This window comes from Antechinus flavipes, chromosome 1 (assembly GCF_016432865.1).
Source record: "Antechinus flavipes isolate AdamAnt ecotype Samford, QLD, Australia chromosome 1, AdamAnt_v2, whole genome shotgun sequence".
In the NCBI taxonomy this organism is placed as follows: domain Eukaryota; kingdom Metazoa; phylum Chordata; class Mammalia; order Dasyuromorphia; family Dasyuridae; genus Antechinus; species Antechinus flavipes.
The window spans coordinates 430,526,408-430,587,380 of record NC_067398.1 but is presented as its reverse complement, the minus strand read 5'-3'; the positions used below and the strand labels follow the sequence as shown (position 1 = coordinate 430,587,380).

Genomic DNA, 60,973 nt, shown 5'->3' with positions numbered 1-60,973 from the left:
CATGTAATTCCCTTTCCCAATAAACTTCAATAGCCCCCTATTATATCTAAGAGTTCATATAAACATTTCTGCTTTGTATTTAAAGTACCTCATAAGCTGATCGTTACTTACCTGTATAGGTTCATTTTCTATTCCTTCCATTCACGCATTATACAATCTAGTCAAACTAGTCTTCTTACTTTTCCTTAAACATGGCACTGTATTTCCCATTCCCGAGACTTTGTCCTAGTTGACTCCCAACTCTGGAATGTACTTCCTCTTCATCTCTGACTCCAAAAGTCCCTAATCTCCTCCAAGATTGAGTTCAAGCACCATTTTCTATATGAGACTTTTCAGGACCTTCCCTGCCTAAATAACAATTTGTATTCTCCCACCAAAATTGTCTTATATTTATTTTGTAAATAATTATTTTTATATAGATTTCTCCCCTCATAGAACCTAAGTTTTTTAAGGACAGAGAATCTATCCTTAATACATAGCATAATACCTGGCATACAATGGGTGTTTAATAAGTGATTTTTGGTTGATTAATTGCCCTGGCAGTTTGAATTCATTTAAATTGACTGAGTACTATTATAATATCATTTTAGTTAAACTATGGTTTAGTTTAGTATATTAGTGTAGGATGTCCAAGAATCTTCTAAAGTTTGCAGAAGAAATTTTGATGGTTTGCAGTAATATTAGAGCTGAAAACAGGAAGGAAAAGAAAGCTGATCACCAAACTAACTATGTTTTTGAAGGAATAAGAGACAAAGATTGTATATACACTGTATAAAGATGTAAATATAGCAGCTTGTCAAAGACCAGATGGCTAAAAATAGCCTGGGTCAGAACCAAAAGGGTTTCTTCAGAGGCAAAAGAGTGGGAAGTGTCCCAAACTCATAGCAAAAAAAAATTGGCTCAGTAAAACTATGCAGTGATCATAGGATCCTGTAAACTGGAAAAAGCCTCAATTTCCTTGTACTAGTTATTATTTCTCCTTCTATCTTCCACTAAAGGATAGATGTTTACAATTGTAACACCTTCTGCCCATTATTTTTGCCTCCTGAGTAGGAAACAGTTGCTCCTGGATAGTTCTAGACAAATAGCTTTTCTGTCTTGAGCTTCAATTTCCTCTAATTTTTATTTTTTCCCCTACCTTTTTAAATTTGATTTTTTTCCTACTTCTTAGAAGAAAAAACCTCAAAAAAATAAAACTGAATAGTCCCTTCTAAGATATGTTACTGTTGTACTATTTGTTTCAAGTAACTATCACTTCATTATTTACTCCTCAAAAGGATTTTTTAAAAAATAAATATTCATACATTCTAGAATTTTCCCTCCTGGCACTTTTCTTACAAAGACATGATATTATTTGGCATTCATTCTTGGTTATGGACTTCTACTCTTACATTTTCTTAGTATATTAGTATATTCTAACCCAATATACTGACTATCCTGCCCTGTGTAAATCACTTAGCTCAATCCCCATCTTTATCAAATGGGAGCAGTAATAGACCCTACCTCCCAGTGTTATTATGAGTATAAAATAAAATTTTAAAAGTGTTTCAAAATTTTAAAGTGGTTATATAAAGGCAAACTCTTTAGATTATGATGATGGGAGTGATAATAGAATTTTAAAATTTGAAGTTATTTGAGAGTTCTTTGTGCATTTGCTTCGGTTTTAGCTATCTTTAGATATTTCTTCCCTTCTTGGAACCACTAAAATTTTTATAGTTGTTAGAATTATATTTTTAGATTTTAAAGCCTCATGTCTTTGGAGGGGTCTAACAATCTATCAAACAATCTTATTATAGGTGCAGAGAATAAACTGGGCCTCTGTTAAGTCATGAAAAAAACAAACATAAAAGTGAAATGGTCCTAAATCTCAAGAATTCTTGCTTACATTCTAAAAAGAGAGGCAACATGTACATATACAAGTACATGCAAGATATGAATAGAATAAATGCAATATAATTTTGGAAAGAAAATACTAGACAGCTAGATGGCACAGTGGACAGAGCGCCAGCCCCGAAGTCAGGAGGATCTGAGTTCAAATCTTGCCTTAGACACTTAACACTTCCTAACTGTGTGACCCTGAACAAATTACTTAACCTTAATTGCCTCAGAAAAAAAAATGCTATCAGCTTGACAGGGGTCTAGGGATAATAAAAATATCATGTAGAAGGTTCATTTGAACTCAATATTGAAGGAAATTGGGGATTTTACGAAATAAAGTGAGGAGGCAAAGGAGTTAGGCATTGGGGATAGTCAGTGCAATGTCCAGAGACAGCCATAATATCATTCCAAATTTTTAATTAATTTTTGAAATCTGTTTGAAATCTGTTTTCCCAAAGTTTCAAGTATATGTCTTATTGTGCCTGCTTATATCTATTCTTGGATAACATAAATTCTGGTATGCTATCTAAGAGAATTGTGTAAACTAAAATAACTCCATCTTATAAAACTGAGTCTATTTTGATCCCCAAGCTTTATTTTCCTTTAAATTCCACTTCCTTGCTAATCAATCATAGGAACTGAATGAAATATCATTTCACATCTGGGAAAGTCCATTTGTTTGCTCTCCTCCTTTCTAATTTCCAAAACTCACTCATCCTCCTGTTAACTTGGAAAGTTCCTCATCTTTCCTCCAATTATAAATCAGATTGCCTAATCTTGTATCCTGGTTTATATTCTGTTAATTGTTTTATTTTAATGCCTAAAAATCTGGCTTCTCCTGCATTTGGGGTCTTGTGTCAAACTGAGAAGACTTGGTCCTGATAGGTTATATATTGGCATGCATTGTTTAATAATTGATAAGTTTAGAACCTCAAACCATTATATCCTCAGTTACTTCAGATTTCACCTATCACATTAATTTTTTCAAGATTCTCATTGTTTCTTTTATTCAACTAATTTATAAAAATTACGAATTTTAGAGTATATATAATCCATACCTGAAAAGAATACATTCTGTAACATATCCAGAAAGTGAGCTCATCTAGCCTTTTCTTAAAGACTTCCAGGGATGGTTTTCTTTGAGAAACAATGCAAAACTTAATTTAAAAGTTTTTTATCACTAGCTAGGCTTAAATTGGAAATTAAAAGATTTCTGAGGAAGTCAGCCCTTCATCCCAATCATCTTAAAGAATATCATATTAAAAATATACTACTTGATTTATTTCCAAAGATGATTCAGAAAAAGAGAAAAGACTCTATATATTCTAAAATGATCTTTGTGGTGACAAAGAATTAGAAAATGCAGAGATGCCCATAAAATGGGGAATGGCTGAAGAACTTGTGGTCTATGATTGTGATGAAATAATGTGCTTAGAAATGATGAGCTCAATGATCTTAGAAAAACATGGAAAGACTTGCATTAAATAATGAAGAATAAAATGAGCAGAACCAAGAGAAAAATGGTATATAGTATAAGCAATATTATTTTAAGAATAACTTTGAGCATATGAGTCATTTTGTCTAGTATAAATACCTAAATTAACTACAAAGGACATATGAAGAAAGGTACTAAAGCATCCAGAGAAAGAACTGATAAATATAAATATGTAAAGAATAAATGTGTATATACAAAAATAAACATATACATATGTATATGTGTCTGTGTCTAATGGTAGCCATGGTGGGGAGGGGGGGAGGAACGGACATGTACATGATAGTTTTTTTTGTATATTTGAAAGGAATAGCAAATTGTGTATAATAGATTTGCTGTTTCCTATAAAAAATTTTTATTGTACTATGTTATGGAAATGCTTTTTTAATTCCATAAGTTGAAAATAAAATGTTGAAATAAATAAAAAAACAATATCTTTGTATTTCTTGGCTTCCACATTCAGTCTTGACAACCACCTTTTCCAGCCTATATAAAAAAAACCAATTCATTTCTGTTTCTGCCCAAATTGGGGACCCACTCCCATTCCACTACTTTCTTAGAATTTCACTCTTTCTTCTAGTGCAAATTCTTCTATATTATCCATCCAATAGCTGCAGACTTCTTGGAATGCTCTGGTATATTAAGTGTTGGTTTGCTACACTTCTCATCTCCTTCTATATACAGTTGTATTTCCCCAGCTAAGCTCATTCCTCTTTATTCTTTGATATTGCCCTAGTTTCTTTATCTTTGAAAAAGAAAATTTTTAATGCTTTGAATTTTGGTTATCTAGGAATGAGTTATCATTCCTTACATTGATTCAATGGAATTATCCAGTTTTTTATGGATATGAAAGGATCTCCAGTGATCTACCAAAAAGACATATTCTACTGGCTTCTCTTTTTGGAGAAAAGATCCAGAAGAGTTCAGAAAAACATATAACATTTTTAAAAAACTTGATTCTGATGCTTGTTATCAGTCTTCAGCAAGTCTTACTTAGTTCCACTGTCTTCATTGGTAAAATGAGAGTGTTACACTAGACAATATCTATGATTCTCTGAAATCCTAGACTTCTTATAGCCATGCTATTTTCCTTCTTCTAGGGTTCTATTTGACTTCTGCTCTCAGTTGATTTATCTCCTTTACCATGTCATAAAGAGGCTGATCTAAAGCTCTTCACCAGCATTGGCTATTAAATGGACTCTGCATACTGAAACTTGCTAACCTCATGCAACTCTGACAGAGATGTAAATGCTTAGGCACACATCCAGCACAAACAACTATGACTATTACTTACCCTCTTCTATGGATCTACTGCCTCACTTGTCCCACTGTGTTAATAGTTAAAATATCAAATTCACTTTCTATATTATCCAATCTGTATATTGTCATATACTTGGTTATTTAGCCAAGACTGAGTTTATTGTTTCCAACTCTCTGGCTCCCTCCAGAGAATTATTAGACATGTAATTTTAAATGATCCTTTATCTGCCTTCATTGTTGCTTTCAACATCTAATTTCATCCCTTTGTGTAGTCAGTTTCTCCTTCCCTTTCAAAAAAAGAAATCAATTCTTATAAAACAGATCAATTGGTCTCCTGCAAGTATTAAATTGTTTCTCAGTCATGTTCTATATTCATGACTCCATTTGGGGTTTTCTTGTCAAAAATACTGGAGTGATTGGCTACTTCCTTCTCTAGGTTCATTTTACAGATGAAGAAACTGAAACAGACTGGGTTAAATGACTTGCTTAGGGTCACACAGCTAATAAATATCTGAGGCAAATCTGAACTCAGGGACATGAATATTCCTAGTTCTCAACCTAGTGCTTGCTCTACTTCTACATCACCTAGATGCCCTGTATACTTTCTACTCTTTAAGTTGATTTCACCTTTTTTCCAAAACCATCATTATATTTTGTAAGGTCCAAAAAATCAATTCTTATTATTCAGCACCATTTATGTAAACATGTACATTATGTAAAATGTAAATTTAGTTTAAATTTAAAACTTTAAATTTACTTAAAACATTTTCCTCACTTTCGTCATGAAATAAGTCCATGGTTTTTAATTGAAGAACACTAGTATATGTGCTCAGATGATTCATGAAATTTTTCAACATGACCTTTAGAAAAGCAAGTAAATCCCTGCTCTCCATCATGATGGTGATCTCATCTAATTAATAAGTGAAATTATAAAAAAAAAAAAAAAAGAATTTAGTGTATATGTAGCAAGGACAAATAAGATTACTTAGGGGGGAAATCCCCAAATATAGCTCATTTCATATAAGATTCTTTAATTTTTCCTATGCTACATCCTCCATGCTTGAAAGTCCCAATTATTGTATGAATGTTGAGCAATTTTTTTCTTTTTGATAGATGTTTAACTTTCAAGTGTCTCAGCTATGTTTGAGTTTTTGTTTCTATTAGAGATAGGCAGAAAATAAATTAAAACCAAATCATTTATCTACCTTTATTTTGAAGAAAATTAGTAGCTTCTGTTGAAGTGGAAAAGCACCCCAAATGGGACTATGAGAAACATAATCTTGAATCTTTGTAGTTAGAAGTTTATTACTAGTTCTGCATGAACTAGTAATGCAGATGGTATTTTTATATCCCCAGATGTGGTGTCCTGAAAAACCTAAGATCTTGACAACTTGATAAACTTAAAGAAATACTGTCTTATTACTATCTGGGAATGACACCCTTAGAGTGATAACTTTTCCCTCCTATTTAGAATAGAAATTCCTTTTGTTATAACAAATGTACAAGAAACATTTCAATGTCTCTCTCTTCTTTCTATAAATATGTGGCCCTGAGACCACTCATTACTGATCCCTCCTGTCTTGGTATTGGGGGATCAGTCCTGGCTAGTAATAAATGCTCTTAAAACTTCATTATTTTGGCTGCCCTGTGTTTTCTCTAGCCTGGGTACTTCACTGTAAATTTGGTCAAGTGAAGCATCCCAAATGAAAAATAGTGTTGCATTGTAAAGTAGTTGACATTAATGTGACAGATAATAATTAATATACTTCTGATAGTGTCTATGCTAAAGGTTTACCTGTTACAAATCACTGGATCAATAACTTACATGTACAGAATTCTTTAAAGTGTTTGTTAGATTGATTGCATAAGATTTTGACATGGAAGAGACCTTTCAGATCATCTTATCCCATCCTCTTGTTCCACAGATTTAAAAAAAAAAAACTGAGATAGTGTATTATTTTTCTTATAATCTTTGTTCTATTTATCCCTTCTTTTATTTCAATAATTTATCTTTAAAGCAATACTTGCTTTTTCATTTTTATTCAACTTTTCTTTCTTAATGGGTCCATTTTTTCCCAAAGAAGAAAGGTAAATTTGAAAAGTTTAAAATTTCACCAAGGATTAAATACTCTAAGAAAAGGAGGCATATTATACTGGTGCTGAGAGTACTTAGAAGGGGAAATTTTGTAAAACTGTCCTATTTCCTTTAGTCCCTCAGATTTGGATAAAAGTATGTGAATGCATGAAATTAACATTTTAGAAACCATTTTTATTGACACTAATTTACCAAAAAAATGTACATGTAAGAAGGAAGCAGAATTGCAGGAACACTTGATGAGACTTTGATTGATTCCTTTATTGAAGAAACAATCTAGGAAATAGAACAGAATTAGAACAGATATTAGAATTTATCTAATCTAGTCCTTTAATCTTTTAGATAAGTAAACTAGTAGGTGCTTAATAAATGTATGTCACCTTCAGAAAGTTTAAGTATCATACAAGTAACAAGTGATCCAGCCAGGATTTAAATCCTGCTCCTCTGATCACTTTACACTTCGACAACTATATTGTATGAAGATGTATTCTGATGGAAGTGGATTTCTTTGACAAAGACTCAGTTTCAATTGATAAATGATGGACAGAAGCAGCTACACCCAAAGAAAGAACACTGGGAAATGAAAAAAATAAATAAATAAATAAATAAATAAATCCTGCTCCTCTGATTTTAAATCTTTTGCTCTTTCATCATAACATTCTGTAAATGAAATGACAAGTTATCTTTATCTCCTCTATGCTTTCATGAATATGAAAGAGAATTAATTCCTTAGGATCGTTCCAAATCCTACAAGAAAGATTCATATCTATGACACTATTTCAACTTGCTCCTGGAACATCACCATGACCACTATGTGGTCATTCTGGTTTTGAACAGTACGTATTGATGACTATTCAAACAAAGAACAAAGGAGGATTGATTAATACTAATAAGTTAGATAAGGAAGTCACACATGAGAAACTGCAGGATTCGGGAACCCTCATGTCTTCCATTCTTTGCTGAATTTAAAAGTTTGTATTATTAAACAGTGTTTTACTATTGTTACTTGTCTGAAAACACCTTATGTTGTTCCAACACTACTTTAAAGAGTATATAAACCCTGGCTTTCAGATCAATAAATGGACTTCTATGTTGGCGCTCCCAGCTGTCCCATGTCATATACTTTCTCCTGAGAGGCCACTGAGCTGGTCTCACTAGTAGAATAAATACTTTTTTATCTTCTAAACTGTAACTACTATTCAATTGAATGCAGTGAAATAATTTGATAATGTGCCAAGAGTCGGGGTCCAATCATTCAAATTGATTTTTATTTTATTATGCTGAAAAGTGGGCAGACAAGGGCTATTTGTAAATCACACCACCATCTTTGTTGCTGAGGCCATTCCCAGTGTAGGTTGAGTATCCTGCTTGAGGAAAGAATAGTTAACAATAAAGTTAAAGGTTCATTGTTCTGGACCAGTATGGCTCATAGTTTTGGTTCAGTATTGGAGTAAAATAAAGCACTTGTTTAACAGTTAACAAAAGATTAATTTAGTCATAGCAGGAAAAGAATATTCAACAAGAATCTAACTTAAAGAATCAATTGACAGCCTGGAATGAGTTTCGCATCATGATGTACTAGAAGCTGATTCAACAGAGTGAAGCTCCCTTAAATTGTCAGTCACAATTTTCTAATCAAGCATTACAGAGGGCACCTGGAGTTCCTAATGGTAGTGTGGAGAAATTAAAGACTAACTTCAACTATTCTTACAAGGACCAGTTCTGTTGGCTGTTTTTCCAATCCTAGTACTTACCAACTTATCACCCTAAGTAATCACTCTCTCACCAGCTGGAACCTGAAGGATAAGTTTGGTTTTCTCATTTATTTTAGTTTATTTTCTATTATAAGAAAAGGCCAGCTTCTATTCTATAAAAGTTAAATGTTTTAAGAAATCATATTAATTTAATTGATTAGAGAATAGAACTCTAATTTTTATTGTGAATTTTTATTTTGAAATTTTTTCTTCTTTTTGTCCCTTTCCATATAACAGCACATTTCTAGTCCTATTTTCTCAAAGCCTTCATTGCCAAAATGGAATGGTGACCATGGGGTTTTTTACAAATATGTCCTCTCTGATTTAAAGGCAGGAGAAATTTGGGGTCATTATGAAGATCATGATACTTGTTATCTGCTGTTTCTACATAAATCCATTAAGTATCAAACATATGCTAAGTGTATACTACCTGCCAAGCTCTGTTTTAGGTACTGAGAATACAAATTTTAAAATGAAACACTCTTTCTTCAAGAAACTCTCATTCTATTAGAGAGGAAGTTATATGCATATATACCCAATCATATACAAAAACAAAAGTTAATTTGTGAGGAAGTGACAAACACAAGGAGCTTAGGGATAGTTTGAATTGAGATTTAAAGGAAAATAGGTCTTGGAAGAATAAGAGGTAAATAAGAAATTTCATATATAAGAGATAGACTATGGAAAGGTACAAAGATGAAAGATGGAATATTGTGTGGGGGAAAAGGAAAGAATTCAAGATTAACTGAATTATAAAGTATATTTAAATACTTAGAAAATACATCTTAGCAACTGCATATACCAGAGAATATACTGAAATAGGGAGAGATTTGAGTCAAGAAGACCTATTAGAAGGCTATTGTAATAGTGCAGATAAAAGAGAAAGAAGGCCCAAACTTGGTGACTCTTTGAAGAAAAAGCAACTAAACTAATTTGGGTCACAATATTTCAAAATGCAAATGATTTAGACTTATAATCAAGAATTACTTATCCTGCAAAGCTGAATATAATCCCGTAATGGGAGGAAACTAACCTTTATTGAACCAGGACTTTGAAACACTTTAGATGAAAAAAGACTGGAGCTGAGTAGGAATTCTGAAATGCAAACACAAGAGTCAAGAGAAACCTAAACAGGTAAATTTATTCAAGTGATTGTAAGACATTCAAAGATGATATAGTATTAACATTCTACTGGAGAAGAAAAAGTAAGTGTTCTTTAAGAACCTTAAAAGCTTCAAATAAAGCAAAGAACCCAGGGACAGACTTTCTATTGTGAAGATTTATAAAGCCCCTTCAGTGTAAGTCTTAGATCAACTACAACTACTGTACTCATTCAGTTACAGAAGAGAGGATGCACAAGTATTTAATATGCTATATTATACTATATATAGGTCCTATAAGCCTAATTTAATAATATGAGTGATTTATATTAATCACTGACTTATTCTACAATAGCATTCTTAGCTATTCTCTCCTTTTCTATCCCAAAACTCAGAACTGTACTCTGTCAGAAATTTTGTACTTTTAAAATGGTAATAAACTTACCTAATCATTACAAAATCTTTGTCTTTCCTAGAAATAGGAAAAAGAATTAATATTGTTCTACTTGGAAAATCATTTCAATATGAAGCAGAGAGTCAATTAAATTAGATGAAGGCCCAATGTACTCTGGAGTACAGAGCACTTAAAGTCTTTTTAAAAAGACTTTTTTCAGATTTCAATGAAAGGGGAGAATTTACAAAAATCTGTATTTTAATAGGGACATATGGAAGAAGAAAAGTCAGGAGAAAGAAGGGTTGTTGGCAATAATTAAAAAGACAGGACAATTTTTCTTGGGGAATCTGGAGGCATCTGTGAATGGAATAAGGGATTTAATATTGGCAAGAGGCAAAGAAATTTTAAAAAAGGAACAGCATATCAAGTACATATATTTATATATCTCTACACACACACACACACACACACACAGATATTTATGGCAGCCTTTTTTTTTGCAGTAGTAAAGAATTGGAAACTGAGGGGGCAGCTAGGTAGTGTAGTGGAAAGACACCAGCCCTGAAGTCAGGAGGACCTGAGTCCAATCAGGCCTCAGACACTTAACACTTCCTAGCTGTATGACCTTGGCCAAGTCACTTAATCCCAATTGCCTCAGCAAAAAAAAAAAAAAAAAGGAAATTGAAAGGGTACTGTCAATTTGATAATGTCATGGTATATAAATGTGATAGAATGCTATTTTGCTATAAGAAATGATGAAATGCACAATTTCAGAGAAACTCAGGATGATTTCTATGAACTGATTTAGAACAATGTGAGAAAATGAGAAGATCAGTCTATATGATAATAACAATATTTAAAAACAGCTCCAAAGGAGTTCAGAATTGCGATCAGCACATCTGTAAACTCTTATTAATATAGTGACCAAAAATAATTTCTGAGGATTCATAATAAAACATACTAAGCACCTCTAGATAGAGAGGTGATAGCCTTGGATTGAAACTTTGGGGATTTTTTGGACATAAGCAATGTAGAATTTTGTTTTGAATGATGATACAAATTTGTGATGGGTTTTCAGTTCTGTTTTATTTTTTCAATAGTGGGAGAGACAAAGAAGGTTAAAAGAGAGAAGGTAGATTTTTGTTGACTAAAAAAATAAAATTTAAAGAAAAAAATTAGGAAAAGTCTTTCTAGGGCACAGAACACAGAAAGTCATTAATATATAATAAAAAGAAGTTAAAACTTGAATTTGAAAGATGCTTATCTTCTCTTCATAGATAGTCAGCTGGTCAGCCGGGCAGCTGAATTAGCCCACCTACTCATTCAGCAAAAATATAAAACATTTAACCTTCTTAAAATCCTCTAAAATCCTAATACATAAAGAAATTATTTTTCTTTTGTGTTGTGTTTGAAAGAAATTACACCAAGAGCTAAGGAATGAGTTATGAAATATACTGATATGGGTCAGCATTTCTATGAACCCCATCATCAAAAGCTATGGTAAATATTTGAGTGCCTATTTAGTAATCTTGATTTTGTATCATAACTGTTATTTTATAAGTACAAAATTGTGCTGGATATTTAAACATGAAAAAAAAATGTGTATGTCTAATTAAGAAATAACCTGTCTCCACCTCTGTCCTGGCTATCCTGGCATAACATTTAGTCTCTAAAGTTCAATTAGAGCCACCCTCTATCACAGACTAAACATACAGGACTTTCTCTGATTTCCGGGGATGGGTCCTGCTGAGTGAGAGGCCACTCTCTGGGAGTGGTAACCGAGAGTAGGGTGTCTCTTTTGGACAAGTATGTTGTGCACACCTTAAGGTGAAGAGGCAGCTTCCCAAATAGCATTAAGATGTGTTTATAATGCTAATTTTGTCTTATGGTTCCTGGCCATAGCTGGTATACACAATATGTTAAGAGCCGGTAAGGGCTATATAAACCATGTAATCCAACTCTCATTTTACCAATAAGGAAAATGTGGTTTGGAAATTGTCCAAAGCTATTTATCATGAAAAATTGGATATGAATGACAAAGACAATAAATTTATGGGAAGATTTTTGTTTGTATTGAATTAAGATGTACTTCTCTGCTAAACAAAAGAGATGTATTTTTAAAAATATGAACTCTTTAAATACTTGATAGTATCATGTCCTGCTAAATATTCTCTTTTCCAAATTAGAAAGGTCTTTCACCATTCTGATTTTCCATCTATGAATGTTTTCTAGTTTATTAAAGGCCTTCTATAAATGGAGTGCTCAGAACATAAGACAATGTACCTGATGTGTTCTGACCACGATAGAGTGCAGAACTTTCAGCTCCCTCATGCTGGACCTTCTGCCTCTTTTAATCTAGCATAAAATTCCATTAGTTTTTTTTTTTTTTTTGCTATAATATCATACAACACTAATAGACAACATTCTGGAGTACTGGAAGACCTGGTAGATAGAATTGCTGTAGTACTGAAAGTAATTTGAAAGATCATGTACACTAATCAGAACTATGCACATTTATTACAAGAGTTATATTTTCTCTTTTTTTCTTCTATGGTTAGGGATATGGAAAGAAGGTAAAGTGAAGAGAGAAAAATAAATATCAGTGAATTAGAATTATAGAAAATAGAAGTAATACAAGAATAGAAATTTGCAGATCTTACTGTTTTCAAAACAGGGAAAGAGGAAAAAAATGTGCAAACTAGTGCCAGTGGATTTGATTTTGATTCTTATGAAAATTCTAAAATGGATCTTGAAAGGCATGGCCAGTGAGCATCCAGGTTTAAAAAATAGGCCATTCATTTTCCTCTGTACCTACTTCTATGAAAATCTGTCATTTATACCAGATCAAATAGAGATCAAGAAGTATAATGAGAAATTATAACAAGAACTACTACAGAAATTCTACCAGTAGTCCATATGATATAAGAGGATCTTTCAAAAAATCCAGCATCAGTTCAACAAAGACTGAAGCCTATTAGCCTGCATATTTCTCTGTCTCTATCTCTGTCTCTCTCTCTACATATACATATATATGCACATATATATATTTGTTTATTTATATCTGTGTATCTCTGTTTCTGTGTGTCTCTGTCCCTCTATTTCTCTGTGTCTCTGACTCTCACACAAAGTGAACTAAGCTCATGAAAAAGGTTCTGGGTAGTTCTAAATTTACAACAAAGCCCAGAAAAGCCAGAAAAACAACTGTCTGACAATGAATAGCTCTCTCTCTCTCTCTCTCTCTCTTTCTCTCTCTCTCTTTGTGTGTGTGTGTCTATCTGTTTCTCTATCTGTCTCTCTCTCAGTAAGTGAACTAAACTTATTGAAAAAGGTTCTACATTCATAATAAAGCCCCCCCCTCGGGGGGTGGGGGGGGAACTATCTGGCAACAAGCAGGATGGGTGTAGCTCAAACTGGGAATTCCAATGCTCCAGAGTCCTTACTATTCTTTCTTTAAGTATTATAGAGAACTCTGAAGATCTTAAAAAATCAGGGGTTTTTAATTCCTGGAAGGAGGAGGTCAGCCTAGGAACCCAGTGACCAAGGATAAAAATAAGTATCTTAAACCATCTCATGCAACAGAAATCTCAACTTGACCTACAACAAAATCCTAATTCAAGAATTAAAGTTAGGGTTGAACAAACAAAAATATTCAGCAATATCAAATATTATTATGGATCTAGAAACTGTCAAAAAGAAATTATACCTCTAAAAGAAGTACATGCAGAAAGTCAAAGATTTTCCAGCTAATTAATCAACAAGTATTTATTAAGCCTTGTCCTGGGACCTATTATTGGACAACCAATGAGAGTCAGGGTAGTTTCGTTTAAAGCATGGTCCTTATGAAAGAAATCCTGTCAGTAAACTCCAAGATATTTTTGGAAGGTTCAACATTCCCCCCCAAAGAAAGTTTTTAAGAGGTAAAGATATAATACTCTATGTGGACAGAGGGAAGAAAAGGAAGAAGAGGAAAGAAGGAAGGAAAGAAGGAAAGAAGGAAGGAAGGAAGGAAGGAAGGAAGGAAGGAAGGAAGGAAGGAAGGAAGGAAGGAAGGAAGGAAGGAAGGAAAAAAGGAAGGAAGGAAGGAAAGAAGGAAGGAAGGAAGGAAGAAGGAAGGAAGAAAGGAAGAAAGGAAGGAAAGAGAGAAAGAAAGAAAGAGAGAAAGATTAGATTGTTTCTTCTGTGTATAGAGAAACAATAAATGTGTAGGACTCTACTAGATTATCACTGTGTGAACAATCTTCTAATTTCTGTAGAAAATACAAAATAATGATGAAAAGAAGGGTCTTGTTCTCATAGAGTTGATAATCTAATGGGAAAAAGGAAACCACAGATATGAAAACATTATTAAAAGAAACATAAAGCTTAGACCCAATCACTTATAGGCAGATAGAAACTGTTGCCACCTAACATGTTTCTGGTGATTGAAGCAATGAGAACTAGGTGAAATTGGAACTTTGGACTTGTGAATCTAGTTTCCCTTACCTCAGATCTCCAGAGAGAGAGAGAGAGAGAGAGAGAGAGAGAGAGAGAGAGAGAGAGAGAGAGAGAGAGAGAGAGAGACGGAGAGACAGAGAGAGAGAGAGGAGAGAGAGAGAGAGGGAGAGAGAGAGAGAGAGAGAGAGAGAGAGAGAGAGAGAGAGAGAGAGAAAGAGAGAGAGAGAGAGAGAGAGAGAGAGAGAGAGAGAGAGAGATAGCACAGAGGATTATAGCCCCAGTGAGTTGGGGGAAACTTATCCTTTTTTTAAAATGAAAGTTTATATAATGGTAAGTGTTTAAATGGAACTGGGGCATTATCACTGGGCCTGTAAAAAGTGGGCAATATAATCAGGGGAAATTTGAACCAATGGAAAAAAGAGAAGGCCCCATCCCAACCCCTTCAGGGTTCTGGAGAAGAGGGGAGTGTTACACAGCTGGCCCTCAGGAGAAGAATGAAACAATATCTTATGGTATACAATAAAATATGTAACAAATGTAAATGAATAATTATGTTACATAACAAAATTGAGAAGGCAGAGATCATTTTCAGTTCAGGAAGTCAAGGAAGGTTTCATGAAGGAAGTGTCATTGTATTTGTCCATAAAGGAAGAGGATTTTAACAGATACAAATATATAGGAATTGTATTTCTGACATATAGTTCAGCTTTTGTAAGTTCCTGGAGGTAGAAAAGAGAGGACAAGAACAAGAATCAAATCAGTTTGACCAGAACAAAATATGTCAAAGGGTATGATTGAACATGGATAGGAAGACTGTCCATAGTATGTTGATTATATTCTATAAGTAATATGGGCCACTAAAGGTTTTTTTAATTTTTTTTTTTACTATGAGAGTATCATTCTTCATGAGATTATAGGATTTGTGAATCAAAGGGACCTCAGAAATCATTTGGTTAAGGAGCAGAGGAATATGTTGACTCTCTAAATTCCATTCAGATAATAAATACTATAGCTGGGATTATAGCCTAGATCAATCCTATGATTTTAATTCTACTGCCACATCACATGGACTAACACTTGCTTATTAGAGAGATTATTTTAGCTATATTTGAGAAATTATTTAGAGCCAAAATTAGAAAGTTACTTTTTAAAATCCAGAGAAATAATGAGGACCTAGAAAGAACAAATATTAGAAAAATTATGGTGGGAAAATCAAGAGGATTTGGTTGGGGAGGAGAAAGAGAAAAGAAAAAGATAATGGTGGCAAGGAAAAGGAAAGACACAAAGCTAGCTCTGAAGCTTCCTTATTAGATAATGAACAACTGTGATGACAACAGGAATAAAGAAGATGAAAAAAAGATAGATTTTGGGAATGAAAGTTATAAGTTTGATTATTGTACATGTTCCATAAAAGGTCTTGAAAGACATCCTGGAGGAGATTCAAAAAGAAAATCAATAATCATAGGAGCATGTTGTATCTGTATGAATTTAGATTCATACAGGATGTTAGAGGATATCTAATTCAGTCCTCTAATTTAATAAATAAGGAAATGAAGTAATGACTAGGATCATTAAAAATATTTAAGATAGAACTTGAACTGAGGTCTTCTTAACTCTTAGTTTATACTCGATGGACATGGCCTTTCAGTGATGCATACTTGGAATTGGGAGAGAGATTAGTACTGGGCATATAGGATTGGGAGTTGTCTTCATAAAAATAATAATTGAAATATATATATATATATATATTGAAATATTCCCTGCCAAGGGAAGCAATATAGTAAGAGGAAAAAAAAAAGATGACCAAGAACAATGCTTTTAGGAACATCCACAAATAGGGAATGAACAAAACCCATCTACCAAAGTGTTTAAAGTTGAGTTGAGAGAAGTAGAAAGCTAGAACTTACTAATCTTAAAACTATCAAGTTTCTTTAAACTCAACAGAGGTCATGAATAAATAGTATTAATGCCACAGGCCTCAATTCAATCCAAGAAATACTGGGGCAGGGCCAACCCCAAGAAAAATTTGTGAAATAAAAAATGTTTGCCTTAAATATTCCTTCAATTTTTCTTTCAAAACTTCTTGCCCTTTTGGGCACCCATTCTCAATCCCCTGGTGCCTTCATACTTCTACTTGGCTAACCAGAGAACGCAAGATTGGGACCACCAGGATCACAGAAATACAAAGTTGGAAGGGATGTCCAGTCACCAAGTGCTCTTGCCATTGGATAAAAATTTACCTCTAAGACAAACTTTATATGTAGTCTTCTAACCTCTTCTAGACAGCATCTAGCAATTGAGAAGCCTACAACCTCTTAAAACAATCCATCTATTTTTGGACAATTTAAGGAAATAATTTTTTTTAAAGATTTCTTTTCCATAAACTGGAATTATGCCTCTCCAAAGGCACTTAGACATATTATTTCTCATTTGAATTTCTATGGCCAGCAAGAATAAATTTCATTCTTCTTAATGGTAATAATTATCAGCATATATACACCTCATCAAAATTTGCAGTGCACGCTTTCCAAAATAGGTGCTATTACCATCACCAGATGAGTAGACTCTGGTCTAGAGAAGCTGTTTAAGTGAGCTACCCATGGTCACACAACTAGTCTTAGGCTGGATTTGAACTCAGGCCCTTCTGATTATAGGTCTAACACTGTCCACTACTCTACCTAGCTCTCTCTTCCACATAACCAATATAGAACTATTTGAAGACAGTTGTAATGTGTCTATCCAGCATCCCACACCCCTAAATCTTCTCTCCTACAGGCTAGTATTCCTGATCCCTCTTCTAAATTCATTCAATTTTTCATTTCTTATTTAAAATGTAGTACCCAGATCTGAATGGAACACTCCAGATTTGACCTGACATAGACTGAATATGAGAAAACTATCTGTATCCCTTTTGTTTAATACCACTCTTCTCTTTACAAAGAAGGATTAAATGCTTCATTTGTATAACTTGACACAATAATTTAAAAAATATTTATCATAACTTTTTCTATATCAATGTATTTTATAATCCTAGAAGATACTAACATTTTACTTTTAAAATTTGTATCCTACTAGATTGAATATGAATTAATGTATTGCATTTATTGACACAGATTAGTCCTTCTAATGTAGTTAATGATCACATTAGCTTTTGAGACTGCTATGTCATGTAATTCAAAGTAAATATTCTCCAATGTATATTGAGAGGGTGAGGTTTTTTTTTTTAACCCAAGTATAAAACTTTGGGTAGCAAGATGGGGCAATGAATGGAGCACTAGATCTGTAGTCAGAAAGACTCATCTTCCTGAATTTAAATCTGACTTTAGATAATTACTAGCTATGTGACTTATGCAAGTCACCTAGCCCTGTTTGCCTCAGTTTCCTCATGTGTAAAATGAGCTCAAAAAGGAAAAGACAGCATCTTTGCCAAGAAAATTCCCCAAGGGGTTACAGAGTTACTCGTGTCTGAAAAAAAATGATTGAAATCAAACTTTACCTTTATCTTCATTCAATTTCACTATATTGTAGTCAACACTTCTCTCTATATAGTAATGCTTTCTTTAAAAAAATGTCTTTGTAATTTGAAATATTCACTGTCCTACTTAGCTTCATATCAGTTGAAAATTTGACAAACAAGTCATCTATGACTTTACCCAAATCAATAAAAAACATTGGATAGTGAAGGAGCAGGAAGAAATTGCTTCAGCAATTCACTACAGCATATTGATATTGACCCATTAATGACTATTCTTTTGGGGTCTAGTCATTCAGCTAATTCCAAATCTGCCTAATTTTATTGTCTGAACCATGTCCATGCATCTCATCCACAAGAAAAGCACTAAAGACTTTGGTGAAAGTTTCTCTTTGCTTTGCAATATTGTAGTATATTATGTCTAGCAGCTTCCCCTGATCCACTCTATCAAGAAAAGAACTGATATTAGTCTAGCCTAACTCATTCTTATTAAAATTATACTATCTTTAATGATCCCTAATTCCTACAACCTTTAACAATCAGAAGACATGCCATGGGGATAAGGGAATGATTTAGCAGGGGTTTTCATATAAGTAACTATTGCTGACTTTGTGACACAAATTCATAACACCTTTTTTGAGGTATCATATTTCTCAGACTTTAGGAAATGCAGCAACATCATTTTGCCCACAGGAATTACCAGAAACAGTGCACCCATTGTCACTGGGGGGAAAAGATCCTGGGATACTTGGACCACATGACTAACTCCTTGATCATAAACTGCCCTCCCTCTCACTTTCCTTTTCCTAATACTATAAGGTTGTAAAAGCTGTTAAGTTATTAAGAAGACTTATCTGACATGCCAACAGTAAAGTCCCTCTAATTTATGCCCCCAAAGGAAAAAAGTTGGTGCTTTCCTCAGAAACATTGATTGAAGATGCTTTATTGCTTTCTTCACAAATCTCCTCCTTATGCTAATGGGATTTAAAACCCTTTATTTATTTGTAAGTTCCTTGAGTTCACCAATTGCCTGGTTGACAGTAGCACAATAACTTTTTACATTATAAATGTTTTTTCAAAGATTTATTGCATTTGATGAGTATGACTTGGCACTGAACAATGCATTCACTGATTTTCCTACAGTGAGAGAGGGATTGTCTACTAATCAATCAAGGGTCTTGCTTTATTGAGTTTCAATGGTTGTTGATTAATCAGAAAATAACAACCCCCATTAATGTTAACTCTTCCAAGCGATCTTAAAATACATAGCTCCTTAAAGGACATTTTGGAATTCTGGAATGTGCATGGCTGATGTTTGAGAATGAAAAGATGATAGTATCTTTTAACACCTCTCAAATAATAAAATATTATATATGTTTACTTCCACTATAGGGATAACTTTTTTCTATAACTATTTCTAATAGTTTTGTGTATCTGTGATTTCTTTGTTTTTTTCTTACCAATAACTGTTGTAACAACTGTCATTTGAGTCATATCTGATTCTTTGTGGTTCCATTTGGGCAAAGATACTAGAGTGGTTTGTCATTTTATTCTCTAGATTAATTTTACAGATGAGGAAACTGGGAAATATAGGGTAAAGTTCCCCAAAGTCACACAGTAAATGTTGGATTTGAACTCAGATCTTCCTAAATTTAGGCTCAAGGCTCTATCCCCTATAGCACCTCGCAGCCACAACAATCATGATTTATGAGGTAAAAACTTGATATAATAGTACATTACATTTAGTTAGAAATAAAATCAAATCTCTTTCTACTAATCTTAAATTAGTTTTTGTACAGATGTCTAATTTAAATGAATCTCTGGCTATTATCGTTAATTTAAAAACAACTACAAAAGTCCATCAATTCTCAATTTTTAAAACTTATTCGATAAACATACCCAATTTTCTTTTAAAATGTTATAATATGCAGATGGATTGTTATCCATGACTGATATAATTAAACCAGATTATGTTTTCTTATCAGAAGAACATGGAGGAAAGTCTTTACTTAAGTGATCTCAAAAATGTCCTTTACCCTAAACTGTTTGGGTTATTTTCTCAATTACAACCATTATTTTTTTTTCAATGACTTGAACAAAAATAGTGCATTTATAACATTTGAAGATAATAGAAATCTTTAAGAGATAGTTTATGTGTTCAATGTAAAAAGTCTTGACAAGTTAGAATATTAGGCCATATTAAAAAAATTAAATTTACAGGGATAGAGGTCGAGTCTTTTACTTGGGTTTAAAAATTACCTAAATGAGTATAAGATTAGAGAAACATGGCTAATTTGTTTTAAAATGTTCTGTGGATTTTAGTAAAGTTTGAATATGCTATGAATCAAAAATGTGATAATACATACAAAAATAAACTAAAACAATCTTAGACTCTTTTGAGGAGAATCATTTCCTAATGACAAAGATGAAAGTTCTGGAATACTCTGCACTGGTCAGTTATATCTACGATACTGTGTTTAGTTCTGGGCACCTCATGTTAAAAAGGATATTAATGAACTGGTAATCATATATCATGGGATGATAAGAATTTTGAACAATCATGAGTTAAAGCTATGTAAGAACTATTTGTAAGGACTAGAAATATTTAATTTGGAGAAGAAAAATTATGTCTAGGACATGATAGCTCCCTTTAAGTATCTGAAAGGCTACTGCCTTGTGGGAGACAGTTTAATTTGCTTAGAATACAAATGAGCACATATGAATTCAAGGTGAGAGTGCTAATAAAGTCAAGTAAATGTGCTAATAAAGTCAAGTAAAAGTATAATTAGCTGCCTCAGAAGAAAATTGGCTTCACCTCACCTATAATTCTTTAAGTAAAAGCTGGTTAGGTACTTGGTAGGGATCAGTACAAAACAATTCTGGATCAAGTTCCAGTTGGATTAGATAGCTTTGGGGGCCCCTTCCCAGTGGGACATTTATGATTCTATGAAAATTCAGAAAGCAAGTTTATTCAATGAAATAGGTACCCTTTCACCCAGTCAAGAGAATCCATTGATTCTTTATTCTGGCAAATGAAACAAAATCTTATGAACGAGAGAATATCTCAAATAAGACATTTTGAAAATATCAATTAGTAATATACCAAATGAAACAAGAGAAATAATAAGATTTAATTAATGAACATGAGTTCTAGGGGAAAAAAAAGAAAACAAAAGAATATATACAACTTTAGTCTTCCACATGTTTTACCTAGTAGAAAGAGACAGATAGCCATCACCTTAAATTTATTTACGTATTGGGATTTCATTTTGTTCTTATTTAAAAAAGAAAAAAGGTAGAATTTTGTAAATTCCAATTTATACTTTAGAACTATGAACTAGAGTAGCTATGTCAAAGAGAATTCTGGCATAATCTCAGATTAACAAAATAAAAGTTGTCCTTTAGACTTATTTAAAATCATATGTATTGGCTTCCTAGAATATGATCAAATTAAAATGCCTGTGATATCTGAAAAGTTTAGGAAAATAACTAAAGTAATGTAGCTTCTCCTTTACTGTCTAGAAATTTACTTTGAACATTCCTATTTTGTCATTATACATAATTCGAGAAACTAGAGGGAAGCTGTGCTTGGAGGTAAGGAAAATGGTAGCCATTGGGCTATCAATGAAATGGATGGGTCAGAAAGTGGATTGGGCAGTAGTGAATTAGTGAGTTTGTGTGCTTGCCAATCATTTTTAAATTAAGTAATGAAGCCAATATTGGGAGAAAAGTAATATAAGGGAAACACCAGGCCCTTCCATTTGATTATAATTCTATCCACTTATGGTTGTTCACTCATGAAATTGACAATTTAAGCAGGAAGTCTTCATAACTACACACACACACACACACACACACACACACACACACACACACACACAATCTCCTAGATTTCAAGGGCATAAGACTTTGCCAGCAAATAAAATGATATCATTCTTTCTGATGATAAACAGGAATGGATGATCAGCCCTAAATAGAGCAGAATCTGGGAGCTGTTTTTCCACAATAGCTTCTCCCGTGGCAGATGCTGCCTCAGTGCCATCTTCAGTAATGTCTATGTAGGATTTGTGCAACATTTTTGACAAATATAAACGACCTCCTGAGGCAATTCCAGAAAGATCTGCTTTTGATTCATCAAAGGCATATGTCATTCCCAGAGTTTTTAAGTATCTCTTGATTTGATAAGTTTGTTCAATCCTGATGCGAGGGATAAATACTTCCACAGACTGTAACTTCATTCTTTTGGGACTGGTCCAGTTCATTAAATTCTGATATGTCAGTTTATTTTCAACCTGGGAAAAGTTAATAGACCATTTAAATTAGATAGTGTATAATACAATCAATTTTAAGACATATTAACCACTGTGATTTAGAAAACTCACAAGTATTTCTAGACTATTAGAATTCAGGACAGAAAAAAAAAAAAAAGACTGGCCATTTTCAAGAAAGTTGGTGACCTATGAGACAGAAACTGGTATGTAAAATCTCAAAGAATCTAAGCAATTCATATGAAGAACTGAATACTAGATTTGAAGTCAGGAAGATTGGTTTAAATCCTGTCTCTGATATTTAATGACTATATCTTTCATGTTTTTGGATAATTCACTTGGCTTCTCTGAGACTTAATTTCCTCATCAGTAAAATGAGTATACTAATACCTGCCATGACTATATCACGAAGATGCTTGAGAAGTTCAAAAGAGTAAAAGTTTTTTTAATAGACTTTAAAGCTTATAAAATGTCAGTTATTATTGTCATTATTGCTATTAACCAAAATAAAAGAAAATGGACATCTTACACTAAGGATCTCTCACCATGAAATGACGAGTTACTTTGGACTCTTGAAGTTTATTCTAATGAAACATAAGTCCTCTCCATTCCTATCAAGGAATAAGTAGTCTCAGTCTAGTCAGCTGTATACTGGCTTCATTCAGCATAGAGAAGTTTATCACCAAGTTGACTCACAAGTTGATTAAATTTCTTTTTTTTTGTCCAATCCCTATAAGCATTTATTACTATGAGCCTCCTTCTTTCCTTTCTTTTCTTTCACAAATTGGAGTTAAGTGACCTGCCCAGGGTCACACAGCTAGGAAGTGTTAAGTGTCTAAGGCCAAATTTGAACTCAGGTCCTCCTAACTTCAGGGCTGGTGCTCTATTCACTGAGCTACTTAGCTTCCCCAGAAGTAAAATTCTCAAAAAACATAACAGCTAGCATTTATATAGTACTTTAAGGTTGGCAAAGCGCTTAAGTCTGTTATCTCATTCAAATCTCACAACCTTGTCAGGCAGGTGCTATCATTAGCATGTTTTTTTTAGAGATAAGAAAATGGAACAAAGAGTTTAAGGGACTTTCCCATAGTAAGTTTCTGATTAAGGATCTATTTGACAACTCCACGTTCAGTACTCTTACCTATTGCACCACTTAACTACAATCTACTCAGGTACCACCTACACTACAAAATCATAGATCCTCAACAGACTGACATATCCATGTGTAATAATATTTCTGCAAAGCTCTTCATACTTCAGATGACTTTCACAAATGATATTGTATTTAATACTCTCAATAACTCTGTAGATGTTTCAAAGAAGGAAAAAAATTAGGAGGAAATAATATAAGAACATTTTATAAATAGTGTGTCTAGAAGAGGAGGAAAGGGAAAGTATGTGAGTAAAAGAGTCTCCCCATTCTCCTGCTCCAGAAATTTAATTAGCATTACTAACTGACACAGTAATTTTACTTCTTCTTCTTCTTGTCCTGTTCCAATCATAAAAATATAGCCCAAATCTGGGAAGAGGAGGAGAAACAAAAGGCTAGGATAATATTAAAATAAAAGCTATCATTTTCAGATAATTGAAAGATACTTATAGTTTATGGCAGAGATAGAGGAGAGAAGATGTCTGTGTGAATTTTCCTTATACATTTTAATTAAATATTGCTTACATACATTTCTTCTAATTTTTTTGTTTCTTAATGGAATTTTATAGTCCTTGTATTTTATTATATTTAAGTCAAAGAAGTCATATTTATGTCACCACATGAAGTCTACATTTTAATAATAACTTGTTAAGGCCTTTAAGTCATGTCTGACTGTTTGTGACCCCATTTAGGGTTTTTGTGACAAAGATACTGAAGTAATTTGCCATTTTCTTTTCTTGCCGATTTTACACATGAGGAAACTGAGGGACACTGGGTTAGGTGACTTGCCCAGGACCATACACTTAGTAAGTTTCTTGGACCAGATTTGAATTTAGGAAGGTGAGTTTTCTTAACTTTAGGTCTTATGCTCTATAAGGAAATTTGAAGTCAGGGGGAACCTAAAGACTTTTAACATTCTGTATGTGTGGTAAATCATTTAATCCCCAAATACCTCACCTAAAAAAAAATAATGTATCTTATATTTGTATAGAATTGTAAGATATATAATTTTTCTCACATTTGGATGAGCTAAATATCTGTATTTTACATATGAAGATAGAGGCTCCAGAAGAGCATTGTGTCCAAGGCTATGTAGCTTGTACACAACAAAAATAAGGCTCAAAACACAGTTCAAATCTGTTCTTCTTTCCATTATTCTCTTTGGCTTTTGAATTCTTATGTGAATTATGCATTTTGTGAAGAATCCACCACAATTCTGATAGGTAGTATGGAACAGTTGAAAATATATTGATTCTGGTCAGTGGTTCTGGCTTCAAATCATACCTCTGATACCTGCTACCTTTGGAACACTAGTCAAGTCCACTTGACCACAGTATCTGAGCTGTCAATTCTTCATTTACATAATAATAGACTTGGTTATAGTGGCAAGGAACTGGAAAATTAGTGGATGCCCATCAGTTGGGGAATGACTGGATATATGTTACATGAGTTTTGAGGAATATTATTGTACTATAAAAAACAATCAGCAGGATATTTTCAGAGAGGCCTGGAGAGACTTACATGAACTGATGCTAAGTGAAATGAGTAGAACCAAAAAAACATTGTACACAGCACCAAAAAGATTATATGATGATCAACTATAATAGATGTGATTAAGGCCAATTCCAATAGACTTGTGATGGAGAGAGCCACCTGCATCCAGAGAGAGGACTATGGGGACTAAGTGTGGATCACAACATAGTATTTTTACCTCTTTTGTTGTTGTTTGCTCGCTTGTTTTTCTTTATCACTTTTCCCCCTTTTTGACCTGATTTTTCTTGTGCAGTATGAGAAATGTGGAAATATGTTTAAAAGAGTTGCACATGTTTAACCTATATAGAATTGCTTGCTGTCTAGGGTAGGGAGTTGGGGAAAGGAAGGGAGAAAAATTTGGATAAGATTTTGCAAGGGTGAATGTTGAAAGTTATCTTTGTATATTTTTTGAAACTAAAAAGCTATTATCAAAATTTTAAAAAAATAATAGACTTGAACTGGTAGGCCTCTGAAAGTCCTTCCAATTTCAGATGTATGATCCTACAAGAATTCTACCTCAGATGCTCTCCATTTCTATAACTTCTGTTACACTTAATCACTCAAATAATCTGGGCTCAGTTTCGGAATTGGACAAATCAGCCTCTTGAGTCCCTTTTCATTTTGGGTCTGTGATTCTATGATTCTAGGTTTGATTTTCTCATCATTTGACATATTTTAGAGTCACCTCTTCTTCATGAATTTATGCTTTTCAGGGATGCAAAATAATCTTAACATCAGGTTTGAGACTAATATTTTATTTAATCATTTAAGTTACTTCTGACTTGTTATGACCTCATTTGGGGTTTTCTTGGAAAAAATACCAAAACTTTTTGCAATTTATTTCTTCAGCTCATTTTACAGATGAGAAAACTGAGGCAAACAGGGTTAAGTGACTTGCCAGGGTCATACAATTATTAAGTGTCTGAGGCCAAATTTGAACTTAGTTCTTTCTGAATTCAAATTTAATGCTTTATCCAATCTGCCACCTAGCTGCTCTTAATGTTAGGTCCTATAAAATAATATTAATAAAGAAATCATATTTTAATATTAAATAAATCTGATACCATTAATGGTATTAAATCATTTGATGAATTCAAAACTAAAGGAAAATATTTTTCTGAACTATCTCCTATTCTGGTTTAGCTGCAGTAGTTTCTGGCTCCACAAATGCAAAAAAAATGAAATTTGGCTAAATAATATATAAAGTAAAAATTTATATATATATATACATATATATGGAATTTTCAAAGTATATTATTGAACTTGTCATAATAGTGACAAAATATCTCAAATATTTTCCATTCCTCCTTAGTTAAGAACTAGAATAGAAAAAGTAATTAATTTGGAGCCAGAAGATAGAGCAGAGCTGGGTTCAAGCACCAGCTTTGCTACTTACTAGCTGCATAGATACTGACAACTTTCTAAATCTTTTTTCTACTTGTATAGAAAAGAAAAAAATACTTGCATTGTATTATTATGGAAAAATCACTTTTCAAATTGAAAACCACTATAAAAATGTGAACTACTCTTAGTATGACCACAGATTTAGCAATTTCACCTTTACTTATATTTTTTTATTCTGCTTGGAATAAGAAATGGAACTGGGTAAAAAATGAGACATTTACCAAAACAGGAATTTTTGCATAGATAGTACCTACATTCCAATATTTGAAAGTCAGAGATCTAAATAGGAAGCATACTATGGAAAAGCAATTCTCAAAGTAACCTGTAAATCACTGGGGGTCCCTTCAAGTCCACAAATTCAAAAGTTTTTGCAACAATGCTAAGATGCTATACATTTTAATTTGTTAAATATCAATAGCCCTAACCACAAAAACAAAAGTTTGTGGAGGTTTTTTGGAGTCCTCACTGTTGTTCAAGAATATAAACTGGACAGAAAATGAATGTAGCATATTGCTAAAGAGTCAAAGACTTTGGATTCAAATCCTGCCTCTGATACTCCCCATGCCACCTCAAACAAGTCACTCAACATTCCTGGAACACAATTTCTTCATCTTTCAAAGGAAGAGATTGGACTCAATTTCCTCTGAGTTCCCTTCCAACTTTAGACATATGCAATTGTTTCTAAATGAAAACAATACATTGTATCCCCAAAGAAGACATTAGTCATTGATTTTCCTTGTATGTTTCACATTCAGTATAGCTTACCTCTGATAGACTATTTTCAGGTAGTAGTATGTACATGCTTATTCCACCAACATATTTGAGCTGAAGGACCTGCATATCTGGGTCATTAATGATAGTCATGTTAAACTTGCGTTCTTGATGCATGAGATTAACTGTTTTCCCAGGGCACTGTAAAAAAAAAAAAAAATTCCTTCTCATTCTTATTCTCAGCATAGTATATAGCTAGTACTATTCCAAAACATTTGCTTAGTTTGTGATCCTTACAGTACTTCTGAAATAATTTTATTTCCTTTATTTCATAGTAATTTTATCATATTGTGTCACTATTTATGTGACTCATTTCAATTTGACAAGCATTTATTAAATGTCTATGTGCACCAAGGACTGTGATAGGTGCAGTAGACATACAAAAATAAAAATGAAATTATCCCAACTGTTTCAACATCAAGACATTTGTGTTCTACTTGGAAGAAAAAACATGTGGACAATTAAACCAATACAAATATGTGTGTATGTGTATATATGAGGCAATAAACAGAATATTATGTACAGGGAACAAAGATAAACAGGCAGTTTGTCTGGATGCCAAGTATGGTAGAAATACTATAAACTTGATATGTAAAGATAGACTAGAATACTAACTATGAAATGATTGGATTTAGCAATTAAGAGATTGTTGGTGATCTTGGAAAGGACAATTTCACTCAATGGGTAGGATTGGAAGCCACATTTTAAGGAGTTGAGAACTGAGTTGGAAATAAAGAAATAAAAGAAAGGAATGAAGATAAATGTTTTTCCCCTAGACATTTGATTATGAAAAAGAAGAAAGACATATGAATAAAGTTTGAGGGGATGATAGAGTTAAAAGAGGGTTGTTTTGTTTTTATTTAAGAATGGGGGAGGGTTGTACATGCTTGGAGACAGCAAAAAAGAACAGAGAAAACAAGAAGCAATACGAAAGACAGAGATAGAGACAAATAATCAGAAAGAGAGACAAAGAGAGAAGGAGGGTGAGGAGGAAGAAGAGGAGGCGAAAAGGAAAAAAAAAAGAAAAGGTAGGATGAGGAGAAGAAATGAGAGGAGATGAAAAGTAGAGGAGTTGTCCTAGTCAAGAAGAGACAGTTCTTCCTCCAACATTGGAACAAAAGAGCAGGGAATGGTTAATGATATAGAAAGAGCTTGAAATATACACAAGGAAAGTCATTTCTGGGCAGTAGACAGAGAGCTAGCTTCTGAAACAGGAATATCTGCCTGGATTCATATCCTTCTAATACAAATTGTGTGACTCTGGGAAAGACTCTTAACTTCTTAGTACTCCAGGGAAGTCTTTTAAAATATAAGTTATAGATTTAGTACCTCATTACATCTATAGAAAGGAACTCTTTTATTAGGAGTTCTCCATGTCAATTTAATCAAAGTATAATCCTCTGGTCAGACTAGAAAGAACCATTTCCTCCAAAGTCTGAAATATCTATTCTCTGTTCCTAAAATTACACACTTGTTGTCAACTTGTCCTTTTAAGTGCTAACTTTTAGAATAAGTAACAATTTACACATGGTCATGTAATATCAAGCCCATTCCAAGTTATCTAAATCAAGCACAGATAAATTGTTTTTCCTGAGATTCCATACCTATTTTTTCTCTGTAAATCATGCTCTCTGTATACTGGTTTCTCCTCATTCCACCCAGATAATTAATATTCCTGAAGCTGTAACAAGTCTATGCAGTAGATACAAATACATTATCTTAGGGAGATTTCAATGTGAATTGTATTCAGAAGTTAATGAAGAAACAGAAACAAGAATATTTTTAAAAATTCAGAAATTAGTTTTCATTGATATTTTATTCTAATAGGTAGTACATATGTTTCTTAAAAGTTCTAATTTGAAAAAGTGAAGAGATAGTAACCTGGTCTTTTCGTAAGAAAAAATTAAAATGAGACTTCCCTTTTCTGCTTAATTTTCATCAGTTCTAATGATATTCATTGTATTTGAGATATTAGGAATCCCAGAAGAGACCCTAGGTAAATAGTTTTCATTTGGATGCTTTGTGGGTAACTGCCCAAAATCATTTGTTCTGGATTGGCCACTGTATCAGGCTCTGGGAAGAACTGCCTAAAACATTAACAACTGTAAATAATACATGATAATTGGCATATCCCATGAGATCTCTTTGAAATAGAGAAAGGTGTGATGGGATATGAAGTTCTGCTGATCTGAACAGAATCCTTTGACTTCTTTCCTTGAGGAGATATGCACCATGACAATAGAGTATGAGGAAGATGTTTTGATAGAAAAACTTTAGCCCACAAAGTGAATGATGGTGAATCAAGAGATTGGTTGAGAAACTAGTCACTGAGATGAGTTACTACAGGAAATTAGTTACTGAGAAACTGGGTATTGACACAGTTACCATGGAGCTACTGCTAGAGCTCCGTGTTGTAGAGCCCTTTTTGCTTTTCAGTGGAAAAGATGGGATAGCCAAAAATACCAACAAGATGCTGCATGACTTATGATAAATTCTTGATGGAAAAGTAGCTATCTTCCTTCTCTCCTTATAGCTACCTGAGATAGTAGGAATTTATTACAAAGTTTTCCTGTCCTATAAACTTGGTTCATGCTTCCTGACTTAAGTACTATCCTAGGTAATTCAGATAAAAATATGATTGATCTTAATTGTGCCTGATTTTATGATCCATTATTTGTTAAGGGATAGGTAGAGTAATAAAGACAAAAAGAGAGAAGATATACATTTGTCTATGTGAAAAGAAAGATAAAATGAGTCCTTTTCCTCCACTCTACCTCCTGAATGGAGACTTCTGAGACAATTGAGGGAGAATTATATTTGACAACAATTTTTTAAAATTGTATTTTATATAAATGTTCCAAAGTAAGACAAGAGTTAAATCCAGGCATCTCCCAACCCTTAGATGAAAAGTGAATTAATTGGCATTGCTATCTACTGTCGTTCTACTATAGAATCTAAAATACTGCTAGGAAAACAGTAATGATTTCTTCCTATTAAATTTTCTTTTTGTGAACTTAGACAATAACAAGTAAAAATTATTGTGTTGCACTATTTTTTTCAAACACGGGCAGGGACAGAAAATTATCTCTGCAGAGGTAGAGGTCAAGATGATGCCTATTACTCTGCTCAATGGGAGGAGTAAGCAAATTAATTCATTTCACTTCTCTTTCCAATATGAAAAAGTCTATTCTCATCCATATTCCAAAAGTGAGGGTCAGCTAAAGGGAACATTGTTGCACATTATATAAGTTCAATTAGAGAAGAGATTTTATTTTAAATCTAAATTCAAACGTCTTTCCTCCCAGAGCCTGATACAGTGGCCAATCCAGAATAAATGATCAATAAATATTTGGGGTCTTAATTTTTGCATTATTTTTAAGCTTAATATTTCCCAATGAAAAAAAATTCTCATTCCCTTCCTGTAATAATAATCTAGTTGAATCTTTTTCAACTTTGACCAAACCTCCAAATCCTCATAGACACCAAACTACAATGGAAAAATCTTTTCTATTTATACATGTTAAATATCCCATTGTCAAACATAGTACAAGAAACATGCCTAATTATATACAAAGGAGAGGATTTATTAATACGAACTGTACATATTTAGAAGTTTAGAAGCCTTTTTGTTCTTCTTTGAATGGTAAAATAACTATACTTCTTACTATATTCACAATTAGAAATTTTTATTTTAAAAATCAGTGTTTCCTATCAATTCATTAGTTCCTTTAGTAAAGAGGTAAAACTGTGAATAGCAAAAGATACTTGTATATAATAATAAATGATAGGCTTCCAAGTAGTATAAAAATCCCCAAATCAAAAATGGACATTTTCAATTTGCTCCCATATTTGAATTTCTTTTAAATATAATTAAATTCCTGGAAGAACTATAGTTTTCATGATTTGCTGCACAGAATATAAGTTCAATTAGAAAAAGCATATTTTTTATCTGTTTAAATATTTCTCCTCCTAAACTCCCAAAACCTTGTATAATGATCAATCCAGATTGCATGATCAGTAAATATTTGAGGTGTTTGTTTTTAAATTTAATATTTTTCAATGAAAATAAAAGCTATTTTACTTCCTTCTCATCATTTGTCTTTGTCAAATGAATGAACATTATAAGATAGAAAGTTATATAATCTGACATTAAAAACATATGGCTTCCTGATTTTGCTAATACAGAGAAAATGTGAGTTTTCAGTAATTGTCAGAACACAATAATGGTATAATTACAACTTTTCAATAAGGATAAATAACCAAAGGCATCATACATGTAACAAAAATTCACATACCTTGGAGGACTTGAACCGGCAAGTTAAGGTTTCACTTTTAGTGAATGCCCCATCCCATTTCCCTTTGAAGTACACAGCATTCAGTAGCACCATTACTGCCGATGAACTAATGCTACCCACTGGACAGATATCCTTGATTTTGCCTTTTGAAAAATATTGAGGAAAAAATAGATATATTGCTTTAATAAGATAATAATACTCAGGATTTTTCAATAAGATATTATAGCTTTTCAGTAAGATTCCCTCATCCCATCTTAGTGCTGTTCATAATCATTACAATATCTGGAATTTCAGATACCATTTTGGTTCCACTCAGTTGAAAAAAATTATGAGGAAAAATTTCCTAGGTTATTAGGAGCCTTCTAAAATCTTCACAATCTTAAATTCTAAATTAAATAGTTTAATGCAATGAGTAAACATATAGTTGTCTATCACTATAGAGATATTTTATAAATCTGATCTGTTTTGAATTTCAGAACCACTTTATGAAGTAGGGAGAAAAATTATTATTATACTCATTTGTCATAGGCTGACCATGCCTGAAAGATACTTGATTGAAGGGTGGAATAGGGCAGGGTTGAGTCCCAAACCAGGCATTAGTTCCTACCAGGTCCCTATTAGGAATTAATCAATAGAAGAAATATTGTAGGAAGAAAGGAAAGATGCAAGAAATAGTGTTCATTAGTTTCAGATTCATGGATAAACAGTAGTAAAAGAGAACAAATGTACCACAAAGAGATTGTATATCTAACATGCATTAATAAGGCTACTGCTATATACAGAATACTGTGCCTGGACTGAAGAAAATGAGATCAAGAAGACAACTTTCTTAACCCATAAGGATCTTGAAAAATCTTTTTCCAAATGTCTATGTTAAATTCACATATTTATCAAGATACATACCAAATTACTAATATCTGTATGAATAGAAGAGAAAAGCAATAAATCAGAATTGAGAATTTAGGCTACACTAAATCTGAGAAAGTACAGGGTACTTTGAATGACCCTGGGTGATTCCTTGAAATAAAAATCGATCTTTTTAATATCAATCATCTTCTAGTGATGTTTGTGCTATGAGTCATGGAATACAGCCCTTTCCAAAATTATAGCTATGAATCATCCAAAGGGAAATGGAGAAGTAAACACTGGATCCAATTCATTACCAAAAAAGAATTTCACTGAAGTGTGGAATCATCAAAGAGATATATGATAAGGAAAAAGATACAGGTTGATCATATAGTGAGAGCAAGTAATAGCTGCTAGAGAGCTCATATGTTCCACTAATACCCACTAAATATCAAGATATTTAGAGGAGGCTCTCTATTATGTTAGTGACCTTCCTATGGCATTTTTACTGCAGTACATGAACAAGAATCACAGAGAATGAAAAAGCATAGATAGGTTCATATCTACATTACTAAAGAGAGTACCCATATGAGTGAGATCATAGATCCATCAAACCACAGAAATACATTGTGAGGTACTGAAAATCTAATACCCTTTTATTTAACTATGAACTCTTGACTTTAGCTAACTGTGAAAAGACAACCAAGTTGTCTTCTCCTAGGAGAAGAACAAGTTTATATTCTGTCTCTCCTTCTATATTTCTTATTTTTGTGGTTAGAGTATATTTAAGCTATACCATGGCTGATGACCAAAGTCCAGATAATGTCCAGAAGAGGTAAGAAAATTAATTCATTTCACTTCTCTTTCCAAGGTCAATTTTATATTTGTATCTTTACAAATTTATTTTCAAAAATACATGCAATATTTCTTATGGCAGTTTCAGCCACAGAAATACACTTACTTTACTAAGGACCCAAAATTAAACTGAAATACCTTTTTTGAAAAGAATAAATAGCTTTGAAAATGGAAGAAGAAAAGGATAATGTCTAATTAGTCTTCTCTTCCAAATAAATTGAAAATGTTTGACATAAAGACAAAATCTGCCAGAGAAAGTAAGATATCTTTTTTGAAATATTTTCTTTGAGGTATCTCTGTCAAGGCTAATGGTTGATGCAAGATTAAGGCTCTTTTCAAAAAGAGGTTATTATTGTTATTGTTGTTTGTATTTTGTTCTTGAAGAGAACCATGCCATCAAGGAAATGATGCCATGCCATAAAAGTGAATTGAATTGAAGTGATGGGAAAACTGTGCAAAGTCATTTGTTTTACTTTCTCTTCCAGTGGCCAGATAGATGATTAGGAGATACTCGTTCAGAAGGAGATATGGACAAACAGACAGCTTTAAAAGTAGAAAGTTAAATTTATGATGTACTTATATGTTAGTGCACCCTATCATCCTTTTTCATTGTTTTCTCCATCAGACTGTGTCTTCCTTGAAATAGAGAATGTCTAGATTTCTTTTGTATCTCCTGTACTTAGCATAGTGTGTAGCACCTAAGTGGTTAATAATAATGCTTATTGACTGACTAAAAGGGAGCTGTACATAGTCAAATTTGCAATTTCATATATAATTATCTTTCACTATTTTAATTTATATGGAAATGCTTTAGGGAGGATATTTGTTAAATGCAAAATTTTTAAAATGTGAAGTTTTTTTTTTTAAGTTTAAAAAAAAGAAAGTGATTTTAGCCAAAGCTGTTTTATGAGCACAGTTTCTCAGTTGATCAGTTGATATATAGGCTCATTTTTCTAAGAAATCAAGTTTATATGCTCAAACACAAATTAATCCCAGGTTCTTCCATGGGTTAAGTAAGCCACAATGTCAAAGTGGTTAGAGTGCTGAAATTGGAGTCAGGAGCACCAATCTGCATGTACCTGTTTTGATATTTATCAATTACGTGACCCTCAGCAAGTCACAATCTCTTGGAGTTTTATGCAACTCTCTTTTTAAAAATCTTCTTTTAAAACTGTCATTAAAATGGCAATCACTTTCTCTCCTGAGGACTCTTTCCCACATCAGACATATTAAGTAGGTAGAAAAGGAAGTGACAAAAGAATGTACCCTTGGTAGAAGTAGTAATAATAACCATAGTCAGGTTGTATATCTTCTCCTAGTTCCATTCCATATTCTCTCTCTATTCTCATGCTTTAAAAGGAGCCCTATAGAAGTCAGATGAACTTTAATGTTTCCAGTCATCAGGGTTTTGAGAATACCTCTAGCTCATATTCAACAGCCCATGATCTGGAGGAAGTGAAGGATATGGAGAATGGGAGTAATTCTAGAGCTGAAGTTTGGCCAAAGATGAAGGGTACAGGATAATGAAGAGAGATTCCAAAGCAGAAAACAATGTACAATTAAAATAGTTAACTAGAGTTGAAATGGGAAAAGAAAGAAAATCAAATGAAGTTAGAATAAGTCTAAATGAAGAAATAACTGGCTGTAGAAGGTATTGAAGGTTTCAACAAGAGAAAAGAATAGGTTTAGGAGGAGTAATACAAAGGAAGAGATAGAATATAGGAAGTTTAGGTCTGATAGAGCAATGGTGGACTCCCCAATTAAGGAAATAGAATCTTTATGGGTAATAGTGATATTTGGTTTGTAACTGGAGAGTTAGTCACTTTATATTATTACTTTCTGGCTAAGGTATAGATGAGTGGTGATGACATTCACATATTGACCTTATTCTAAAGCATACTGAAGGTATAGCTAGTCAGTTAAAAAGCATTTATAAATAACTACTATGTGAAAGACACTGTCCTAAGCCCTGGGGAAACAAAGAAAGGCATGTAAAATAATTCAGAGATGCTAAATGATAGCATTAATCACTATAGATAAAGAGGAGATTTCTCTTCTTGGTTTATTTCAGATTTTAATAATACACATATAACTCTGGCAAGTATTGTATTTTTAAAAAAGTTTTACACTTACCATTTGTTTGATCCTCCATCCATTGGTTAATCTCATCCCTGGTTTTTTCTACATCAGCTGTAAAGTCTACACGCTGTATTTTGGCATTATATAAGCTTCCAGCACATTTTAAAAAATTCTAAAATAAAAATATATTAACAAAACAATCACCACCTATATATAATAGTATAAACACAAGCATAGGTGTTCATAAACAGTTGTGCCTAGCACCACTTGATGAAAGAAAGTGGTATTTTGTCTCACTTTATATTTGTATTTTTAAGCAAAATTTAATTGCAGTTTTCTCTAAATAGCTAAGTTTTAATTTCTTTAGTTTGATGAAAAAAATTGAATGTCCTTTATCACTGAGTATTTAATACCTTCACCTTTAAAAATAAAAAGAGATCTTTTGAAGTATCCCCAGCAAAAATGTGTCATTTACCGTGATACAATAAAGCATAGGAATTAAATATTTTTTTAAAAAAACTATTTTAAGACGAATCTATCTTTCCTTTGTCCTCTCTATTTTATTGGAGAAAACAAAATAAATACATTTCTAAACCTAAAAGCAAAATTTGCTATTGTGAATGATCTACAATGGCAATATATATATTTAAGGAAGAATCAGATTGCTGTGGTGGGGCAAGGCTTGGTCTTGAAGTCAGGAAAACCTGAGTTCAAATCCTTCCTCTGACATATGCTAACTATGCGAATGGGGCAATTCACTTAACCTCTCTGCTAAGACTGTAAGTCCCAGAACAATTGTAGATCAGCTCTGGCAACAGGAGTTCACAGAGGTTGTTATTGTTGTTTGCCCTTTATTTCTGAAAAGGACCATGGGAGGTGATCAGGGAGATGGTGCCATAACATGCAAGTGAATTGGATTTAAGTGAGGGAGGACTGTGCAAGGTCACCTGTCTCCGTGTCTTACCTATATCAAGGAGAATATTCAAGCAATGGCTCAATATTGTCTATGAGATAAAATATAAGCTCCTCTGTTTAACTTTTAAAATCCTTTACAACTTAACTTTTGAGTTTTTGTTTTTTGTTTTGTTTTGTTTTTATATATTATTCCCCCACCACATTCTGGGATCCAGCTCAAGTGACCTTCTCTATGTTTCTTACATACAACACTACACTAATAGATGCTTTATAAGTATTTGATAGTGCATAGCTTTTAGTTTAGATTGATTTTCCAGGGCAATCCCAATTAATAAAAGTAAATATACTTTTAACAAAGTTTTGCCAAAGGAATGTCACTTGTCAGTTTATGTGGGCTGATCTGGGGATTAGAAAATCTGGTCCCTCCACCTATTGGCACAGGAAAAAGAAACTGTGCTGTTACATGATTTCTGGAGATCACCCGATTAAAGAATACTATATCCCAGGCCTAGATCCTCAGACTTGCAGCATTGGAAGTGCTTGATTCAAAGAGGAAAAGATAGTAGAATTTTCTAAAAGTGCCTTTACCATGTTGCCTATTCTAGAAAAGGTGTTTACTATTTAACAAGTTCAGTTATCATACAATTCTGGGTACTGATTTTGTTATGTGCATTTTTGCTCAATGAAATAGCAGATAATTTTATTCTGTCCTGTTGGATCTAGCTATATTTAAAATATATATATATATTTTAGTAAAAAAAATAATAAGTAATATTAAGGTTTCTTCAAACCACATTCCCAGGATTCTTTCAGAAACAGGTGTTGATATTTGTACTGCTAAGTCTCCCGCCTCATGTTGGTCTATTATCAGATCTTGAGATGATTGACTGTGGCAAATTACTATTTTCATAACCAAGTAAGTTTTTTTAAACCTAAATCATTACCTCCCATGGCCTCAGGAAAGGTGTGTCTCTTAGACAATAAACTTAGACTTAATCCAAGTGGTTGTTGAAAGGAAGCTTGAAGTTGGCACCTTATTATTATTAGAAGGGTGTGAAGTCTAAGTGTCTTATCTACCTCCCCCAACTCATTTCTCCATCAGTCATCAACCCAAACCTGAGAGGAAAAACTGTGCTTATGGAGAAAATAGTAAAGCCTTCACCACAGACAAAAATCCTCTTTTAAAACTGTCATTTAAATGGCAGTCACTTTCTTTCCTGAGGAATTTTCCCACATCAGACATAATAGGTAGATAGACAAGGAAGTGACAAAAGAATATACCGTTGGTAGAAGTAGTAATGAGAGCCATAGTCAGGTTGTATATCTCCTCCTGGTTATATTCCATATTCTCTCTCTATCCCACTATATTTTTGGCACCCCATGCATGCTTAACATACACTTTCCTCACCTCTTATCTCAGATACTTTTAAAGCAAAGCTCAGTCATCACATGTTAAACAAAACTTTTCCTACTCATTCTTCATGTTTCTGATTTTTTTCCCTCTTGAAGTTCCTTATTTATACACTCATATATAATTTAATACTCCTTACCTGTGTACATGGTGCACCCATCCTACACCCCCAAATGGAATGTAAATTCCTTGAAATCAGGAACTGTTTTTCTTTTTTGTTTTTTAACCATGCCTGAAAATCCATCATTAGTATTCCTTTAGAGCACACTAAATTATCTTTGCCCTTCCACATGACTCAGGTGCCTTGCCATATTAATTGCTTAATAAAGGCATGTTGAATTGAATAAATCTGCAAGGCTCCTTTGTTTTGCATGGATAGAATTTTCAGAGAATCAGACAAAGACTAAACAAAAAGCAAAATAAGAACAACAGTTCATTTTAAAGTCAGATTTAATAATTTGAGTATTTTCCATATCACTGTTGTGCTCCAAAGATATGAACAATTAATTTGGTCAATTAAAAAAGACTATTTTTTTAAAAATGAGTAGATTGAGTAGGTACTACATTTGTTAAGAAGTTTGGGAGCAAAGTGTGGTCTATTTTCTGTCCTTGGTTATTAATTATGTCTGTTCATTGTGATTTTTTAAAATTTATTCAACTTCTTATTTCAATGGCTTATATTTGGGTCTGTAACTTGGGGCAGAGTGGTAGGAAGTGGTTTCTGAAATTCCTTCATAGGCCTCTTTTAGGAAAAGCAAAAGAAATGGATTAAAGGAAGTGATGCTGGGCCAGAGTACAGAACCTTGAGTGCCAAAAGCAGTAATAGTAGTAAATAGTTGGGTGGATTAAAGAGGGTAGAGAGGAAGCAGGCATTTATTAAACACTTAGGATGTACCAGATATAGGCAGCTAGGTGGTACAATGGATAGAGTGCCAGGCCTGGAGTCAAGAAAATCTTAACTCAAACCCAGACTTACTTGTTATATGTCCTTGGGCAGTTGACTTAAATTTGTTTGCCTCAATTTCCTCATCTGTAAAATGAGGTAGAGAATGGAATGGAAAACCCCTCTAGTATCTTTGCCAAGAAAATCCGAAAATGGTATCAATAAGAGACAATTGAACAAAACACATGCTAAACATCCTACAAATATATCTCATTTAATTCTCATAATAGTCCTGGGAAATGTGTTGTTATTATTATATCCATTTTATAGTGGAGGAAACTGAGGCTGACCAAGATTAAGTGACATGGACAGGATCATACAGCTAGAAAGTGTCTGAGACTAGATTTGATTTCAGATTTTTCTGACTCCAGTCCCAGTGCTTTAGGAGATAGGAAAATAAAGATCAAGAAAGGATAGAATTTTGGAGGTATCTGAAAAATGAACCAGAGAATTTGAAAATGAATTTTAAGGTTCCACAAAGCTTAGTAAACTATAATTGCTGTTTTTAGATATTAACTATTAACTCATTTTTAGCTTTCAAAGAAATACATGTTATTAAAAGGCTTGTATTATTTGTACCCATTCTATTCCATTCTGTTCTGGGTATCATAGCAAGCCAATGTTTCCTTGTCAGAGGATATACAAACCTTAAGGATGTGGATTAACAATCCTTGAGTTAATCAAGTCTTCAGCTGTGTTGATGGAAAGACCAACTCTGAAAACCATACCTGAAGTCCATCTTTCAGTATTTTTTTAGACTACACTGTTACATTTACCCATTTGGCTTAGAGAGCTAGTAAAATTCTGAAAATTGTTCACTAAATCAGAACTTCTTAAAACTTTTTCCACTCATGACTTCTGATTACCTGAGTAATTTTTACATGACCCCAATCTGGAATTTGAGCTGAGGTGTTTCTGGCAGCATTCATGCATTCAGAGTGCTAAGTGTGCACATTGTGTGTTTAGAAGCAAGACTATAGTGAAGTTCCAGGATGCAACATGGACAAGCACTGCAGACACATCAGTTGCATTATGCATTTTGTTTTGAATTAAATTTTGGTCATTATGTTCAGAAACCATTTATTTTTGCCAAGTTTTTTGTGACTTCCACAATTAGCTAGGTGATGAGATTGCATCCCACAGTTTAAGAAGCTTTGTACTAAATAATAGCAAATCACTTCTATTCAAGGTATCTCGAACATCTTAGATAATTTTAAGCCTTAAAATCTTAAATGTTAATGTACTATTCAAGGTATTCTAAAAGTCTTAGTGTGGGTTAAAGTCTTGATAGCTGTTAAAGTTTATAAAGTAATTTTTTTTCACAAGCTCATGAGATATGTAATATATGTTACTTTTTTCATTTCCTAGATGAAAAAAGAGAAACTCAGAAAAGTTAAATGACATATCCAGGTTCATGACATATCCAGGTCCATACAACTCAAACCTACGTTTTCTGTCTTCAAAGAGCTAGGTAATACATGTAGGATTTTTTCCCATTTTATTGATAGGAAATAACAGATTCAGAGCAGCTAAGTAACTTGCCAATGATCCTAAAGCTCAAAACTACTTCTCATGACTTAATCTCAAGTGCTCTTTACATATAAACTTGCTAGAATTAATTATGAAGTGCCTGAATTATCACACAACCTGTTAGGCAAAATGATAATAAAAATTATCTGTTGAAATGAGAACAGCTCAGCTTACCTCTTGAAAATCAAATATCTTTTCCGCAAACAGACCATTGGCTATTTTGAGTTGATAATCATTGCTTGATGTGTTTATTTCTGAGAGAAGTGTTTTCATCTGGGATTGGAGTCCCTGGGTATTGTCAGATTGTCATTAAAAAGATAAAGACAAATAGTTAATTCATTCCTGCAATTGGAAGATATGTGTATGTAAATAAGTACATAAGATACTACTAAAGGGTGGAAACACTTTCATGGAATTATTAGATAATACCACTTTATATGTGTGTGTGTGTGTGTATATATATATATACATATATATATATATATATATATACATACATATATATATAAAATCATTAAGCAATAAATATTGAATTTAAAATGAATATAGTTTAAGTTGTAATCAGTGGTGTGGATCCAATTACTGTTTTCTAATTTACAGATCCTAAATCACTGAAATAGTTTTATTCTTCCTTTACTATGAAGAACTGACATGTGTTTGTTTATCATTTTGCATAATCTTATTTGATCTTCACTTGTGACAAGTTGGTGATTTTCAAACTTTATTTGAAAGATTAAAAAAAAAAAACCCAACCCTGAGTGAGTTTTCATCATTTAGCTTAGAGAGATGAGAAACAAATAAAAAATTCCCCCTAGCCATATAGAACTACAATTTCTGGTCAGGAGAAGAGGAAGAGAAAGTAGATTTCTTTCAATTTAGTCACTCATTACATAACATTCTTTATTTCTTCTGGTGGGAAATTTTAAATGCCCTATAAATATTTACCCCAGAATTCGAAGATCCTTGGTCCGTGTGAAAATGAAGAACCTGCAATTGGAGACACAAAGATTGAAATGGTACATCTTTAAAAGAAGCTAATAATGCTTTTGTGAGTGATACATATAACCGCAGACAGCCAAAAGGCTTTTTTAAACCAAAAATAAACCCCCCCTTTTCCAATTAAACGGTGTAGTGGAATCATAAGATTGTTAGAGTCAAAAGTTCTTCCTAAGGTTAATAGCATCTTGGGGTTCATTTAGCTTTTAGTTATATATTTTTCAAAGGCATTTTTTGGGAGAAGGCCAGGTAAAGCAGAGACAGACATTGCGAATTTTTTCTGCTACCATCCATTTTATTAGCAGGATTTAAAAAGTATGTATGGGCATTGTTCTTTGGTACCACATCAGGGCTGTTTTTATCACCAATCCTCCCTTAAATTATATCTTTCTGTCAACATCATTTCTTCATGTGTAATACAATGGACTTGGATTAGTTGGCTTCTGAGAAACTTTTTAGCACTAATCTTCAGTTCTGTGACCTATGATTCTATGTGATTCTATAACCTGTATTTTATTGACATCACCAGAGAAAGAACAGTCCTAGACAAGCCCGAAATAATGTACTAACAATTGGCATCAGTTATTTAGCATTTCAAAACTTCACTGGGCAGGCTCAGTCAGGATAAGGCATTCATTTTTGCACCCTTAGCAAAGTTTGAAATATATACCTTCATGCATTTGACCGGAGTATTATACTTCTATGCATTATTGTCAGCCAGAGACATCAAGCTTTCATAGTAACACATATGAACTGATTCACTACAAATTTAATTTACTTCAGTCTCAGCTTCCTCATCTTTAAAATGGGAAAGCTGAGACTGACGTAAATTAAATGGTTTTCCCTTCTGGTAAATGTCTCAGGTAGGATTTAAACTTGGTTCTAGGACTAACACTAGAAAAGTCATCTTTACTAAAAAAAAAAATACAAACTTTACTCTAAAGTTCTCAGGTATTGTTGCTAGGAAGGATAGTTTTTAGAAGTTAAGAGAGCTAGATCTGTGAAACTTCAATTCTATCATCTTTATTTTAAGACATTATCGGTTCAAGGTTTAAGATCTAAGACTTCAATATCCAGACATATGGGAGAAATCTGTGTAAAGTCAGAGAAATTTCACACAAAGTATAAAGTCATCTCAACATTCAATAGAGCTCTGAAATCAGACAACATTTTGATTTTTTAGATGATAAACTTCTAAAGGAGGGATGGCCCTCTCATTCTGAGCCTGACTTAATGCTATCTGTATGTGTGTGCCTGTGAAGTAAATAAAAACTCTCAGGTTTATGAGAATGACAGGAGAATAAAATAGGTTAGAATTTTTCTGGAATACATCATGATATGAGTAGCACCTGTACTATTCATCATATAAAAATCTTCTGATATTTCTTTAAGCAAGGATTTTATTGGTTTTAAGATGAGCCACATATTCTTCTGCCTTCTTGACCTTACTTTTCATAGTCCTTGAATAAAGGAAGAAATCCTGAGATTCTATAAGATTCTATGAAATTTCTTCTGTTTTCCTCTTTACTTTACATTGAGCATTTTAAAAGGAGTCCTTTCCCAACACAAGACTATTAGGCTATGGTTCTATAGGAAAAGATGACATCACTCCCTCTGCAGTGAGCTAATTTCCAATTAAATAGTTGCTTGGGCATAGGATTTGGGACCAAAAAAACTCCAAAACAACAACAAACAAACAAACAAACCAGAGTTCTGATAAGCTGAAAAAGATCATGTCTGAAGGTAGAAATGTTGATCTATATATACCTATATATACCTTATCAATTTGCTTTGCACAGTCACCTCTGGAACCCATCCGCACCAAGGACAGAGCAATGAAGAGACTTAGAGGAGAAAAGAAGACATTGCCAGTTCCTTGATTTGTATTCATCTCTTTGAACAGATCGAAGCAAAATTCTGCATTTGCTGCAGCAAGGGAGACCATTGTGAAACTGAACACAGCCTAAAAGAGGAAAAAAGTGAAATTAATAATGTGTAAATTAGCTCATTAACATTTTCTGTGTATTTCTCTGAGTCTTAATTTCCTCACAAGCAAAATGGTTTAGCAAAAACTGTTATTTATTTCACAGTTACCTAAATATATATAACATATATAATAAAATCCACATATTTTACATATATACATATATGTATATATGTGTATATATATCACTCTGCAAAGCTTAAAGTACCATATAAATGTCCACTATTATTATTACTCCTATTAAAATAAGAAAGCAACGAAGCAGTGCTATAATAAGAATAAGAGATTGGTTGAGCATGCTGACACTCAGCTATAATAACTGCTACTGAGGAAGCAGAGACAGGCAGATTTCTTGAGTTCCAGAGTTCTGAGCTGCAATGGACTGTGTTGAACAGGTGCCCATGATAAGTTCAGCATTAATATGATGAGTTCCCAGATCTGGACAACCATTAGATGTCAAAGGAAGAGTGAGTAGATCAGAAGCAGAGCATTTCAAAACTCTTATCTCAGTCAGGAGTAGGATTGGACTCATGAAGAAGCTCTTCAATTCCAACCTAGGCTAGATAGGGAGACCCAGTCTTTTAAAAAAAAATTAAGTAAAATAGATGCACACTCTGAGAGCTACATGAACATCCATTAAAAGCCTAAAGAAAAATCTTTAGTTAAGAAGGTAGAGCCTCCAAGTGGGATTGACAAAAAATATGCAGATGGGTTAGGACCTATACTAATAGGCAAAGTACCTATAAGTTATGATGATTATCATCATCCTCATCATCAATCAATCACCACCTTTGCTAGCCACATTTATATAGCCACATTTCCTAATATGATCTACTTTTAGCCTTTTAAACAACCCTGGGACTTAGGTATTATTATCATTCCCATTTTATAAGAGGAAACTGATACATTACTGTCCAGAGGTGACATACAAATGGACAACCAGTACATATCCAATATAATCTAATAAGATTAGCATTGAACTAATCAATAGAATAGAAGAATAGTGTGAGGACATGATCACATTTGGGAAACTTCTTTGAGTAATCCCAAATTATTCCAAGTGCATAGCATTTCTTGTTTATGTCCTCCTTTTCTCTTCTCACATAGTTACCATATTGGGACAACCTTGATCACCTTATGCTACACAGTTGTGATAGCCTTCAAGTTGATCTCCTTACCTCTAGTCTCTCCCCATTGCCTTTATTCAGCTGCCAAAATGTTTTTCCTAAAGTACAGCTCTGGCCATGTTATGACCATTGCCAACTCAATACATTAGAGTGGCTCCCTATTACTTCCAGAATCAAATATAAAATCTTCTGTTTGGCATTTAAAAGACCATCACAATCTGGTCCCTTCCAACCTTCCCAGTCTTCTTGGATATTATTCCCCTGAATGTAATCAAAGATCCAGAAACAATCACCTCCTTGCTCTTCTTTTCATATGAGCCTCCTCTTGATTCAGGTACTATTCACTGGCTGTCCTCCATATCTGAATGTTTTCCTCCTCACCTCCTCTTCCTGGCTTCCTTGTCTGCCTTCATGATTCAAATCATATCCCATCTTCTCCTCTGTTCTCTTTCCTTAATATTTTTCTCTGAAATTAGTTTCCATTTATAATATATAGAAGTATGTATGTATGTCTATATAGACACATATATACACTATATATATATATATATACACATTATATGTAGCTACATATGCTCACATGTACACAATATACAATTTTTTACATGTTTTCTACTCCATTATAATGTGACTTCTGTAAGGGCAGGGGCCATGTTTTTATCTTTCTATGTATGCACAGTAATTATATGGCACAAATTAGGTACTTAATAAGTGATTCTTGATTAATTAACTGAAGTTCCATCTTATTTAATATAAATATCCTTGCAGCAGGTTGTATGGTTGGGAGTCTTATAGCACATTCTCTGATGATTCAAGTTTGTGGGTGACCCCAAGAAGAAGAGATTTATGTAGTAAACAAGCAGTCTGAATAAAATTTCCAATCATATAAGAAATGGTGTCATGAATATCTCACTCTTAATGATTTAACCATAGCTCCTCTGCAGAATATCAGTTCTCTCACTTTTTGGTGGGGACTTAGATGAGAATACAAATAGAAATGACAACTCACAGCAGCCAAGGAGAAAATGACTCATACAGAGGCAAAGATAGAAAAAGAAATCATTGGAGCAATCAAGATATTGAGTGCTTCTCTGCATTTGATTAGCCTTTGTTTCTGACCCACCATTCCATTATTAGTGAGATAACTGTGTTGAGAACCAATCAGATGATCCTTCCAGTAGCAATATGCCAAATAGAAAAGTGCTAACCATAGGAACTTGTCTCTTCCTGAATCACTTATATTCAGAGTTTCTAAATTATTCACTAAGCAGGCATTCTTAACTTTTTCTTTTTACATGAACTTCTTTTGATGTCTGGTGAAGCCTATAAATCCTTTCTCAGAATAAAGTTGTAAAATTCATATAATAAAATATCTAGGATTTCAAAGGAAAACAATTATATTTAAATATATATTAATATACCTACATAGCAAATTTATGTGTATATGTATGTATATTCAGAAATTTTGGATTAGGAACCCCTGACTTAAAAACTGATTATCCTGGATTTTTATATATAATATTATTTATATTTACAATTATTATATTATGTTATATTAATTACCTTAAAAGTTAGTTGGGCCATATCTGTTTCTTTTATGCTCCTTTGCCTGCTGGCAGGCAGAACAAGAGTTCTGAGCTGTGCCTTCTCTAGAACTCCTGGATTTGACAATATGAATATTTGGGAAAGCCTTGGGTGTAGAAGGAACAGCAGACATGAAATCTAATAGCATGAGATAACAAATCCTGCTTTGTTATCTCATTATTTCACATTAGGAAAAAGAGTATAACAAAGAATAATCTAAGAGTGGCTATCTTTGCTTTTGAAACCAATTTCATTATGACAAGGCCAAAAGACTTAGTGAAATACAGAAGATTCAAGGGGGAAATCCCCTCTCCATCAGATGAAAGTTCAGAGCTTTTCTAAATGGGATGGCAGCATAGGACAGAGGAAAGAGTAATAGCTCAGGAGTTAGTAAAGCATCCTGCCTCTGACACTTACTATTTGTGTGAATTGGAGAAATTCAATTTCCTTGGGCTTGTTTCCTCATCTGAAAATTTAGGAAGTGATTAGATGTTTACTGAGATTCCTTCTAACTCTGTCTATGATTCTGTAATTAGGTAAATTCTCTCTTATCATGGCTCTTAAATTAGAAATACAATTGGAGGTAGAACTGGGGAATAAAAGGTTTTCCATTCTTTGAGAGCCTCAGAGAATCTGGCACACTTTCCAATATTAAGTTCAACAGGTAGAAAGCTCATACTCCAAGCTGAAGATGCATCCCATTGATTCTTATGGTTGAATAGGATAGAGATAGTTACTATCAGTATTCCATGATGACCAGATTATGATTGGAAAAAGAAGTGGATCAGTCATATGAGGAGGATGGACACCCCTGGATACCTACAAAATGTGAAAAGATCTAAATGAGATATTTCAGCATGTTGGATAGATTGTTGGAGAATGCTTGGGAGACCATGGAACATGAGAAAATAGAGATGGTCACAATATATACCAATGGAAAGATCAGCTACTTCAGAAAAATCTCAGATCCATTGAAAGGTTCATGAAATCAACATTTATTTTTTCAGATTCAGATCTATGGGATTTTCATAAGCCTTCAATCACCAAATCCCTGTATCTTTTCCCAGAAAAGAAGGAAATAAGCATTTGTTGAAGTGCCTGCTATGTCCTAGGGACACTTTACAAAGCACTTTACAAAGATCTTATTCTATCTTTACAACAATCCTGGGAAGTAGGTGTTATCATCATACCTATTTTAGAGTCAAAGAAAATGAGACAGACAGATAAAAAATAATTTTCCCAGGATCACAACATCTAGGAAGCATCTAGTAAGTCAATTAAGTAAGTATCTGAAGCCAAATTTGAACTCAGGTCTTTTTGACTCCAGCCAAACCCTCTATCTTATGCACCATGTCTTTCATTCTTAAACTTAATGCTTTTTAAATTACTCCCCTCTCTCACCCCATTTTCACAGCAATTCCATTCTTCCATGTAGGATTTACTTATTGGTTACTCCAAATGCAAATCCATGGTGAAATATGCTAAAGGTATTAAGATGTGTACTACCTTTTGGGGAATATTCACTTAAATAGTTCAATTCTCTGTTTACAAAACAATCCTTTGTTACTCAAGTCCTTTCTCCAATTTCTCACTTGTCTTCTGCTCAACAGTATTTTTAGACTCTGAGGTACAAAATCAGACCTATACATGAATTAAATGACATACTCTTAACATGTTTTAATCAGCATAAGATCATGAAATTATTCCTAATAGTGCTTGGAATTTCTGAACAATAGAAAGACCTCAGTGCTATGATGAAATTCCTCAGGGAACCTCTGAAGAGTTTCTTTCAGGCCCACCCCATTCCATCCATAGTTTGGACTCTGCATCAGGAATCCCTGTAATTCCAGTTTGGGCTGTCTTAAACCCACTAGACTTTCAAGACTGTCCTGTTTATTTTCTACAATTTATACCTCTCGAAGGTAATAGTAACCAAATGAAATTGAAATTAAATTCAACAAAAGTTTGTGATTCTTCAGCTGATATCTGAAATATTTTTAAGGCTCAATAGGAATAGGTATTAGACCTACAAATGAGGATCTAGATGCATCCATGTTTTCTACTTTAGGGATAGATGACTAGAGAGCATAATTAAAGAATGGTACAAATTTTACAAATATCTTTATATATTTGAGAAAGTACAGATGAAGGAAGAGTCAATCTGTAATCTGCAGAAAGAATTGACAAATAGGAATATGTAATGAATGATTTTATGTGTATATATACACACATGTATACATATTTTATCTAATAGTAGCCATCTCTAGAGTGGAGGAGAAGAAAAAAAGAAAAAATAAATTTACATAATAATTTTATTAATATATAAAAGATGAATAGCAAGTTGAACATAACAGATTTGAAGTTTCAGCATGCAATCTTTTATTATATTATGTTACTGAAATGCTTATTTTATTCTATAAATTAAAAATAAAATAAGTAAAACATTTTTTAAAATTATAAAGGCAGTACCTTTGAATATCTGCTCTTGTGGACCTCATTTGGGTACAATGTCTCTTTTTTAAGTCAGTCTTAAACTTTGAAGAAAAATGCCTTATATAAAATGTATAAGAAATGGTCACCTAACCTTTATCTCAACAAATCAATGATATGGTTGAATAATTACCTCTTCAAGAAACCCATTCCATTTTTTGATAGCTGAAGTTGTTTCAAACCAAAATTTATTCTGATATAACTTCTACTCGCTAGTTCTATCTTTGCATTCTGTTAATAATAATCAGCAATTATATATTACTTAAATGTTTGCAAAGCATTTAACAAATACTATTTCATTTTATCCTTTCAACAATCCTTGGAGTTAGGTGATATTATCCTTATTTTACAGATGACGAAACTGAGACACAAAGAGGTTAAGTCTGCTAGTAGTTTTCTGAAGCAAGATTTCAACTCAGGACTTCCTGACTCCAGGTCTAGCACTCTACTTACTGAGCCATTTAGAGTAAATCTAATCTTTCTTTTCTCAACAATATTTACAATATTTGAAGATGGTGATCATGTCCCTATTAAATCTCTTCAGGCTTAATGTTTCCCAGTCTTCAACTCATTATCTGCACTATCCAGCTCTTGTTCAGAGAACCATAGTCTTTTGGAGTTAAAAGGGATGTCAGTGAGCATCTACTCATACTTGAAAACAAATCTCACCACATCATGTCCAATAAAAGCTTATCAATACTTTCCTTGAAGACCTCCAAGAAGACACCTACCACTTCCCAGCAATCCAGTTCAGTTTGGAGTATCTTCTTCTAAATGTTTCCTCTTGCCCATTAAAATATTAGTTCCTTGAGGACAGGACTTAGCTATTTTTTGTAATCATGCCCCTTATGCCTATAATAGTGCCTAGAAAATAACAGGTACTTTTCATTTCATTCATTTATTTGTAAGATGGTACTTCTTCCTTACTTGGACAATTCGATTTGTTAAAACGAACAGATAAGGGGCAATCATGTGAGAAACACTGCAAAAAATAATAATAATAATAATAACCTTTCATTCCTTGGGCAGAGGTATAGACAATTCTGAGGACTTAAATAAAATCATTTCCTCTTAAAAATAGTGTACCTGAGAGAAAATAATAGCTATTCAAAAAAAAAAGATAATTGAATTAGCTCTCTTCTAACTCCACTCCACCATGTCTAAATTTATATAAACCTATTATGGAAGCAGCATGTGGAAGAGCTAGAGAAATGACTTTTAATCCAGGAAGTTGAATCAAGTCAGGTAATCAATAATTTTATTAAATGTCTACTATATACTAGGTACTATTATACAATGAAAGAGAGGGCAAAACATGGTTCCTGTGCTCAAGAAGGAAGGGAGACAACAAGTAAAAAATTACACAAAACACAGTGTGTGCAAGATAAAACAGAAATAATCACAGAGGAAAGGTACTAACGTTAAGGAGTACCAAAAAGATTTTCTTTTCTTTCTAATAGAAGATGAAACTTTAAATGAGATTTAAGGGAAGCTAGGAAAACCAGGAGACTGGGTTGCAGAGGGAAAGCATTCCATGTATGGAGATGTCAGTGGACATACATAGTTAGGAGATGGAGTTATGTGTAAGTAAACAGAAAGACCTATGATCAAGAGTCCTCCTTCTGTGTGACTATGAGCAAGTCCCCTAACTTCTCAGTACACTGGGTGACAATAAGACTAGCATCTGCCTGAATTGGGTAGCAGTCCTTCATCAAGAATTTTCCGTACTGATGGAATCACTTATCCAGTTCCTATAACTGTCTCATTGAAAACATTTTAAGATTGAAAACTAGGAAATCATATTTATAATTCTCTGATGATTATGAGACATATATCATCTATTTATGTTGTATCTGATAAATGTGTGAGTTTTGTTTTCTTTCCCTAAGAGACATGAATTACTTCCTATCAAGAAAATCTGATTTGAGACAGGAATAAGTCAGGAATAATATTCAGAAATGATTAGTGAAGGAAAAAGTAAAAGAGCAGAAGAGAGAAATCCAAACCTAGCCAAAACTTAATAATTAAAGGAAAAACAAGCTTTGTAGCTTCTACTTGGAGTTAATCTGACTGGAAGAAAATTCTGCTGTTTGAAAAGACTAATTGGAGGAACACTTTTGCCACCAGAAGCTAGCTAACATGTAATAGCATGAATAATAGGAAATTTAAAACTAACCTGCTTTCTCTTTTTTCTGTCACTCTCTTCAAAGTTTATCTACCTTCTTATGTTCTGTTACCTATGGTTTGAAGAGATAAAATCTCTCAGAGTCCAGAAAAAAAAAGTGACTTTTGCTTCAACATCCTGATTGGGAAACCTGTGTATTGAAAGTTTCTCAGAACATTGCCAAGGAAGTATAATTAAATGGTTCCATAGATCCAAGAACTCAGGAAGAAAGAAGGAGGAAGGAAGGAAGGAAGGAAGGAAGGAAGGAAGGAAGGAAGGAAGGAAGGAAGGAAGGAAGGAAGGAAGGAAGGAAGGAAGGAAGGAAGGAAGGAAGGAAAACAGAAAGACAGATGAAGGAAGGAAGGAAGGAAGGGAGGGAGGGAGGGAGATAAAGAGAGGGAAGAAAAAAGAAGATAAAAAAAGAAGAAAAAAAAACTTAAAACTGCATCAACAATTCAAGAATGGTAGCCAGCAAGATAACTGGCTTTGCTTAAAAGGTTAGACATGGTAAAATGTTTCTTGATGAGATATCAAGGCTTATTGTTCTATCTTGTAAGTTGCCTTAGGAACATGGATTTCCCTTTTCATAGACCCACTAGGTATTCTGCAAAGTCTTTGTCTACTTTTCTGGATCTGTTTTGCCTTTAAAGCCTTCCATGCCTTGGCCCCTTACTATTTTTCATGGCTTCTAAATCCTTACATTATCACCATCAGCAATCACCCTTGCCACCTCGACTTTCATCCTCCACCTCTGCTTCCATGTACTTTGTGATGCAGTGATACTGGCTTCCTTGATGTTCGTCTCACAAAACTCTCCTAATTCTGGGCATTTTCACTTTCATTATTCCATGCCTAGAACATTCTCCTTCATCATCTTCACTTCTTAAATTCCCTGGCTTCCTTCAAGTCTTAGCTAAAATTCTACCTTTGTGAAAAGCCTTTTTTCAATCTCCCTTAAAACTAGTGCCTTCCCTCGATTGATTATTATCCCATTTACCTTGTATACATTTTGTTTGTATAGAGTTATTTGCATATTGTCTCCAACGTTGGCCTGTAAGCTATTTGAGAACAGGAACTTTTACCTTCATATCTCCAGCACTTGGAACAAAGTAGGCATTCAATAAATGCTTGCTAGCTTGACTTGACTCTCCTCTCCATGAACGCTATGATCACTGGTAGTAGAGTGTGATCCAAGTTTAGAGAGACATTGTTATATCATTATTATTACCTTTATGTTTACTTTTACCTTCTTGTTTGGTAAATGTTTTGTGATTGAGTTAATGGAGACATATTGGCTGATTTTTTTTTAATGGGAAGTACACTGGTAGAAGAATCAAGAGTTGCAGCTATGAGTAGAAAATATATGCTTTCTCTTATCCACCCTAGGGTTATCCTTAGGATCCTGAGAGGAAGTTGTTACCACATGGCCATCACTTGAGGGGACTAATCCAACATACCTGTATGGGTACATACAGTAGGATGGATAATCCATCTGTATGACAGAGACATTCTGGGATGAGGGTCAATACCAAGCCCAAACCACAAAATAAGACTCTAATTATTAGGAATTTTTTTCTTATGCAAAGCCTAAATTACTACATTATAACTTCCATTCTTCCTTCCTTATCTAGATCCTAGAACTTCCTATATCTGCCCTTTTGGGAGAAGTCATACATAATAAGTCTAATCTCTCACTCAAGAATATCTTACATCCTTGAAGAGTTGTTATAGTTCCCTTAAGTTTTTTCTTTCCCATACTAACCATGTTTTCTCAACTAATTCTAATCCTGGTTTTCTCAACTAATCCTTTGATAGCATGAATATAAGGCCATTCCCAATGCCTAACTCTGGATGTTCAACAATTTATCTATGTTCTTCCTGAGCTGTAATGCTAGATCTGAACACAATACTCTCTGGATGTGCTCTAGGCAGTGCAAAATACAGAAGGAAACTTCTGGTTCCTGAAAGCTTGGCCCCTCAGAATAAAACCCAAGATTGTACTAGTCTTATTGGTTGTTGTATAAAAACATTCATGAGTACCCTTTTTAAAATTTGGCACAGAGAATTTAATTCAACAAACTTTTATTTATCACTTACTATATTCAAAAAACTATACTAGGTTCTAAGGGGGAAAGAAATTTTAGATAAGCCACATCTTCTGTCCTTAGGAAGGTTATTATTATAGACTAAAAATGGGTTACAAAACATAAACAGATAATTCTACTACATAAGTAAAGACTTCACAAAATACTATATGAGATTTGAAGAAAAAAAAGTTATTGCACCTTTCTGGAAGAGGAAGAATTTGAGGTAAACTTTAAGAAACACTGGAATTCAAAAGACAGAGTAGAAGCAAATTACATTCAAGAAAAAGGAAATACTTTAATCAGAGACACAATAATGGAAAAGCATAACAAGGAATATTAGAAAGATGAAAAGTAATCCATTTGATTAATGTATAGGATCACAGATCCTATGAATAAAAGTAATTTGACTTAATCTTGGAAAAGTAAAATGATGCTAAATCATGAATTACCTTGAAGGTCAAGAAAAGGAGCTTAACTTGCTAGGTACCAGTAAATCTTTTTGAGCAAAGGAGTTTATAAACAGATCTATATAGAAAAAGATTAGCCTGCTCATATTATATTAAATGAATAATAGTCTGCCAGGCTAAAAAGATTACTCTATCTGTCAGTAGTCAGAAAATACTTTCTTATGAATCTATGTGACAGTGGATTGAGTAACTTAACTTAACTTTCTCTTGCTCATTCCTTATTTATAATTTGTGGGGTTTGGATTCTAAGAACCATTTCAATTCTAAATTAACTCTAATGATAACTCCTATGGCAGTAGGAGGTGGGAAGCCCGTTAGAGTAGGAATCTTTTAGGAGGCAGATATACAAGAAAATGGAAATTCAAAGGTTACTATAGATGATAGAAAGTGATGAATATGACAAATAGTGCAGACATAGATTTGGGCATGATATTCCAAATTTGCTCTGAATTATGAAAATATAAAGTTTAAAAGAAATATTACCTCTTGACCCTGACATAAGATTCACATTTTTCTGGTCCACACATTCCTTTTCCTCCAAGAAGGAATATATTTTAAGCACGACACACACATACACACACACACACACACACACACACACACACAGTTTTAGGTCTCCAGAGCAAGGTATATATCAACTTCTATAAAATTCTTCAACATATAACAGCCCTTAGCAGTTTCTTATATCAAATCTAAATTCTTTAAATTAATATTTAAGCCCATTTCCTATCATTTTTCCATAGAGGCAATAGATTTAAAACTAATAATTATCTGCTAAACCTCATTCTTGAAAACTAATTTTAAATCATAATTTGGCCCTCTCTACAATAAAACAATCACAATTCCTTTGACCTTATGAATTTAATTTCTCAAGCTGTCATTCATCCTTGCAACATTCCAGGAAATTTTTCTCATCATGATGAAATGAGCTACATTAGATCCAGAACCATGACTGGTTACAAATTTCAAACAACAACAACAAAAAGAGTTATAATTTAAGTATGAATAAAAAGGACAGAGAAGGTAATCGTGGAACCATACTGTCATACATTATTATAACGTAAGATTAAATACTCAATATTAGAAGAGTGTCATTCAATATTAAATATTATATATTATACCAGATAATAGTACCAAATTCTACTACCTCAATTATTACTAATAATAATCACTAGCATTTATATATATATATATATATATATATAACCTTAAGATTTGCAAAGTACTTTACAAATATTATCTCATTTTCTCCTCAAAACTGTGGAAAGTAAGTATGATTATGATTATCTTCTTTTTACATATGAGGACACTGAAACAAATAGAAGTTAACAAATTTGTTCAGGTATGCAAAGCTAGTAAATATCTGATTCTCTATTTGAATTCCAATCTAGTGCTCTATCCATTGTACCAATTAGTTGTAATTTTCTACATAATTCATATATAATCCATGTAGCCGTAAACATAGTATTAGAAAGACACATAACTTCAAATCATTTTTCTTTTCTCCCTAGGGAAGGTTCATTAATAGTAAAATGGCCTTTCCACCCACCCTGCTTTCATTGATATGGATACTGCTCAACCAACACAAGGAGGCAGCATGAAACAGCAGGAGAGGAGTCAGAAGGCAGTTCTATGTCTTATTACCTAGATAACTATGGGGAGTCCTAAGTCTATTTGGTACTCAATTTCCTCATCAATAAGTAGGGAGTTGGGTGGAGGACTAGGTGCTCTCTCTTCCCACCTTAGTAAACATAGTGGTACGAAAAAAAAAAAAAGTCACAAAGTCAATTTTCTGGTGATGAGGCTTTCCAAAGAGCCACTGTTCAGTTTTTCAATAGACATGAGTTGATCGCCATTTTGTCCTCAGTCCATTGCTAGGACCAGACATCCTATGGATCAACTATGGGCATACATCCTACAACACTCCCTAGTGTGACCTGAACCAGATTAAAAATGTCATTGGGAAATATTTACCAAAGTATAAATAAGGCAAAATATAAATACTACTACATTTTAGACCTAACTGGTCATGCAGACCATTTCTACATGAATTTGGCTCTATTCAGCAGGACTATGTCTGGCTTTCCAGATTAGTAGTCAGTGTCAAATCTTGAGTTTCATTGGTACAGCCTTTAAGAACCCAGGCAAGATCCACACCACAAGGTGGCTTTGGAGAAAAATTTTGTAGAGGTTATTAAACTTTTGGAGGAAAGAAAAAGTGACTGTTTCCAAGGCTGAGTTATTCATACACAAATCCTTCATGATCCTTCCCAATAGGTAACTTTAGAAATAGAAATGTCATGGCTTCAAAATTCTGATATTTCCATCTCTTCATTACAATGATTAAAGAAAGAAACATGGTTCTTTAAATGAATTATTGAAAGAGTTTGAGGGAATAGGGATAGAATGGTTAGCTAGGTAAGGGTAGAGTGCTGGGCCTAATGTAAGGAAGACTCTTTCTGAGTTCAAATCTGGCCTGATACTTAATAGCAGTGTGACCCTAGGAAAGTCATTTAACCTTGTTTATCTCAGTCCCTTCTCTATAAAATGAGTTGTAGAAGGAAATGGCAAACCATTCCAGCATCTTTGCCAAGGAAAAAACCCCAATTAGGTCATGAAGTATCAGACAAAACTGAACAACAATAACAATAGAAAGGGAAAATATTATAGCCAGCAGAGACAAAGATGCTGTAGTCATCTCAAAATATGACAATCTTAAGGAAGCAAAAAAGCAAAATGTTGCTTTTATATCTTAATTTTCTATTTCTTTTCATAATATTATAGTTTTTCAAATATACATGAAATCAATTGAATCTGACCATCGCAGATTTAGAGAAGCCAAGGTCTATAAACAAGAAGAATAAACAGTAAAGCTTATTGGGTCAACAATTGAAGTATTTACTATACCTCTTTCTACATGTATTTTGCTCATGCAATACTCTCCTTGAAAACAAGAAAAAGTAAACTCCTGATAAAGAATATCAAAAAAATTTCTCAAAACATTCCAAACTATTAACAACCATATGAAAGATTGCTCTAGATAACAAATAATAAGAAAAATCAATATTTCAAAATGATAAGAATTTACCTTACCCACATTAAATTACAAAGATCACAAATGATGAAGATAATTTTGGATCACAGAAAATAGGCATAGAGAGCTACAAAGTTAGTACAACCATTCTAGAAAGTAATTTAGAATTATGCTTTTTTTAAGTGACTAAAAGTTTATATCTTATGACCCAGTTATCCTACCTTGGGTATTTATGCTGAAGAAAAAGGAAGGAAGGAAGGAAAGTGGGAAGGGAGGATGAAGGATACAGAGAAACAAAGGAAGATACAAAGAAAAGTATAAAGAAAAGAGGGGGGGAAGAGGCAAGCGAGGAAGAGAAAGATGAAGAAAGAAAGAAAAGATTCTTCCACATTAAAACATTCTTAACAAAAAGCAAAATTAAAAAACAAACAAACCTGGTAACAAAGCAAATGCCCATAGATTAGGCAATGAACAAATAAATTATGGTACATAAAGATACTAGAATATTACACTTTAAGAAATTATGTATATTAAGCATTTAAAGTATACAAAGAATTCTGTGAACTGATTGATACAGTGACATAAGCATATTCTCAGAAAATAATATGCATACATCAATGAAAATGGAAAGAAGACAACAAAACTGAATGCTGTTGAAGATTTGAATAGACATAACTCCAGAGAAAAGATGGGAAATTTTACCTCCCTTCCTTCCATGCAGAAGTAGAAAGACAGTTTAGAATATCACATATATTGTCAAACTCAGTTGGTATATTAATTAGTTGTGATGACCTGCTTTTTTTTTTGGCTCTTTCTTTTTAATTTTCTTGTCAGATAATAGATTTTTTTAATCTCCTGATCATGACTATCTAAAAAGTAAAAAAACTTTTTTTAAAACCAAAGACAGCTCATGTCCAAATGTTAAAACATAAGAATTTGGCAAAATGTAAATGAAAAAGAATTTTAAATTAAAACCTTTCTCCTGCTACACCACTTTAATAGAATATGAGTCCTTAAAATTGGTTTTAAAAAAGTCAAATTTTAGTATATTTTTTTCATTTTCTATTCTTATTTCTCTTAATACAAACTACCAAGTGATTTAATGAGCTAAAGGTCAAAAGATCACTAAGTACACTTTGAAATCTTATTTGTAAACATCTTGAACTTGAAAGTGATGAATGTAACCAGTAAAATAGTCATTTCCACCATAAGTAACTGTTTTGGTGGGGGTTTTTTTCCTTTTCTTTTTCCAAGTTGGTTTAAGTTCAGATAAATACTTAGCTGAGTTTTTAACAATATCATTAAATGAAATTCTAATCTAGTCACAAAATAAAATTTTGTGTTAATTTCATCATGATGCAATTCAAATGGTCACAAAATAAAGTTACTAAATAATATTAAATTAATACTAATTATTAATATTAAATACTAAATATTTATAATACCAACAATACTAAACTTCATGGAAACTAATGGTTTCAGAAGCTGTCATACATTCTTCTACCAAATACTGCTTATACATTCAAGAATACAAATTATATTTATTATTTAAACACTTGATTGGACTCTATTGCCCTCTACCCCACACTTCTTTCCATCTCTTACACATACAGCTTTCTTACTGATTTCAGATATAACTACTCATAGAAAAATTACCCAGTAAGAAGGGGCTTAAAACTGGGCATTACAGCATTAATATTCCAAAAAGAGAATGGAGAGCATCATATATAGACCTGAAATCATGAGGATCCCTTTCACCACTATCCACATAGCTAATGACCCCAAGGAACTGTAACTGCTTGGCTTTTGCTATAAGGGAGGGGGGGGCAACAAAATTCTAGGCAAGACAGGTTATAGACTTCAAAAATATTTACCTTATTGTCTTCATAGAGGAAGTTAACAGCTGGCTGGGTGAGTCTGAAAGTGTTCTTTGCATTACCCTGGAATATAAAGCCTCTGACTCAGACACTCACTTTTCCAGTTTCTGATTATAGGATGATATAGAGTAACATAATTAAAATGAAATTATCTCCATGTTCTTTGTATAGTAAATTGAAAGACATTTGCTAGAGTATTAGCTAGATCTACAATTCTAGGCTAGTTATAGTTTATGATTTTAAAAAACAGCTTTTTAAAGAGAAAACAACAATTTCTATTTTCCTCTCTACTCCACTGATGTTGACTTCTGGATGTTAATGTCTCTTCCAAAAACCTGGGCTCCCAATTCTGCAACCTCCTCAAATCCCATGACCTACATCTCCACTCTACCTCAGCCACCCACAAGAAAGGTTACACCTCATGATCCACCTTGAACTCTGAAATTCCCTTCTCTGATCAAAATCTCTTTTCCTTTTTTCTCTCCCTCTGTCTCACTCCTAAAATGATTCTTGATCCTCTCTGCAACCTCTTTTATCTCCATTCTTCTTGTTCTCCCAGTTTATCACTCCTGATCTGGCCTTGCTCTCTGTATCACAATCTTGACCTAATCTTTTATCATCTAAGGTAAGCACGGTCCTCCATCCTTAAAATCTTTAGCCCCCTTGTCATTGATGCTCTCTCTGCTAATCCTCAATCATGAGTCATCTCAAAATTCTCTTCTGCTTTTACTCCTAAATTGCTGAACATGATTGGAGAAAGTCACAGAGCCATGATGATCAGATCCATGACCAATTCATGTTATTTATCCACATCTGGAAAACACATACACATGTGTGTGTGTAAACACACATATACAATATACACAGGCACCTTTGTGCTATATGTTATATATAACACGTATGTTATATATTGACATATACACATGTATGTATTATAGTGATAACTTTAGTAGTTTTTTTTTTTAAAAGAGCTATTACATGTACCTTATTGTTGCGTCTTAAAGACCACAGGATCTTTCCCTCTCACTTGTAACTGAAACCTCCATATTGTACTCCTTTATTAGAATATAATTTATTTGATATAATAGATTGTCACCACTTTTGCATTTGTATCCTCAGCACTTAACGCAGCACTTTGCACAAAGTGAATTATTTACAGTGTTTCTTTTTTCATTCATTCTTTCATCTGGAAAGAACTTCACTGATATATACCAGTCTTTACTTTTTTTTTTTTTAATTCTCTATCATGAAGCCTACAAGACTGTTCAGATCATTCTCATTTCTCTTAGTCTCCCATGCCATTTCATCTCTTCTTTCTCTTGTCATAATTGATAAGAAAATTAAATCCATAAATCATTAACTCCTTTTTCTCCTCCTGCAAGATAGCAAAATCCCTTTCTTTGTGTTTACTTACCATTTTCTATGTGGCTTCATGTTTTGAGAAAAAAGTACTACCTCTTTCTAACCTAAACTCCCCCTAACTTTCATTCATGCTTCATTCTTCTTAAATCTTCATCCTCACTATATCCTCCTATTCCCAGTTGTGCTCTCATCCCATCAGTCCTGCTTTGGCCATATTTCTTCACTTTAAAGTGATCCTGAGGTCAATCATTTCAAACATATACTATTAGATTTCCTTGAATCCTTTATCCTCTAATCCAATAGCCAGTAATACCTACCCAAACCCTAAATCTGTGTTGTTCTCACCTTCTGTCTTGTCTATTCCTACTTCCATGCTGCTGAAATATACTGGAGGAAGTCACACAATCATATGAACTGAATTCACTACAAATTTATGATATGTAATTTCAAGTGAGCTCTCAATATTCAGTGGCAATCAGCTTAGTCTTCCCTGACCAAATCTATTGTGATTTTCTTGATTCTCAAATTTGTAGATTATTTCCCATCTATTCTGAATATTTGTCCATAAATACTTGCACATTGTCTCTCCCATCTGATTTGTAAACTCCTCAAGGGCAAGGGCTGTCTTTCATGTGTTTTAAATCCCCAGTGTTTAGAATAGTGCTTGGCACATAGTAGTTGCTTATTTACTGACTGATTTTCTATTGTTCTCCTTCATACATGGGATATGCAGTTAAATTGGCCTTGTAGTTGTTCTCTATAGATAATATTTTTATCAGGTAGTCTCCTGTGTAGGAAAAGCATCCTGTCCTTATATCTGCATTTTAGAAACCACAGCTATCTTCAAAGCATAGTTTATTTGCTGTTTCTTACATGATACTTTTCCACATCTCAAGTTGTTAGTGCCTTCTTCCTCTTCAAATTATTTTTTTTGCTTTGTATGTATAGTGAAGATCTTTTGGGGCTCAATATTCAGGAGCCAGGTTGCTATATCTCCTTATAGTGCTAATAGTTCACCTGAATAGTTTAGATTGTTTGATTTTCCACCATTTATGTTCCCTTCACTCTTTGTTGCCAGTATCGAAGTTCTATTTTACTAATTACATAAATTAGATTTTTAAAAAATTTTTAAGGATTGGATCCCCTTATCTTGCTCAAACTTGAAGGTCCCAATCCTATTTCTGATTAAAAATCCAAAGACTGACATTCACCCTGTGGTTAACAGACAATAACCATTTACATTATCTTAATTGAATCCTCATGACTCTCCTAAAAGAAGGCCACTTAGCCTCCTGTATATGGAGGTTAGCATCAGAACCATGTGTCACATATATTCTGTATTTATTTGTGTCCATGTATTTCCCAGTTGAATGTAACTTTCTTAAAGACAGGAGCTACTTCTTTGTTGTCTTCATATACACAGTGCTTTGAATATATTGGGTCGTTCATAAATGTGTTGAATTGAACTCTCATATCCTTCATCTAATTCCCATTTCTCTTTCACTTTCAGTCTTTTTAAAAACTTATTGGTTCCTTTCCATTTGACAATAATTCACTTCCCCTATCTTTAAAATCTTTTACTGAACCCTACCACCCCTCCAAGCTATTAACTCATTCTTTCCTTCCTTTGTACCTTTAGAAAGACTCTTTCCATCTTCTTCCTCACTACCTACTCATAATTCTTTGTTATATGGCTTCCATTCCTACTATAGAAAGACTCCATCTAGTCCCTCAGATGACAGTGACTTCCTGATAAGTTCAATGGCCTTTTCTCTATCCTCGCACATCTTCTTGGACCTTTTTCAGCATTTAACACTTTCAGCATCCTTATAGATACTTTTTTCCTCGTCTGCTTTTCATAACACTTTTCTCCTAGTTTCCTATCTGCTTTTTCCCAGATTCTTTTATTAGGTCACCATTCT

General features: G+C 33.3%; 1 protein-coding gene across 1 annotated transcript; it reads right to left on the bottom strand.

The window, feature by feature from the left end:
- Positions 1-21,739: 21,739 nt before the first annotated feature.
- Positions 21,740-42,827, bottom strand: SERPINB7 (serpin family B member 7). The gene is made up of 7 exons (XM_051997868.1): positions 42,653-42,827; positions 40,825-40,866; positions 40,054-40,167; positions 35,135-35,252; positions 31,301-31,443; positions 27,000-27,146; positions 21,740-22,171 (listed from the first exon to the last, which is right to left on the bottom strand). The coding sequence occupies exons 1-7, from the start codon at positions 42,818-42,820 to the stop codon at positions 21,773-21,775; spliced, it is 1,131 nt and encodes a 376-aa protein (XP_051853828.1). The 5' UTR covers positions 42,821-42,827; the 3' UTR covers positions 21,740-21,772.
- Positions 42,828-60,973: the final 18,146 nt, after the last annotated feature.

Excerpts from the sequence above, each read along its gene's own strand:
- SERPINB7 (XM_051997868.1), bottom strand. The coding sequence starts at position 42,820 with ATGGTCTCCCTTGCTGCAGCAAATGCAGAATTTTGCTTCGATCTGTTC. Across the intron at positions 27,147-31,300 it reads GCCGGTTCAAGTCCTCCAAG|TGCCCTGGGAAAACAGTTAA; the intron begins GTATGTGAATTT and ends TTTTTTTTACAG. Across the intron at positions 22,172-26,999 it reads CTGAAAATAGTCTATCAGAG|GTTGAAAATAAACTGACATA; the intron begins GTAAGCTATACT and ends AACTTTTCCCAG.